The sequence below is a fragment of the Thermobia domestica genome, unplaced genomic scaffold (assembly GCF_964235325.1).
Source record: "Thermobia domestica unplaced genomic scaffold, izTheDome1.hap1.1 HAP1_SCAFFOLD_1139, whole genome shotgun sequence".
In the NCBI taxonomy this organism is placed as follows: Eukaryota; Metazoa; Arthropoda; class Insecta; order Zygentoma; family Lepismatidae; genus Thermobia; species Thermobia domestica.
In genome coordinates, this window is record NW_027656849.1 from 1 (window position 1) to 56,554 (window position 56,554).

The 56,554-nt window shown below is 36.3% G+C and overlaps 1 protein-coding gene across 1 annotated transcript; it reads left to right on the plus strand.

Annotated features, from left to right (window-relative positions):
- Window positions 1-883: 883 nt before the first annotated feature.
- LOC145677641 (synaptic vesicle glycoprotein 2C-like) lies at window positions 884-26,459 on the plus strand (the record flags this gene model as incomplete). Its single annotated transcript, XM_081748078.1, has 9 exons — window positions 884-1,045; window positions 3,935-4,097; window positions 6,907-7,028; window positions 8,550-8,788; window positions 10,102-10,286; window positions 12,177-12,439; window positions 20,384-20,543; window positions 22,610-22,737; window positions 26,121-26,459. Coding segments are annotated over 9 exons (1,478 nt in total), but the record flags the coding sequence as incomplete, so codon positions are not given.
- Between the last annotated feature and the right edge of the window lie 30,095 nt (window positions 26,460-56,554).

A 56,554-nucleotide genomic window follows, 5' to 3' on the forward strand; every position in this document is an offset into this window, starting at 1 on the left:
GGGGTACATGCAAAAGTTTCCAGCCTTGACATTGAAATACGCGCCACTGGTAGTAAGCTGTTAATGGCATACGGTGCCATCTATGGAAGAAATAATGAATTAATTTCAATTGTTCGGCTGCGTCAGTTCGTTGGAGGCAGTCTTTTGAATCATTCGCTGTGTTTTGAGCTCGCTTCCTCCATAACAATGCTCCAGTCTACACAGCTGTTGTTGCCAAAGCTATAGTGCTAAACCTGAGCTGTAATGTGGGTGATGAATCTCCTCGAATCTTTGTAGTCTTGACAACAATAATAGCTGTGTGAACTGGAGCATTGTCATGCGGGATACAAGTTCAATGCACAGCGAATAACTTAAATGACTGCTTCCAAGGAATTGACGCAGCTAAACAGTTGAAACTGACACATTATTTCTCCCACTGTATACTATGAACAGCTTATTATCTGTGGCATAATATTTCAATGTCAGACCAGAAACATTTGGAAACACCCTCGTATTCAGCAATTGAGCATTACCCTCTCATGGCCTTTACCCATCCGGCCTCAGGTACACATTTTATAGATTCTGACTAACCCTTGAACCATATTGGAACTATGGTAGAATGTGAAAATAAATTACTGCTTCCCGTACACTGGGTGCAGAACAAATAGCTGCCCAACTGCCAAGTAAGTGCCTTACAGTCCACGCCACCATGGCTCTGTCATTCTTGCCGTACTTAATTTAATTAATAATTCGCATTACAAGTTCTACAAATATTACTTCGTAAGGAAAGATAAAGGTTAAGAGGTTATTCTCAAATCTTTCAGTTTTACACTATATTACAAGTTTAAACAATTGACATTTCATGTTTTTCCTTGCTTTTAAAAAAAACATAATTTCATTTCAGAATATGGAAAATTTCACTACTTGTTACTTCTGCTATGCGGAGCTGTGTACTTCAACAGTGCAATAGGAATCACTATTCTATCATTTGTATTGCCATCAGCACAATGCGACTTCCGGATGGCGTCAGAAGATAAAGGATGGCTAAATGCAGCACCTCTTTTAGGTGAGTTATGTAGTCTTCCTCATCTATAAATGCAATTATCTTTGGTTCTTAGTGTGATTTTTCTCTAAATAATTTCTGAGATATATATATATGTTCTTAGTCATAAGCGCCGGCGAAAATAAAATATTAGGGGGGGACGGAGTACTCAAGGTTGTCAACGAGACGAGACAAAACAGTGTTTTTTGAATACAGAGATGTATTTTCCAAGATTAGTCGGGGTATACTTTCGGGGTAGTCTTTCCTGAACCACTGTCTGCCCTCCCTCCGAACTAAAATAAAGTGCTATTACAATACATGTTGCTTAACCCAACGTACACCAAGGTGGGTTAAAAACTGCACACTTTTATTAGGATAAGAATTTTTATGGGTGTTTCTTTAGTATCATATCATAACTTAGGTTCTGTGTCGAAAAGAATATAAATTTTAATTTCGGGCATTCAATATTTATTTCTAGAAAATAACCCAAAATTAATATATACAGTAAAACCTGCCTTCAACGGACCCTTTATTAAACAGAAAACTGTGTTAAAGGGAAATATTTCATGGTCCCATGGATTTTGGAGTAAAAGACATGTAAAAGTCCCTTCATTAAGCGGAAACGGTGTTATGCGGAAAACGGAAAGCAAAATAAACCTTTAACGGAAAATTCTGAGTTTCAGACTACATCGTTTAGAAAATTTTTAAACATCCTGTGAGAGGGTAAACATATACTGTCTGCGATAAATACTTCGTTCTTTTGTTAAATCTTTATGGGCAGTGTTGACCTTCGTCAATCACTACTCATATTCAGCTCCCACAATTTTTCGCTAGTCCTACGTAGCATGTCAGCTGTCGTCTTCTTTGTAGGCGTACTTCTGTTCCGCTTGTGTAGCAACTAGCGACAGCCAACAAAAATGAGAAGAAAACTGACAAAACAAAGTTCTGGAAAAAAGGAATTGAGGTAAAGCAGAAGTTATATATCTCTATCACGTGTCGTGAAAACAAGGAGGAAAGAGTTCAGAGGACTTTCAAAATTCCAGAGAAAGCTTTTCTGTGTCTTGAAGTATACCGCAGCCAAGTAGTAGCAATGTATGCAAAAAATCCTGCTTGAGTGTTGGGAAAAATAAAGGAAAGTGTGCACAGCATATTTTGTGTTTATTTTAAGTTTTTTGGGTATTAATCCGTAGAAGGAAAAAGTACTGTAATTGAACAAGTTGTGTACATCAATATATTTTCTCATTATGACCGTTATAAGCATATATATTTTTTAACGGAAAGGTCTATCTCCATTAAGCGGAAACCTGTCTTTAACGGAAATTTTTGCGAGTCCCGCTCGATTCCGCTGAAGACAGGTTTCACTGTATATATAATGGACATAAAATACCCTCCCTTGGTGTAACGTGTTACCATCATGTGCATGAAGTTATATCCAGTTAAAGTTGAAGATTCTGATACTAGGCGTCGCTACGGGTACAGCTGACGCAAAGCGTCGTATCCTAAACGGAAAAGACATGCTGGTTTCAGAGTAATGATATTAAAAGAGGAATCCTACGTACAGCAAGGGTGTTACGCGTTACACCGCACACCAAGGAAGGATTAAAAAATGTCCACAACATAAATCATTATTTTCTGTCCCAGAAGATGTAATATTAGTCTCCATTATGTACTAACTATAAACTAAGATAGCTGAAGGCACAAAATACAGAAACATATTACATTTTCTGATTTATGTGGTGGACATTTTAAAACCGTCCCTTGGTGTGCAGTGTTACGAGTAATCCCTTGGTGTACGTAGGGTTAAGACGTAAATATGAAGAGAATGATCATCTATGCTATCCATCCATCCACCAAAGTACAGAATTTTCAATGTACTTTCATATGTATAAATATATAGATGAAAAGAGGGGATTATGGAAAAGCAGTGTAACTTCTCTGTTTTGTGCTGCATTCCTTCGATGATCACTGAAACTATTTGTATAAAGACAGTGCAAGACGACATAACGTTGAAAGTTTTTTTGTTAAAGCTGTAAAAGTGGTGAGGGAGAAAAGCTTAATTGTGTAGGTGTCAGAAACTTTTACGATTAGTACAGCAGCTGTTACTCTTACTTTCGTCTATTGTGCTGCCAAAATGTCTTGAGCCGTGGCAAAAATGTGAACTAAAGCTCACAACCCGACAAACCCACGCGTTGAGCCAATAAGGGTTCATAAGTTTCTAAGCGAGAGAGCCTTAGCGAAAGAGAGTGGAATTCCTTCAGCCGATAGCAGAGCCTGAAACGGAAGACTAGGTGTCAAGTAAATGTGGTATATCTATAGTGTTTCAGCCGCGGACATTTTTCTTTCTTTCTTTTTTTCTTCTTGCCATCCGTATTCATTCTACATTACGTTTCATTTCGTATACAGCTCGCTGAACCCTCTCCAACGTTATAATTGTCAATGCTGTAGTCCTAAAATTTTCAGAGGGTATATACGCTGTTTTGTGATCATCTATGATTGTCATAAAAGACATAGAAAGCATTTTTTTAAAATGAAAACGCATATATTAATTCAACTAAAATATAAAGGATACATTACTGTTTTATAGTCTAAAAGCACTTCATGGCATCTTCTTGATGACACTTCTTACACTACTTCTTCAATTATTATTATTATTATTATTATTATTATTATTATTATTATTATTATTATTATTATTAAATAAATGAATATTCAAAATTATTTAAAGTGATTAAGCTAAATCGAATCTTAAAAGTCAATATGACGTCCAGATTATTAGAAAAGATAAACAAATCCAATCTTCCTTTCGTTTTTAAATCTTAATTTTTCAATTCAATCAAATATTATTAGTTAAAGAAAAAGGAGAAATTAATAAATTTTCGTTCAACTTAATGTTTTTACTTTTTCTCCTTACAGGTATGGTTATGGGCTCGTATTTCTGGGGTTCCTTGGCTGACGTAAAAGGAAGGAAGTGGCTTCTTTTCGGAGCTCTAATGTTGGATGCAGTATGTGGCTTCGCATCAAGTATTTCCCAGTATTTTGGGTTATTCCTCATCTTCAGATTTTTCAATGGATTTGCGTAAGTCATTGTTAACATTATTTAAGGAGACAGACTACTAAATATTTTTCAAACGCTAACAATTTTTCTTTTGCCAGTTTTTCGTAAGTGAAAAGTGATATTGAAATGTAACTTACCACAGTAATAGATAATGTTATTCTACACCCGAAAATACGAATCGGAAGAATTTTCAGTGTTGCCATGCATAGAAATTACAGTGTGACCAGAATTTGAATTACCCAAAAATCTAGGTTATGGCAGCGATTAGAAAAATGAACTCAACGGCAATTGATGACTTATCATGCTGTCTGTGTTCCTTGTTAATTACTTTTTAAATAATATTTGTATTTTAATTCTACTGTTTATTAAAAAAATATTTATTTTGTACTCTTTATTAAGACAAATATTTATCTTGAAAAATATTTAGTAGTCTGCCCCCTTAATAAGAAACTTAACCATTTAGTAACTTTTAAGGAATGTGGTTTACCAAAGCTCAATTATGTATTTATAGTCTTCCCATGTATCCGTCCGTCCGAATGACAATGAATCTCAAGAAATACTTGGCGGATCACCATTAATTTTAGCTCCTATGTAGAGATTCAAAAGCTAAGAAGAGAATTCGTTTGAGAAGGTGATATTTAAACCGGAAGTGGTAGAAATAAACCATTTCCGGTTTTAGTGTTCATAATTATAGAGCAAGAACTGTGATAAATAGCGGGAAACTGTTTTCTGCAATCGATTAGGCGTCCTAAGAATAAATTTCGTCTCCATCTTTAGATTTCTAGATAAAAATTACCGAGCGAAGTAGCTCAAGTGGTAGGGCGTTGGCTTCGCATTCGACAGGTCATGGGTTTGATTCCCGCTGCCGAGCATCCTGACTGGGATTTTCCAGGTTATACCTCAGTCCTACTAGGCAAATGCAGGGATATTACCTACTAAACAGGCCCTGGCCCAAACTTACCCACATTCTTTCTATTGTTATTGTTGTTGTTAGATACCCAGTATAAAATGGCTTCTGATCTGTACTGTATCTGGTGATAGTTAAATAAATAAATACATCCGGGAATAATAGAGATCCACTACAACTGTTGGTTTCACATAGATCTACATATAGCCAAAGGGATAAGAGATAGCGAGAAGCGGTTTTTTGCTACCAATTTTAACGTTCAAAGAATGAGTACCAACTTCTCTCTTAGGTCTCAATTCAATCCGAAAGTCGCTGCAAAATCAGAAATCAACCATTTCCTATTTTAACGCTAATTGCTGTAGAGTAAAAACAGTAATCAGGACACGGATCTAGGACGAATTCTTGCAGGTGGTGGTGAAAGATTCTGTTTTCTGTCACCGGGCTTTTGCAGCACTGGTGGTTTTGCCGATGAATGACCCTTCTCCCTCCCCCTGGATCCGCCTATGATTGTAATAGATAGCGAGAAACGGTTTTCTGTAATCAATTAAGCCTTTTAAGAATAAATTCCATCCCCACTGTAGTCTCTCAACTAAAACCGGAAGTGGCACAAGTGTACTTCCGATATCAACGTTGATCGCTGCAGAGTAAAAACGGTAATTGATAGCGAGAATTGGTTTTCTGCAATCAGTTAAGCACCCAAAGAATAATCTTCACTCTGTCTCTACTAAAACCAGAAGTGGTAGAGATCTAGTATCACTTCTGATTTCAATATTAAGACAATGTCACGCCAAAGAAACCAAACACTTACACTTGTTGTACACGTGACACGGCTACTTTGTTTATTACTATTTGAATGACAATTAATGTTCTTAGTGCTGTTGTGAATTGTGAATACAATTACAAGTCAGCAGGTGTAACATTGATTCGTAGAAGCGACCACCAGAATCTGAGAGGACTTAATCGCAGCAAAGAAGTGTAAAAGCATTGTGAGTGGGTAGATGAGAAAGTTGGGTCATAATAATGGGTGCTTCAGCCAAGAACAAGAATGCCTACAGGATTTGGCAAGAATAAGCAAAATTTTCACCCTGTTTGCTGTAGATTTAGTTAACCCTCTAAAATTCCCCGATATTATAGTACATTTAACTCGTTAAAAGCTTTGTTGATGATTTAATTACTTAATTTTAAAATTACGTATATCAGTGATGACAAAATACGAGGGCCGTTTGGAAAGTAACTTCCGATTCGTAAAAAAAGAATCCATCTTCAGATCTTTCAACTCCTCATCCATCGCGCACAGTACTTCCTGTAACATAATCTCTGTGTCACTATGTCATATCACAGTCCTGTAAATTTATGAAAATTCATCGGAAAGCTCCGAGATTGTGAAATGTCGATTTTCACAAATTTTTTCCATCAATTTTCTGAATGAGTTCATCAGTGACTAACAAATGAACGAAGTCATTCATGAACAACTCCTTTATTCATTACAGTTGGTCCATACACCGCACAAAGTTCCCGATGAATAGCTGCTGCCAAACATCGTTTTACCGTAAGAAAACGTATAACAGCTCGCACCTCCCACTTGGCGGGGTTTTTATTGCAGCACACATTACGAGACGCTACAAAAGTAAAACTAGTGATCAGACAACCTTCACTCTACCACGACTGGTTGCAGACTGATCTACCGCACACGTCTGTGCAAAGATGGTGGCGCTGCTCCAACTACTTCACGCTCAGTGACCAATAAGAGGTTACTTTCCGAACTGCCTCGTACATACATGTCAATAAACGTTTGGACATTATGTTAATCTAGCTTCGTCTGACAATCAATGCGTTTATTTCTAAAATCATTCCTTAAAAACCAGTGTTAGAGAAATATCCATAGAATCCCCATTAATAATTATGTTTAATCTTATTTTTCAGCGTGTCAGGAGCCACAAGTATTGTATTTCCATATTTGGGAGAATTTCAACCTGCAAGGCTGAAAAGTACAGTTCTATGTTGGCTGCAGATGTTTTGGACTGCAGGAATTATAGCTTTACCAGGTATTTATAATTTATATAAAGACAATGTAAGATAAAGAACAAATCCTGAAATAACTGTAATGTTGTTCGAGAATCAAAGTGTATGGAAGATTCTGATTTTGACATTACTGTAATGATCATACAAATGGGAAATAGGAAATGAACTAGATAACTGGGCCTAACGAAGGATGTGATTTCAACCAAACACTACAGATCTCTCTACATGCAGATAGAAAGGATTTCTACGAAGGGCAGTAAAAAGTCCCCGGATGTAACTAATTATCACCACACTTTCAAAATAGGCTTCTTGAGAACACACACACTTGCTTCACCGCTACTGCCATTGCTAGAAACCACGCTGAAAGTTATGTTTTGGAATGTTCCGAACTTCAGCCGTCGCGTTGGTTTGGATGGCTTCTACGGTGACAAAACTGCCCTTTTTGATCCAGGGAAAAAGCCAGAAATCCACTGTTGTTAAATCCGGGATGTTCGTTTCTGCGAGCCCTTTTGCCATCGTTCTTCGGAACTTACCAAAACAGGGCTTTAAGGTGGATCACTAGGTGTTCTCTGTGCTATGCTAAACACTGCTTGAATTGTGCGGATTTGCCAGATAGTGTCGAGTGTTTACTGATTCTAGATAATAAAGGGAGTAATCATGGAATTCTGCTTAGATACTTACTGGAGAAATTATTTTTCGACCCTTACCGTAATTCCCTTTCTCAAACTGCAACCCTAAAATCCAGGAATTTTCTTATTGTCACTACTACAGTAAACGTACAAATTTGACATTCCCGCATTATGGCGCTCTGCGCAAATTTCGTGTCAAAATCTATTTCCTTAAGTGTAAATTAATATTTAAATAAAATATCAAACATAACACGAAAAACGGCCAAACAATATATCTATTTCGTAATAAGATCGTCATTTTAAAATACTTTACACATACAAATAAACATTTCGTATAACTGAGCATTTTTAATAAGATCTTACAGTAAGTGCCATCTTGTGTGCTCATTGTAAAACGAATTAAATATTTTCTTTTATTTGTTACATTTTTCGATATCAGGAGACACAACCAAATGAATCAGGGTCTTGTGTTGTAGCTGAAACATTACTCTATATTATAGTACAATATTTATAATATGTAACGTTTCATTGCGCAGTAGTTAAGGCAATGAGCTAAAATATGTACTGACTTCCGGGTGGTGATCCACCTTAAGCATTGTTTCCAGCAATGACAAGAACGGTGTAACAAGTGCGTGTGTTCTCAACAAGCCTATCTTGAAGATGATTAAGTGCATATATTCTTTTAATATAGTTACAACGAAATTCCGGGAACATTTTCATTGCCCTTCGTATTAACCACAGGGATAGGTTATTTCTGTCTGTATTTATTATAAAAACATGTTCAATGTATCTTTTAGGAGTTAAGTCATAGCTACATATTACGCTTATTTCGATTTGATAGTAATATTGAATTCATCAACCACTAGGGAGTATATGAAACTGTATCTACAACTTCTTTCATAACTATTTTTTCAGGACTTGCATGGCTTGTTATTCCTCAAGATTGGAGTTACCAATCTGCGATTTTTATGTTCAAATCCTGGAATGCGTTTGTAGCTGTTTGTGCTGTTCCATCATTGGTGATTGCCGTGTGTCTTGCGTTCCTCCCAGAGACACCAAAGTTTCTGATGGACAGTGGACAATATTCAGCAGCTCTTATGGTCTTCAAGAGGATCTACAGTATTAATACGGGAAATCCTGCAGATTGGTATCCAGTAAGTGTTCTTATTTTCCTTAAGATTATTTTCTTAGTACTTTGATACAGATAGTTTATTTTAAAAAAAAGAAAGAAATCCTTATTTTGTGCCTTGTGAACTTTGAATTAATAACTATATTAACGTATCTTTTTATAACATATTTATCACGTTAAAAATTTGTAGTCTACTTCAAATATCTTCACTTGCAAGTCTCAACTAAGTATCTGTAACGTATAGGAACTACCATCTAAAATGTAACGATTATTAACTTATTATTCTTACGCGTTACATTTAGCCCACAACTCGTGTAGATTTAAAAATATATCAACACGATTAAATTAGTCTAAATCAGTCACGTCACTTATATCTCTATTACCTTTTTATTATTCTTTTCAATAACTCACATTAATAATAATCTTCTTTTTCGGTCGTCATAGCAACCTTTAAACAACTATTTACTGTTACAGTAACTAGGAATATAGTTTATACATTTAAAACATAGATTTTCAGCTACTACGATTAAATCTTATTTCATTATATTTTAGAATCAACAACATATTATCTCTTTTCTTCTTCTTCTTCTACTCAACAGATTGTGTACTTTTACGCACCGTTGCCCAAAATCAAGATAAGAAAATTTGAAGTATTTTATTGCATAGATATACAATATCGTTGTATATCTAACCTCCTGGACGAAGTTCAAAGAGCTTACATCGTAATTTCAAACTTTAAGTTAAGATGTTCCACGAAACGGGACATCTTAAAAAGTGTGTTTTGTTTCTTTAAGTATCTCTACAATTTTCGTCACACGATATATGAACTATAAACTGTAAGCACCATATTGTTGTAACAAATTGTCACATATCCAAGCACTGGCAAAACAGTCCATTGCACAGACAAATTATACGGTACATTCACTAATGTTGATCACCTGCATCGCTGGATTGAAATAAAAACTTTAAATACACAACTCCTTACGTCATGTGTTTGGTAAAAATGACAGTAAAAATTAAATATCATTGTTGTGGGCTAATTTTGGATGTAAACGTCATCGGAACTACCACTCTTCATCTCTGCGACCCTTCTCCCTGATAATTGTTGAATATTATGAATATGGAGAATATAATAAAGATTCAAAGTATACGAGTATTTATGTGTTAGTTACTCCTTCGTTGAAGATTCTAGTGGTTGAACTATAAAACCGTATAAAATCTTTCGACATTACGTGACTTTATAGTTCTGAACATTTAAACTTAATACATTGTATTGACTAGTTGAGTGGGAACTGAGAAAAAGAGTAATTTATATTTTATTGTTTGTATTTATTTTAGATTAAAAATCTCCAGAAGGACGTACCAGTCGACAAAAATTCAAATTTTGGACATTGCAAAAAGCGTGAGAAGGCAGCATGTTCGTTGCTAGCAGATATTTGGACACAAAGCAAAGGGTTGTTCAAGTATCCAATGATAAAATGGACCGTACTTACATGCACAATACAATTTGGTTTGATGACAAGGTAAGATCATATAATTGAAATCTATTTATAAATAGTTTGAATTGTCCTAGAAATGGATTTTTTAAAATTAGATTACTCTTTGAAACACTACCTTTCGTTTCAAGAAATTTTGCCGCAATCGCTTACTCAGTTTCTATGATATGTATTTATAAACAGTAGAAAAAGTTTTGATCATTGAGTGGGATTCTCAGTAGTATAAGAGTACTTCCGTATCGCCTAAATGGCTCTACATCAGTTATTAAAATGGCGACCCTAACAGGATCATTTTCTGTCAGACCAAAGTCACTCTTACACTACTGTATTTACATTATAGGCAAGGTAGGTAACTCTCCATGACAATGTAGATGAAATTTTGTTTCGCTTTTTCAGCTGAAAGATAATTTCTTCGTAGAATGTTACTCTTCTGAAGTTATAATTTTTAAAACATTGTGGAAAGGTCTTTCAATAACAGATTATGAAGGTATTTTAGAGGAAATGTAAATATTACAAGTTTTAAAACTGATGGTCATATGCTACGCATTTGAGGTACAATATTTCAGTTCAAGAAGGTTGGTTGATTCGAATCAAAGTAAGCATCCCTTTTACTTGTATCTGTAAGACATCGATTTGTGATTAACTTGCAATCCACTCTCTTTAGACTTTCATAGAGAAACGAATCAGGATCTCCTGCACCAATAGTAAAGCTCTCACTTTAGGCGCAATTGTTTTACGAGTAGGTTCAAAATCAGCCCATGGAAACTACTGGTGGACGATATTTATAAGTTTTCTAAGAGATGTTTCTTATCCTTCCACATCAACTAATTTTATCAGTCATTATTCAACAGCACTTATCACCTATCTGTTTGTACGCTTATCCAGAGACGGAGTGGAGTCGTTGATCAAATGAGTCAAGATTTCTGAGTGGGTCAGTGGTACGTGAGTCAACAAGATGTGGCCCATTCTGACCCACTGAACTACTCTGCTCAGTGCATTGTAGACAGCATTTTCTGAACACTGGGGAATTTGTCTACGTTTTACTTGCAAGGCCTCAATTTTTCCTCCTTTTTCGTTTGTTGCTATTTAGTTACCTGAGCTGAGTCTTGTAAGTGAAAATAGGTCTTCAGGTACTTTTGGGTATTTATAATTATACTAATTACAGTAGGACTTAATACTTGACTTTCGAGACAGTCGAATTTTACATTGTTTTATTTTCCTTTACGTTATCCTATTTTACCTTGATTTGAGGCTTTCAAATTTCATCCTGTTTTCCAGTGAAAAGTAACTAATTCAATAAGGACATAATTATGATGATAATTAAATTGAAATCCATTGTAATATGTATGACGCATGACAAATACTTTATCATTTTATATCTAAAGGTAGATCCACCGGTATTGTAAGAGCGGTGCTTGAGCGATTGACCGTAGAAATGCTCAGTGGTAAAGCGCTTACGTCAGGCTATGCATATTTGTGATGTTCATCATAATGTTTGTGGGTTTATTCTGTGTTCTTTAGTTTACTTAAACATTATCATTCCATGAATTCTTTCATAATTATTCACTCTCATAAACTACCAATGTCCTTTAAACTAAAGCGTGTAATCGTCGAACATAAAATTGAATATTTCATTTTCATCTTTCCGAGTCTTGGCTTGGATCACATTTGAAGCTATAGCTTATACGCAGTCTTATCTCAGAACGTAAGCCTTCAACCAAGCAATTGATATATTCTACTATTTGCTAATGTATTTTGTTCGAAAAGAAAGTTCACATAAAACCGTGCGGAAAACTGATCTAATACTACAGGAGTGTAGAAACTTAAGACTTCTATGAGTTATGTCCAAAGCTGTTCCTAAGAAACCATAAGATTTAACAAAAGGCACTGTGTTTAACATTGCTCTTTTTTTTTCAGCTATTATACACTGATGTTGTGGTTTCCTGAACTGTTTAAGCGATTTGACGCATTCTATCAACAATATCCAAACAGAACGGCTTCCGTGTGTGAGGTGGCTTCCATTGTGTTGAAGAATACGACTGACATTCAGGAGATGTTCTGTGCTGACAGCATTGAAAATTCTGTTTATCGGAACACACTGATTGTAGGATTAGCTTCGATACCTCCCAGTATTTGGCTTCCTTTATGTGTCAATAAGCTTGGCATAAAATTCTTCTTAGGTATGTATATTACTTGTAGTAATTGTAATCATTAGTACCACCCTCTTTCTTCTCCTACTACTACTACTAGTACCAGTACTAAGTTTATTCAATCAATGGCAGGTCACTTGTTTCGAATTCAGAAGCATGTCCTCTTGGTTTTGATGTAAGAGTAATGCCCTTTGTCACACACCAATTACCTTCTTATTCTCCTTGTCTTTACTTCATTTGACACCCATATAAGCAATGCTAATTTCAGGATGCTGCGTTGGATGTGTGCAGTGACGCAGAAGGACAAAATTAAGAATGAAGTGACCCTTGGAACAGTAAAGGTGAAAGGTAAAGGTAGTAGAAACTGCAAGAAAGTAGACTGTGATCGTTTGAGTATGTAAGAAAACCTTTGGAAAATACGTAGTTCCAAGAATAGATGCTATAGAACTGAATGAAGAAACTAGCCTGATCCCAGCCAAAGTAGTGCATTAAGAACCATATGGTGCAGTGGGTGTTACAATGGATATGACACAAGATAGAAACAGGTGGAAGACATCGATCCAACATGTCGATCCCTGCTAATTGGGGAGAAAAGGCTTAGAAGAATTATTTCAGGAAATGTCTGGAAGAAGATTCTCCCTCTGCTGCTATAAAATTTCCCGAGAAGACATATCTCTGTTTCTCAATGTGGGTTTACTAGTATATTCTGACACACAAAGGGAACATAATTCTAATGCTACCTTCCATTGTCATTCCTGATGAGACGAGGTACAAAACCTTCTCCCAACTATTGATCACAAAAAGGGGAAAATTCTTTTTAAAAACTGGGAGAAAATCAATCACCCTCCTTCCTTCCCAGCCATAAGTTCAGATAACAACACGGGTATGTTCCGTTAGCATTGTAAATTTTCAGGTACTAAGACTGCGTTTCCATTTTACATGAATCTTGTAGCTGTCATGAGAAAAAGAAATCTTGCAACCAGATCTTTCTATTTACTGTTTACACATTACAACTTTCTGAAAGCAAGAAAGATATCTCTACCCATGCAGCACTACACTCTAGGGAACAAATAGTTAACCTTCTCATTAAAAACGTGTATTTTGGCACGCTTTCCCTTCCTGTCCAAAAAATTCCGTTGTTTCGGAAGCAGCGAAACTGTTTTTTTCTTTCTCCTTTCTCAGCGAGATGGCGATAGCAGATAGGAAGCAAGACGAGCCAGAAAGTTGAACATGGTTTAACTCCTTGCAAGATGAAAAAATGTATTTCCCTTTGAATACTATGTTTACATAGAGAAATATTATAGGGTTTCAAGATTTTTATGACAGCTACATGATTCATGTAAAATTGAAACACGGTCTAAAATTTGCTGTACTTTGAAAGCACAGAAATAAACAAACAACAACAACTACTACTACTACTACTACTACTACTACTACTACTACTACAACAACAACAACAACAACTACTACTACTACTACTCTCTTCTGATCGAAAACAAATGTGAATGAATAATAAGAGTGAAAAAATATTGGAAAAATTCGAACAAAATAGGCTTTAAGCAAACAACAGGCCTGCCTTTTGCTTAAAGTATCTGAATCGACACCACGATCACCTATTCTCAACTCAACAACATGAACTTGAAGAATTTTAAATTTGATATAGGTCTATACGTATTTTTAACATCATTTGTAAGAGATGCTCTTAACTACAACGGATGCTTTAGGACAGTGATTCTCAACCGGTGTGTCATACAGTAGAACGTTTGAGGTAAACATGACAATGAAAGTGAAAAATAAATGGAAATAATACAATATAGATTTTGAAAAAAGAGAGCATATAAAGATTCCAAAGGCCTAAAACTATTTATTTTCTAGTAATTAGTGAGAATCTGTCGTAGTCTTGCTAACACTTATATTAATGTTCCGCGGATACACTTAACAAAGGAGATTATACCATACCCTGGTCCTAAAAAATCAAGAGAGACTGCTTTAGGATCCTCATATATTAAACAGAACTACGTGAAAGAAAGATTTGAAATGATATATTCGGCTGAGTGAGAGTCCGAATTCAACGTTCTGTCAAATGTACCGCCAACAGCTAGGAAAGTGGAAGAACATGGATTAAAAAGAGAAGGAAACATACGATATTTGGTTTCGAATAGAATGAAGTTCCTCATAGCGTAATTATTGGTAAATGAATGACATGAAAATAGTAAAGAACGGAACACTAAAAAGAGCTAACGTCCACATTCATCATTCCGTCGAATGTACCCGTCAAAAGCTCAAAGGACTGAAAAAAAAATCTTGAATATATTTGTGCAGCCGAAGTGAAGCATAAAGTCCCGACCTCTGAAGATATAAAGCCTCGGTCGTGTATTTGAGGAATAACGGTGAGGTCGTGTTTTGATAAATGTTACATTAGGGAATTATAACTTACGTGTTATGCTCGGATTCTGGCAAAACTTGGCTCGATTCCGAATTTTAAATAGTACGATGGAGTACCGAAAATTCGGCCTAATGTATGTAGACCGAAGGGTGGCCGAGTTTGTGAAAATGCAGGGTTATGGGGAATGGGGTCAAAAAAAAAAAAGTATTTCCTCAGAAAATACAGTACTGTAGTGTCCAGCACCCACAAACTTGGAAACAACCCTGAACAATATAGTACAGTCACTCACATCGAGTTAGGCAACGCGGTTAAGAAATCGATTAATCTTGCCAAGGTTGCAGGTAGACTGAACGGCTGAGCGCGCGCTGGCGTCAGACATTGTGGTGAAGTGGGAGTGTGACGCGAATAATAATAATAATAATAATAATAATAATAATAATAATAATAATAATGGTGATGGTGATGATGATGATGATGATGATGATGATGATGGAGGAGGAGGAGGAGGAAGTGGAGACCCACGCACACGGGAAATGACCTTGAATGAGTCAGCGCGCGCTGTTTTTTCACCCTGACAGTGTGTGGCTGAGTCATCCAGAGTGCGAGGTTATAAAGTGCCGAGTTTTAGGAACTCTAGTGTATACTAATTCTATTAATAAATGCTACATACTATTACCTAGTACACAATATTATATTGTTAGTAGTAATAATAAATAGTCGAGAAATACTTCGAGAGTTGATCTCATATATTAAGTAAAGGAAAATGATTTTATAATAAACACGAGTCAAAAACTTCAGACGGCGGTTTGATTTTCCACGGAGGAGACATATAACATAAAATACAAATTTAAAGGTATTAAATATAGTCTTTAAATTCTGTTTTTTAAAGAATTACATTGTGGCGCTGAGCCAACTGACACATTTCAAACTTGAGTATTGCAATAACTTATTGGTTGGCGGGATGGAAACCGAAAGACGAAAGAACACGTTATATGGTCAGTCGTAATGGGACATTGGAGTAGGGGAAGGTAGTCGAATTCTGCGCGGTGGATAATTCTGCGCACACGTGTTTTTTCAACTTGGAGATTCTTTACGACACATTGGTTGCTGCTGCCATGAAGCGACCGTTACTAGTAACCAACATTAAAGGAGGGAAGCCATTATCTCAAATGTTTAGGCTGTAAGTGGCAGTTGAATTATTTCTTCCCTGTTGATGTTAAATTCTCTTCAAAAGAAATAAGAGGTGCGTTCTGTATTTTATATATTTCTAGATCGTTACTTTTATGTTCCATTTATATTGTAAATGGACATTATAATTACGGCAATTCGTAGTTCTAATCAAATTTTAATAGCTCGTAGTTTTGTGTTTTTTGTTAAATGGCGGAGTGGGGTTATTCTGCGCAAAATCGATGGGATATTCTGCGCAGTGCGCAGAATTGCACCTCAATAAGTTTTATGTTAATAACAAGCATACGTAATAAATCTGCAAAATATCGTCACTCTCTGATTCAAGATACAGGGAAGAATAGAAAGAGCAACTACGGGAGGTAGTTATGCAGAGGAACAACTAAGAGGAGCTATCAGTGCTCTTAAAAGTGAGTGTGCGATTCGAGAACTTGGAAGATTGTATAGAATAGCAGAATCTACTATTTTTCTACGGATGAAAACTGGAAATATGGAACATGCTACTCTCGGAAGTGTTCTCGCGAGAACAAAACAGAATTTGTGGACTATGTGATAAGCGTTGCAAATTTATTTTTTGGTATCACACGTATAGATCATCGGCGTATGGCATACGAATTTGCTGAAGCAAGTCGAATTGCCCATAATTTTGATGGAACTACCAAATTGCTGGAAATGACTGGTTGAGACTATTTCTTTAAAGAAATCCAAGAATAAGCCTAAGGAAACCTGAGGGAGTAAGTTTGAATAGGATAAATTGATTCAATGAAGAAGCGGTGACACTATTCTTCAATAACTTGGAAACAGTAATGAAAAAGCACCATTTTCCCCTAAGTAGAATGTTCAACGTGGACGAAAGGGGTATTTCGAACGTACAAAAACTTGTGAGAATTTTAGCACCTAAAGGTCAGAAACAAGTAGGAACTGCTATGTTGTGCGAGCGTGGAAAGACAGTCACTGTTGTGTATGCTTGTAGTGCATTTGGAATCTTCGTCCCTCCCATGTTTATATTCCCACGGCGTCACATGTACTATCTTGCCAGTATTTTCGATGAAGCATACGTCGAAGTTACAACTATGGAGAAAGCCATAGCTGGATTTAGAGCTGTGGCAATAATACCATAAACCCTGACAAATTTTCAGAATCAGACTTTCACAATGTCACTATGGAGGCACCTAACATAGTATTACTGCTGGAGATGATGAGGACAGGTTGGTACAAAACGTCGAGGAAACTAGTCGTGATTGTGGAATTCATACTTCAACAGAACATAGTTTTGGTGTCACATCACAGAATGACATTGTTCTTCCTTATCATAGCACGCTTATGATTTCAATACACTCAAAAATATGTAATATTTTTGTTCAGTTATAAAACAAGTAGAGAATAAAGTATATAGTAAAACTTGTAGCCCACCTTGTCGTTCTTTTTCTGAACCCATTCCATCTATATATTTAAGTATGTTATATGTTATGAAAATGTTTTCTTGCTTTAAACATATAGATTTGCTTCGCGCAGAATTACCCCCATATTACGCGCAGAATTACCCACCTAGTTGGGTAGTTCTGCGCAAATGTATAGTTCAGGAATTTTGTCTATTATCGAGTACTGGTGTGAGCTTTTATTCAAACTACGTCTTTATCTTGTCTACTACACAACAAACAATGGCTGTGCAAAGTTATGTAGTTATACTTACAAAAACAGCGGAGAAATAACGATTTTTCCTTAAGTGCGCAGAATTCGACCACTTTCCCCTACAGAACATTGTGTTACCTCAGATCGTAGTTATTACGAAACTGTCTGTGCCAGAAGTGCAACTTTTTTTTTTTTTCAGAGGAAACTTTAATGTTGGTCTCGGCACGTTCTAATTCCCTCCACATTCTTTGAAGTTCGCACTGTTCTTGGAGCTCTGTTTCGCATCCAATGCACTACCACTCACGAACTGAGGTAACCCAATGTTCTGTGCTCCAATGCTCCATTGTGACTGACCATATAACATTCTTTTCTCATTCGGTTCCTACCCCGCCAACCAATGTAAGTTATTAACGCTTGCGCAAGTTCGAAATGTATCAGACGGCTGGGCGCCATCCTGTAAATGTATATGAATTTGTGTGCAGTGGCATACAAACCAAAATAAAAACTAACAATAAGACTTATAATCAAAAATGTTATTACAGACTATAAGACAAATAACCAACTTAATAGTACAACATATTTACTATAAAAATTTATTATTACAACATATTTACTGAATTTAATAGTAATCCACGGATGTTTCCTATCACCTGGAAGACTCAATTAGCACTAGATTGTTATAATTTAAACAGTTGTATCTAGGGGTAAAAGTGGATCTGAAAAGGTAGGAGGATGGTAGGTAGCGGCATGGCGTCATGCCGTTCCCCCTGCCTATTTTTGCCCATTGTAATTTTTTAGGAACTTGGGGGACGCCATATATATTTTTTTTGAGGCGGGAGACGGAGTCCCCCCGCGTTGCCCCTCACTTTTACCCCTGGTTGTATCTGTTTAAGCTAAGTAAAGCCATTTATCTGTTTAAATTAGGTAAATTGATTTAACTTAAGTCATGAAAGGTCTGATGCTGTTTGCTTTCGATGTGTTGTGTGTACTTAATTGTCTGAGGTGCTATTGTTGGCGCTACTTAACTATTGCTCTTAATTATTGTGAAGAATTACATAATTATAAGCATTATAATTATGAATGAAAATAATTATTTATACTTTTCGATTTTAATCTATCTTGTTGATAACGCTGCTAAATCTAAGTTCCATGCCCAAATAATATTTCATACGCTAAAGTTTAACCAAAATAACTACGAAAAACCCTCTTCCAAAATTTGAGAAATTCTAATTTAACTAGCTTGATTTTACATCCAATGTGTTCCAAAAATAAGGAACGGTTACTAAGGGGAAACATTGAAATAACTGATCGGTATATATATATCGGTGTATGAACTATGATAATTACAATCACAACTACACCATTTGGGTCTTCGTTCCAATGGTTATAACATTACATGTTCCCTTCAGCATGTGTCCCATCAATGGTCTTTGCCTGATTTCTACTTATCTACGGTTACACGGAATGCTTCTCCCAGAAGTGGAAGCATGACCACTGACACTGCTTGACAAATTCTATCTTTGAGGTTCACAAAGGTATTGATGTACGTACCGCTATATGCGATATGTTGTAGACGTATACTTGGAAAATTCTTCTCACAAAAATGAGGTAAAGTTGAGTGACCTCACTGCTCATTATTTCTCAAGCTGTCCAGCAATTTGAAAACACTTAGTTGAAATAATCCCGTACAGTGTAATGAAGAGGAGCACCATCCTGCTGAAACAACCGTGTTAAGGATATCATGTTCAAGTCCAGGTTACATGAATTCGGTTAGAATATCCAGATAACCAGTTTCTTGACCAATGGTCCATAGACTTTTCTCTGTGTGGTACCCACTTTAAGTTGACTTCGGAAATATCTCATACGCGTTCAATAAAGTCCGCGTAAAGTTTGTCACTCCAAATGCAATAATTTTGCTGGTTGACGTGTCTATTTAAATGGAGGATAGATTTATCGCCAAAAAGCACATGTCTTATTAATTCGTCGGTCAACAGGGTTTCTAACGGATCAATGCATATTCACACACATTCCTCACAACACTCGTCGTACAGGTGATGTACGTTACTCACTATGGATTTGTAGATGACTAATTTTCGCGCGAGAGAACGTACAGATTTAAAATTGCATTCAGTTGATTCACGTGCTACTTCCACATCTGCTTCGGATTTCTCGTTGCTCATCAGTAACTATACCAGTCCATTCGAACTTACTAGTTTCCATATCGTCTTATTCTTAGATCTGGTATTACTTGACAGGAAATTACGTTGCAGCTCCACGTACAAAACACATGTAGGCAGACATTGCTGAGGGGCATCACATTAAGCAGTGGTTAACATTGCGCGTAGTGATCGCCCTGCAACAAAGGAAAAAGACCTACAGAAAATAGCACGTTCAGCAGAGCACATTGTGACTGATGACAACTTTCAGAAAACACAAAGATAGTTCTTCACACAGCCCGTGAATAAAAGTCCAATTACTTAGTGAAACACACAATATATCCATTATTACATAGTATATTTGGCTCATGCTTCTCCTTCTGGTGGATAGGACGTGGACTCTGGCCAGTACAGTCATTTGACTTAAACTATTATATTTCTTAAGGAAGAGGTTTTCGAGGTATAGTAGGTAACATGCTATCGAATGATACTCCAATCGTATTCTAACATTTTTTAAATATTTGGTACACACTTATAAATAACTCGAGAGAAGATGGCCTTATTTGTTTTTAATATACTAAGACTGTGCTGATTATTTTTTTGTTTGTTTTCCAGTATTAAGTTATATTATATCTGGTGCTTGTGCCTTTGGAATGTATTTCGTCGAAAATGCCGACCAAAATCTTGTTCTCTCCTGCATATTTGGAGCATTTACCAATCTCGCTTCCAGTGCCATTTACTGTATTATGGTCGACATATTTCCAACAAGTCTCAGGTAAGGACATATTTTTCATTTATTAGCTATTGTTACAAGTAGCGTATGTGGGTAACTGTTATAATTGTGTGTCATTGTTAGGAGTATCTGTGTCACTTGTAGGAGTATCTGTGTCACTTGTAGGAGTATATGTGTCACTTGTAGGAGTATCTGTGTCACTTGTAGAAGTATCTGTCACAGTTAGAAGCATCTGTGTCACCGTAAGAAAGTGCTAGACAGACAATAATACAATCTGCTAGTGTATCTTTTTCACGAATTATAAATGTTTTGCGTTTTCAGATCCAGCAAAATGGTCAATGACAATCGATAGTGATATGTAAAATTGAGTCTCTGTGAATAGATAGTAAAGCAAGTTCATTCAACACATTTTATCTTCTTCTGTTTTTCAAATATGTTTTAATTAGTCTCAGCTTCGAAAAGGTTCTTCCAACCGAAGCTGTAGAGACAGGAAGCACAGCCAGTATTTCAAGTAGTATTTTTATATTTAGAAGGGAATAGTGTTGTGACGAGACGAGAATTCTGGTTGTCTCGTTTCGCCTCGTGCAAAGCATGTCTCGTCTCATCTCAAATAGTTCTGTCTCGTCTTGTGTAAACCATGTCTCATCTCGTGTTTTGTCTTGAAAATATTTGCTCGTCTCATCTTGTGTCTTATCTCGAATGCTTCTGTCAGTCTCGTGGTAACATTAAGTTTTGATTCTATTTGGATGTTTCCGCACTTTTGGACCACCCTGTATACTGAGCATTATAAAATATATCGTATATTAATAAAATATGTTATATTAATGGTTAGGATCATTATTTTGAGTTTATTTAATATTTGAATACTCTTAGCCCTAATGTCTTAATGGACTCTACGCTCCTGTTGTCTCCCTAGCCTCGGTGCATAATTGTGGGAAGTTACTAATATATATATATATTAGAAACACGCTTGTCCTAAAAGGAAATGAAATTGCGTGCTTGAACCGTAACTTTTGACGAAATTCTACGTAATGACTAGCTTAGTTCTAATTTAGGGACTATATTATGCTTGGCATGAAATAATTACATATTCATTTTATATAAATAAGGAGACATGGTGGTTGTTCAATGGTAGAGCGTTCACGTATGGTGCTTGGGGTCAATGGTTCGATCCTAGCTTCCGCCAAGTGGGCTTTGTGATGGACAAACACCGTGTTCTGGGTATTCTCGGGATTTCCCCGTTTCGTTCTACTTTCTTCATTCCACCATTTCATTCATTTCTCATCATTACGGTCTTCTTTAGCTTAGCCGGCATAACTGTGAGACGTAAAACTGAAAGATTTCATTTCGTTTCATATGTAAGTAATTACAAACTTATTTTCATTTAAGTGAGTGTTAGTGGTGCTTCATGTAGATTAGCGATAAAGCGGTATATAGAGGGTGGTCCGGAAATGGAATTACCCCCTTTAGTTTCAACAGTATAGTGTTATTTATGGTAGAATGTTATGATAGAACAAGTTACCTTGAAGTCTTATGAGTCATAAACATAGGTACAATCACCATCCATGTCGTAACACAGCTGAATTCTGCGCCAAGTTCTCGCAGATGTTTTACGTAGATACTCCGAAGTCACGAGGGGGAAGGCGTGTTCCACAGCTACTCATAATTCCTGCGTTGTGTAATATTGAGCGTTTTTTACTTGTTGCTTTATGAAACCCCAGAGAGCATTGTTTTGTGTCGTCAGATCGGAACTTCTTGGAGGCCAGGCAAAGGTAACTGTTGAAGATGCACAACCTCTTCCAATCCAGCGGCCAGGAAACGTCTGATTCAGGTAATTGCGCACGTGAATCGCGAAGTGTGCGCTGGTGCTCCATCCTGCTGTATCACAACAGTGTCTTTGATACCATTTTCTTCCAGTTGAGGCACCAATCACCACTAAGCATCTCCAGGAAAGAATGCCCATTAACATTGTCTTCGAAGAAATGCAATTAGGGGTACGCTGTTTATACACAAACATCTGATATTACAGGAACTTGAGAGCCTGACGAATTTCTGAGTACGCTACTACTAGTATATACGTACTATGTTCATATTGCACTTTGTTTCAGGGTAATGGCAGTGGCACTCTCTCTGATCTTTGGACGAGGTGGAGCGTTACTAGGGAACGTGGTATTTGGTTTCCTTATTGACTTAAATTGCATCGTCCCTATGTTTTTATTTGGAGCCATGCTTATAGGTAAGTTGAATAAAACCAATTCATGATATTAATGCAACCAAGCTTCTTGTAATTAATAATTGTCAAATTTATAAAATATGCAGAGGGACACAAGACTGAAGACAAAATATTTTGAAAAACATATTAAGCAAAAGAAACAAATTCAAAAAGGAAGATATGAGGAATTCCTTTATCCATATGATATCCAGGCAGGGGCGTACGGTGGCACAGTAATAGTCTGGTGTGTGAAGTCCCTCGTTCGATTCTCGGCCAACTAAGTTTGTGGTGGACAGCATCGTGACCGTGGGTTTTCTCGAGCTACTCTCGTGTCCTCCACTTTCTCATTCCACCAATTCTTCCATCATCATTAGCTTGTCTTTATCATTGTTTACCTTAGTCTAAAGGGCATAAAATCGTCGGACGTCAAACTGAGAGATTTCATTTCATTTTTTAAATCCAGGCAATATCATTGTCCATATGCCATACTTCCACTGGGAGATCCTGTGATCAGTCCATAGTGTATCAGTACCATTATTATTTGGCTTTTTAGACATCAGTTCACTACCTTTAACTGCTTCTTCAATTCTCTCAATTCTGGTCTTCACCAAAACGCAAATTTGGGTTTGCACTAAAAGCATATCAGCTAGGTTTTCTTTTCCTATTGACAATTTTGTTGGATAAATAAAACAGACATCAAAATCGAGAAGTGGTGAAGAGTAAGAAAAATACCAGAATGTTTTTTTTTTAAATAATCATAATAACGTACTAAACTTGATGATCATAACTGTAAACATTTTTTCCAAGCCTAAACTACACTTTCAAACGAAGTAATCGAAAGAAAAAAAAAAGACCTCTGTGGGCTCATTTCAAATCAGTTTGTCAATGCAACGAAAGTTGTGTTTTAGTTTGCAATATTTGATATCACATACACAGCCTATTGATTGTTTTAGATGAAATCAGTGACGCAAATTTCCATTTTAGAATTATCTATCCTCCACATTTTTTTTCCTTGACAGACTCATCACTAATCGTTACCCATGAACACTTTGCGAAGACTGGTTTGAAATGAGGCCTGATATAAAAGTACTCACGCAACAATTTTTATAGAGCGAATTTCACTAAGGACATATAATTTGAAGTGCTCACCAACTACCTTTGTAAAACCTGTTGCAGAAGTACCGCAAGATTCTGAAACATGGATATTTGGATAGGGCACATACTAGTTCTTAAATGAAGTCTTGACCCGACTAGGGTAGGTCCTATAGTATTGGAGCTATTTACCTTTAAAAGTTCATTTTTTCACGTTTTCGGCAGCCTATAACTCCGAAAGGAAGCATTTGTGCATCCAGGTTCGTCTATACTTTTTGTTTTATTTTGGTGTCAGGAATCACCTCCCAAACGTTGTCGGTGTTGTTTTGAAACACCCTGTATACACGGTATATACAGTAAATTTTGAGACGAAATGGCGTTAGTAGACCAAATCCCAAATTTTAGGTTATGAGTCGCAGCAAGTTAGACAACATTTGACAGCTGAAGCTCTCCCGTGTGTTGCGTCCGAATTAAGAATCAAAAAATGTCAGTTAACAAATCTTCATCACCAGGACAATAATTCGTACGCGCTGATGCTCCGCCAAAGAAGTGTCACAATACACCTGTAGTTATACGGAAAGAGCCAAAAATAGAATTACACTTTTTATAATTGTGCAGTGCATGACACATTTATAGATATTTGTTACAGCCATATTTGTTGAGTACTGTCTATGTATATTCACTTAATACTTTACTTTTTTTTTTTTTTTAATACAGTGTAATCTCCTAAGTGCTCAAATTGACCTTCAACATTGCAGCATACTTTGAACATTTCCACAATATTATGGTATAGGCCTACAATACGTCACAAAATCGTATCTGCATCAGTTTCAATATATGTTTCTGAGATATTTTTTAAAAAAATCATCCACTGTATGGGGATTTCTCTCGTAAAAGTTGTTTCTTCCTAAACCCCTCAAAAGAAATCCATTGGTGTTAGGTAAAGTGAACGTAGTGCCCATTTGATGCAGCTACTTCCGAACCAACGCTGTAGAAAGATCTGGTTAAGGTAGATTTTTTTTTATTGCTAAAGCATAATGGAGAGATGCTCTGTCTTGGTGAAAAGAACAGTTCGGAGAAGTTAACTCTTGTACTGAGTTATGGCACTGCTTCGTCACGAAACATTTGTAGACAATTTGCCCAATCCATAGTTTCATCAAAGAAAACTGATTCGACAACGCCTTCACTGGACATCGCACACCACACTATGATGTTAGGCTGGTTCACTTAGGAAATGATGGTAACACAAGGATTATTAACTGCACAGCACACGCACTTGTGCCTGTTCACGTGGCCTGACAATTTGAAGCACGTACGATCTTATCAAAAAGTTCTTGCTCCAAACTTGGTCACGCATCAGTTCGCAGAATTGCAAACGGCAATTAGGATCGCCTTTGAAGGGATCATGTACAGCAGCCGTAAGCGATAGCAGGACGTGGGTATATATGTTTTTGAACTGTTGACAAACGTTAGTCACTTTCATCTGATAATCTCCAGTCATAGAAGTCTTACGAAGACCAGATATCGGGGGTAAAGTAACTACCGAACCTGTGCTTTCAAATTTATTACTTATGTGATAGGCGTAAAGTTAGGAGCAGAATACTTAAAGCTCCTTGCCATGCTGTGGATACTTGCTTCATATTTTCACATTTCTAATATTGCTTTACGACCCACCTTCCTCGCTCTTAATTTAAATTATTTGCAATTTCTGTAATTAATAGGTCTAATAATAAAAATCTAAACCGACATATGAGGAAATAGCTTGTAACATTTCTAAAACGTAGATCAACGTTATAGAATACCTATTTGGAATTACTGTTTGAAAAAAAAATCTAAAATGTGAACTAATGCTGAAACAACTATGAGGCTACGTTAGACTCACTTAGTACCTATATAAGTACCAGGCCCGCAACCAGACACAGAAGTTTGGGGGGCCATGAATAAGATAGGGGGGCCAAGTCATTAAAAATTCTCTTATAAATATCTAAAATGATATTTTTGTATTAATAATAGCATTTTGTATTGAGGTCTGGAGGGGCCATGAAAAGTTTAGAGGGGCCAGGCCCCCCTCTAGTTGCGGGCCTGATAAGTACTAATTATACACTATAGGCTCAGTAATATGCGTACATAGTGTAAATTACAGTTGGCAAACTCCCATCGACTATGAAACATAAAACGTATCATTGATTGTTATGTCAATTAAGGAACCAAAAAAATTATGTTCACATTGTAAATGTTACTCATTTACAAAAAAGAATATTGTTTTACCATCAAGAGAATAACTAACATATATACTTTGTTTTCCATCTTTACAGGAAGTGGTATTCTGTGCTTGGTATTCCCAAATTCAAAAAATTATTCGGCAAGTTGACAACAACGAATTTGAAACGTACAAATAAACTCTGTGATAAGACTAATATATATAAATATGTATGCTCGAGCAAAGTAGCTCGACAAAGAACGAAACAAAAATGTGGAATTAAAAATCCACATGCAAAATATATATATATTTTAAAAGACTATATGTATACATTATACAAGAGTGCTTATGTATGAACAATTAATCCTAGTAATATATGTGTCTTATGTATATATATATTTTTACATAAACTACTACGATAGAGTGTAAAATGCTGTTTTTGATTGTTTTTATGTTGTCAGCATTATTATTATTATTAGGTCTGTAACTGTACCGTATCTAATAAGGAAAAAATAAAACCTGAAAACTGTACTGCTTTATTTATTTAGTGAATGGATGAATTATGAACAATTTCAAATTCATAAAGTGAGGGATGTGATTGAAAAAGTATATAAATCTATAGGAACGAAATTGTTGGATGAAAGCAGGGGTGCCCACAGGCCGTTTTAGGCAGGGGGGGATCCAGGACAGACTTCTGTGGGAGGCGGTGGATTGTAATATTGCTAGTTAGAGCTACTTTTAAGGGCTCCAAACTCTAGGATGGGTTTCATTTATATATAAATAAGGAAGTTTCCTCTTCTAGCGGGGGGCGATCGCCCCCGTGGATCCGCCCCTGGTTTCAGGGCACAGGTTGTGAGCATGGGATTTTTGGAGTGATATACTGTAACTGTTTCATTGGAAATGGCACAATCCAACTTTAATAATATCTAATGATATTTTGAACAATTTTTTACAAAAAGTTCCGAAATTCAATAAAATTTAATTTAAAAAGCAAGTTCTCTTGTCTGTCACAACGAACTCCGGACTCCTCTACTATTTCTTTTGAGCGAGGGATGCGCTGGGTTTTCTCAGGATACTCCCGTTTCCTCCAAGATTCTCATTCCACCAAGTCTTCCATCATTCATTTGCCTTTGTCGTCGTCTCCCTTAGCCTAAAGGGCACAGTCATGTGAGGTTCAACCGAAAGATTTCATTTCATTTTATTTTTGAAAACTCAGCATGAGTTCTTACAACTCATCATTTTCTTCATTTTATTCAATTCGATTAGATCTATTATCAATTGGTATATATCGCTGGACACTTTTCGTTAAACTCTAATTGAGTTGATTTTGAGTTTATCGTCCCGTTCAGCAGCGAGGCTATATGAGACGTGGACCTACTGATTAACGTGGAATCCGAACCACATGAGCTCCCGCCGGGTCGTTAAACTCTAATTATATGGAAGAATATATATAATATTAGGTGTACAACTTTGCTTCCGCCGTTTTTTTTTTTTTTTTCGACATTCGAGGTTTTATTTAAAGAAATTGCTTACACATTTACGATTTAAAATATTGTCCATCGCTGCCCACTACTTTCTTCCACCTTTCGGGCAACGTACGAATCCCGCGTCGTAAAAACTGCTCATCCTTTGAGGCGAACCAGATATCGATCCAAGTTTTGACTTCTTTATAAGAACGAAAGTGCTGGTCAGCCAGGCTGTGTCCCATTGATCGAAACAAGTGATAGTCAGATGGTGCAATGTTTAGAGAGACTTCGGTGGGTAAGACAGAACTTTCGATTTCAACGTTTTCAATTATGGTTCGATCGACTTTGCAATATGTGGTCGAGCATTGTCATGGTGCACAATCACTTTATCGTGTCTCTCGTATTACAGCCGTTTGTCTTTCAATGCTTGGCATTGCCTGTGATTGTTTCAGTCGGTTTCAGAATCTCATTATACACTACACCGACCTGGTTTAGCCGTCGACGCGGAAGCAAGGCTAGGACGTCCCAATGATTTTCTGCTCTTGGGGTTATCGTAATGAACTTTTTTGTCCCCAGACACAATGCATTGCAGAAATTCCTTTCGTCTTTGCCTTTCAATTTCAAGCAGCTGTTCGCAAGGAAACAAACGCCGTTCAACATATCTCGACTTCAACTCATACGGCACCCATTTTTTTTTCTTCTGAATCATTCCTATGGCTTTTGGAGGTGTTTTGAATTTCTTTGTGAGTCACTTATGATTCTGCCAATTCTTCCTGCCCGAGAATTTCAAGACAGTGACCATAAAATTTTCAGCTGAAAACGGGACAGGTTCCGGCTTTTTAAAAATCATGACAAATGAGAAACAGGTCAGTGCGTAAATTAGTCATTGTTTACCTTAGCAGTACCTAATACATTTATATTGTATTATACTGACTTTTGCGGTGTTGCCAACACCCTCCCTTGCCAAGTGCCAAATTGCCAGCATCTCTCGCCATGCCCTAAGAAATTTAGCGTTAAAAAAAATCGCAATTAAATTTTATCTACCTACATACAATTTACTTATAGTGACTATATTTTTAGACACGTAAGAATGAATATGAAAATTGACTATAAAGTGGCTAGAGGTGAAAAGAATGTGGATAGGATTGCAACTGGTCCTAAACTAGCAACCCTGAACTTTTAGGCATACTTTTGCTCTTATCAGCGTCCTGGTATCAAAGCTTTTCTCCCCTCGTTTCTCTCTCTCTCTCTTTGCTACAGGGCGCGGTCAAATAATTTGATACTTACGAAAAAGGACAGACTTTGAAATTTGTTCAACAAACAAGTAACTGCTAAAACCTCTGCTGCCTTTCGAGCAGTACTGCGAACTATAGATCATGTTGAATGTAGGGAGTTTCAGTTCAATTCTTGCCTCCTTGTTATTATTAATACCTTTACAAGGAGAAGAGGTACTGGGCCTTATGCAGAGTCGTTTTGACGTATGATTAGCGTCATACTAAAGGCCTGACTACTGCAGGAAAATATGTAAGTCGAACTCTTTAGTATGGCACTAATCACGCGTTAGAACAATTCCGCATAATGCCCAGTGGGTTTATTTACTACTTTCACTTGCATAAAACGGGACAAATAAGACACTTTTCCCATCTACTGACGGAGCGGCCGGGACACACCGCTAAAACTGGACGCATGTTCGCCCTACTTCAAGAAGTAATGCCTCCAATTTTACATTTTTGAAAACCTCTCTTCCACCACCATGCCGGTCTTCGATGTCAAAATTACTGTTCTTGAAATGTTGGAACTACTCACTAAACGTTCTTTCACTAATAACGGTCTCGCCATAAGTACCGGAGAGCATTTGATGAGTCTCAACCGTAAATTTTTTCATAATGAAGAAATCCCGCAAATAACGAGAATTTGGCTCGTAAACTGAAATTTTCAATCCAGAATACCTTTACAATGCGGATACAAATCGACTAATGTTTCGATGTAGTTATGTTCAGGGGTAAAAAGTGAGGGGGAACGCCGAGGTATGCCGTTACCCCACTTCCAAAAATATCTATGGCGTCCCTCGAGCGAAGATAGGCACCGGGAACGACGTGACGTCATGCATCCCCTTCCTTTTGAGATCTACTTTTATCCCTGGTTATGTTGACAAATTCCCAAGCTTATTGTATAACGTCTTCATCTGTTTCTTTTCATTATCATTACCACTAAAGCCATCTATTGGAAAACGGTGGAAGTAAAGTTGTACTGCTAGCGACCGGTACGTTCATAGAGAACATTCCAATTACAATAATTGTCATAAGTACAGTACATGTTGTATTTTAGTAGCTACTCGAATAACAAATTATTTTAAATGCACAAGAAATGACATACAAGAAATAAGTACTCGTACTTTGAGGAAATAATTATAAACATATTAATTATTTGTTAGAACGAGTAATGAAGTCGTACCTCAAAATGAATATCAGCAGACGCAGGTCGTGAAGAAAGCCACAATAATAAAAATTTAATTTTTGTAGCTTGAAACTGAGGTTATGTAATGTATTAATTATTGCATACAATGCTTTGTACACTTTTTCAAACTACTTTTTTTTTTTTTTTTTTTTTTTTAATGTTTACCGGCGTAATTCTCTATGAGCCGCCTGTGTGTGTAAGTTAAAAATGTGAACATATCTAATCAGTGGCGTATTTAAGGGGGCTTCTGGGCTTAAGCCCCTCGAAATTTTATTTATTATATTAAAGTAAATGAAATATCTTGCATAATTTTCACATTTATAGGAATAAAGTTTGTAACCCCCTCTGAAACAAAATCGTAAATACGCCACTGTCTGTAATAAACTCACAGCCCTTTAGCAACAGACAGTCGTATAACAGTGAATGGGGCTACGATGTGAATTTTTGATGATGAAACACAGTCAGTGTGTCAATAGATAGCCAGAATTAGCAATCGTATTTCGCCTAAAATGGCGAATGTGATTTTTATCTGTGAATAATAGCTAATAGTGTTAAGCAAAATGACTAGTAAATCCTAAAGGCCTACAGTAAATTGAGCTATTTTACTTTTTTTAAAAACTTTTTAGGACTTTCAAAATATATGTGTAAATATGGGAAATCAAAAAAATGATTACATTCATCCGTCTGTAGGTCTACAAGTAGCATTCCGAAAATGGTAAGGAACATGGGGAAATGGTGTGGTGGCTCAGTGATAGAGTGGTTATCTACCTCTTGGTGGATAGGGTCCCTGGTTCGATCCCCGACCAAGTATGTATGTGGTGAGCAACATTGTGTCCATGGGTCTTCTCGTGGTATTATAACCGCCACCAGGTTATAGAAGTATTTTTTTGTGGACGCCCTGTATATTTCGTGAAGACAGTGATTATTATTTTCGATTTGTACTTTATTCTGCAACGCATATAAGTTCTTTCTTTGGTGGGAATTGCTTCTTTCCCACACAATTGGACAAAGAAGTCTTTCATCGTTTTCTCATATATATATTTAAAACATTGATTTTGCTGAGAACATTTCAGTTAGTGACTAACCATTTCAGTGTTTCTCCCTGACTCATTATATGCATAGTATATATTCTATAGTTAATGGGAACTGAATTAAGTGTTTTCTTTAATCGCTTATGGAAACATTATAATAGATTGGAGGAATACGGACTGACCAGATGTTTCAGTAACCAAAGTGGCACCAACTGTGTTGTTTCGTAGCCCGTTATCTGTACTTTCTCACGCCAGTGTTATCGCCGTGTCTAGTGCATTATAGGCAGTTGACTAAAATTAACATAAATTGTTTTCCGTATTCTGTTTGTATGTGCATACAGGTGAGTTAACCGAGTGATTTTTGAAATGAACTGCCAACACTATTCCGTTGACCATTGCAACCCGTAGCTTGAGCTTGGACGCTCGAGGAGTTTGACTACAGGTCTGGAAGATGCAACCACGCATCTCGCGTTGAACTTCAAACATAAGTTGTGTTAAGGGGCACAAGCTATTTAGCCGATGAAGGACGATTACTTACGGCTAGCCCCAATCAGTGAAATCCCAGGTCCTCAGACCTTGTGCGTTTCAAAAGTTATATTCGCGCCCTCCAATATCAGAATTCAACTGTGAAGACCTTCTTTTCGTTTATTTACTCAAGATTTACTTTTACGCTGCAGGACTGTTCAGCGTAACAATTGGGTTCATCGTGGGACGATCCAGACAACTTTTCCCCAGTGCGAATCCCCCAAGTGTGTTCATGGTGTGAGCAAAGTGTTTCTAGTGATACCTGAATTATAATCATATATATATAGAAAGGGCTATATTTCCCGTAAAGGGCAAAACGTAATTTCAGCGGCAAAATTTATTAGTGTCCAGTGTTGTGTTCATTTCTCTTCGTTATTTCTTTTTCAAAATAGTGTTCTAATAAATAAGTATAGTGTCATTTAACCCAGTGTGTTTTCGTTATATGTATGAGTGGTGTTTGTGTGCGTTATGGTCTGGATGACCGTCTGATCGTCCGTGAGGTTTTCGAGACGAGACACCCGAACCTCTCGGCGCCTAATGCTCATCTCATTATTGAGACCGACGAGCTTTTTGGGAAACAGTTTGTAATCTTCTTTGGAGAGGTCTTCGTCGTCCTGTCCAGGTAAGTTAAAGTATCAGGAGTATACTTATTGGTAATACCACGAGCCAAGGACAGCGAACAGAACCACGCCGGTTACAAATAAATGGACCACGAACTTGAGGCCGGTCACAAATAAATGACGCCCGAACTACCGACCCGAATCGAGACCGTTGGTGCTCGAATACTCATAAGATTAATATTTTAATATACCATTTCTCTTTCAGCTCAGTACCAGGAATTTGAAAAATAATAAAAGTTTCTCTTTCAGGTGATTTTAATCATGTTTTTGTGATAGCCTAGCTTATTTTGTTCAAGATGCCATATACGCAAGCAGAATTAGCTTTATTTAATGAGAAACTAGATTTACTTTTACAAAAAGCAGATAAAAACGAAGAAAAGTTTGCTAAATTGTTAAAGCAAAGTCAAGACTACCATGCTGAAATTAAAGAGACTTTTGCTGAGGTAAAGGGCGAATTAGGTCAGAAGATAGACGGTTTACGAGATGTGTTTCGTGAAAATAGCCAAGAAACAGAAAGCGCCGAAAACAAAATACCGGAATGTGAACCCCAGTTACGGTCAGATGTTCCTACTGGAAACGAAACACCGGAATTTGAGCCTCAGTTAGTAACTGAAATTCCTAGTGTAAACATAACATTGGAATTGGAACCTGAGCTAGAGACTAACACTGCTAATGAAAAGGAAACGCAGGAATCTGAACTCCAACCAGATACAGGTAGTCTAAACCAACCTTGTAACAAATCTGATAATGATTTTATCTATTCTGAACCTAGTGACGTCGCTTGTAGTAGAAGTAGTGAAATCCACGAACATATGATTGTAGACGACAGAGGTCGTAAGCGCACAAAACAAACTACCACAAACTACAGAGAGAAAAAGCGTAAACGAAGTTACAGTTATTGTAATAAGCAAAGATACCAAGTTCAGATCGTAAACAATACGATATTTAAAGGGAATCAGAACCAAGACCGCACTCGAAAAGGTAGTAACAGAAACAGAAGGAGTCGTAAATCACGGCCACGAAATATGAGTTATCACAAACGAGATTGGAAACGCAACTTGAGTGAGAACATTAAGAGTATTTTTGTACATAGAGGTAATCATCGTAGAAATAAACGAACAGACTGCAGTTACCAAGGCAGAAATAGTAATCATAGAAAAAAAAAAGTAACCAAGACTTTGTGTGTTGATACAAATTTTTCTCCTCGGCGAGTGACGCATTTCTAAGCGATAAACATGTATTCATTTTTTTTTCCTTTTTGCTTTTAGTTTTTGATAGAACACCTGGACACGAAAAGAAGAACTACGCATTTCTTTCAAACTCATTTTTGCTTCTAGCTTTTAACTGTTCGGCAAAGAGCAGATAACACGTTTTCTTTCTTTATTGTGATAAGATAATCGCTGCATTTCTGACCACCTGCTTATGTCGCTGAATACCGGACGATATACAGCTGATTAATTCTTTTCTTTTTTCTGTCTTTGCTCCGTGTAGCACTTCACACCTCAGTCAACTGTGTATGAGTGTTGCAAACCTTACTAATGACTTACTATTAGTTTAATGTTATTAATTTTTTCTTGTTTTCATTTCAGATGTTTGAATTTAGATCTTTTAGTAAATAATTAACGTATCACATACGTAGAGGGACCGTACTTATCCAAAAACGGTTTGATATCTTGGCGAGATATCCGTACCTCAGCTAGTGGGAAGATGTTTTGGCGTTATAATATATATTTTTATTGTGTTTTAAAATTAAAAAAAAAAAAAATCTTTTAGGATCCCTTCCCACTTTCGAAATTCATAAATATGCTATTACGTGTTATTTACAATTCATGTTTGGATTTCTTTTTAGATTTTTTTCCAAAAACGTCCAGATGTGCAGGATTAGACAATTTTAGTTGTTACTTATATATATAGTTGTGTGTTTATAATTAAAATTTAGTATGTAATCACATACGTAGGGAGATTGCATTTATCCAAAAGCAATTTGAACTAGTGGCGCAGTTCCGTATTCCTAGCTAGTGGGAAGATATTTTGGCCTTATAACATATTTTTATTAAATGTTTTAAATTTTAAATCCCTTTTTAGGATCCCTTCCCACTTTCGAAATTCTTAAATACGTTATTACGTGTTATTTACAATTCATGTTTGGTTTTCTTTTTAGAATTTTTTCCAAAAATATCGAGATGCGCAGGATCAGAATATTTTAGTTGTTACTAATATATATGTATATAGCTGTATGTTTATAATTAAAATTTAGTACGTAATCTCATGCGTAGAATATGAAACTTTACATTTATAATCAATGTTAAATTTCTTTTCAGTGTTAATCTTAGATTTTCGTTTTCATTTTAATAGTAACCTGTAACTAGATATGTGTATTCTTAGTTTAAATTTTTTAGTATATTTATACGTCTAGTAATATTCTAGTGAATATTTTAATGTTTATGAATCGTAACTATATTGTGTACTTGTATGTTAAGGTGTTGTATTTATTTTTATTAAGTTTCAGAAAATTATATTTTAGCCATAGTATGTCCCAAAACTATTTGGAATTTTTTTTTTAGTAAAATTGTTTTTGTTATGGAGGATTTCCTTCAGAAATCAACATGGCCAAAGGTTTTGGAATACAAATCTTTAGGTTTCAGCCATACTGCAAATGACGGATGATTTTCTTCAAAAATCGACATGGCCCATTATTTATGAGGTTTCAGCCGTCTCAGAAATATTGATATAGATCCCGAAAAATAAACTTACTTTCTTTCCAACAGCATGAAGCCATAATGTTTTATGAAAATGACTTTGTCAATTATTTCGTATGCTCGATGACTGAATTTTAATGTGTTAATAAGACCATTTTGAATATTTGTAGCGAAGATGCCTAAGGAAGCTTGTTACAACCGTTTTGTAGGGAATTTAATCTTGATGTTTCAGACCGATCAGAGAGTTGTAATGTCGTTGACTATATTCTTGTTTGTATCTCATGTTTTTCTTTTCACAGGTCTCATGTATTTTGTCTTTCAGAGACATATTTTACGATGCTACGAGAGCATTTGTATTTTGTGTGTTTACACATTTTTTCTAGGTGGAAGACGTATGTTATGTTCCAGGGAACATACGCGTATTTTACTGAATATAAATGTTTATATTTCAGTTATGTATAGAAACATTTTGTAAGTGCCTATGGTCGCAGGCCTTTCCACGTTTCTAGTTTTTTTGCCTCGCAGGTGTCGATGGCATATTGTGTGTGTAAGTACGTGTAGTATTACACATTTTTCCCACCTATGATTTTGGTCAATTCATGGCGTAATGACCATTTATTTTCAGGAATGTTTGGACTAATGAGTCAACTTCCTTGATTCAGACCTTTGAAAAACTTGGATCAATATTGAATAGTTTTCAATATTTTAATTAATAAATTTTTTGCAGATAATACCCATCTATTTTGGTAACCCTACAATGTTTACGTTTATGGAAGTGAACAACCATTATTTTAGACTTAAGCTAATAATAACTTTGTTTCAGAATAAAATCATTTGTTGTATTGAGCATTATCGAACTAAAGTCACGACGAGCAGATGGCATTTGATCTTATGGCGTGCCAAATTTTCTTCGTACATGTCAACGAAATCACGATCTTTTCTTTGATATGCAGAATCATGCTTATTTCTTGGAATTACTATGAACGTCAATTTTGACACTTAAGTTTATTTTTTTTATTTTTCAAAAACGATTTTTCGTTCTTTTCTGCCAAACAACACGATGCACAGTTAAAAAAAAAAAAAATTGGACATACAGGTGAAAATCTTATTTTGTTTACATATTGTCAATTTATCATGTGTTTACATTTTCATTCATTTTACTTTTTCAATAATTTCAAATATATTATAGTGATATCGAAACCTTAACAATAATTTTAATATTTTAGTACCTTTAACATGTTTTGCTATTTGCTTATTCATTCACATTTTGATATTTTAAATACAGATATCAGTATATTTACTAATTTTTATTGAGATATTTGATAATTCTTTAAATCGATGTTTTCTTGAATAGTTATTGAGTGTGCATATTTACTTCATATTATATCAAATAAAGTGATCGAAACTGAACACTTAAACATTTTATGAAAAGAATTTATTAGTGTTTAAAAAAAAAAAAAAAAAAAGCATTCAAATAGCCCTATAACGTATTTACTTCATATTATATCAAATAAAGTGATCGAAACGGAACACTTAAACATTTTACAAAAAGTCTTTGTGTTTTTTTTTTTTAATAAGAATTTTAATAGCCCTATAAACGCTTTCTGCGAACTTAAAAAAAAAAAAAAAAAAAAAATCTCCCCTTCTCCCCTCATCAACTCATCGTTGGAGAATCATGGAGGATACTCACACAGGAAGACAGCATGGTTTCAACATGTGAGGAAACGGAAGATAAGGAAACCCAACTGCACCAATTGTTCAAGAGGATCTTATTACTTCATGGAACATTTGGATTGGACATTGCTCATGCAGGAATCTCATCATGTTGTCGTGAGTGAACAAGTTCTTTGACTATTTTAAATAGCCCTTTTTCAGGTGAAAAACCATTCATCGTTTATACACGTAAGTCTCACACCATATGACAGTGTTGCCAACTAACTTATTTTAAATTTTCAGGTGAAAAACCTAATTTTATTCATACTTCGTCAGACGGCCAAGGGTTCTCAACCTGTCTACGTGTGCACTTGACAGGTTGTTCCACTTTCGGACACCAATCTATAACCGCCACCAGGTTATAGAAGTATTTTTTTGTGGACGCCCTGTATATTTCGTGAAGACAGTGATTATTATTTTCGATTTGTACTTTATTCTGCAACGCATATAAGTTCTTTCTTTGGTGGGAATTGCTTCTTTCCCACACAATTGGACAAAGAAGTCTTTCATCGTTTTCTCATATATATATTTAAAACATTGATTTTGCTGAGAACATTTCAGTTAGTGACTAACCATTTCAGTGTTTCTCCCTGACTCATTATATGCATAGTATATATTCTATAGTTAATGGGAACTGAATTAAGTGTTTTCTTTAATCGCTTATGGAAACATTATAATAGATTGGAGGAATACGGACTGACCAGATGTTTCAGTAACCAAAGTGGCACCAACTGTGTTGTTTCGTAGCCCGTTATCTGTACTTTCTCACGCCAGTGTTATCGCCGTGTCTAGTGCATTATAGGCAGTTGACTAAAATTAACATAAATTGTTTTCCGTATTCTGTTTGTATGTGCATACAGGTGAGTTAACCGAGTGATTTTTGAAATGAACTGCCAACACTATTCCGTTGACCATTGCAACCCGTAGCTTGAGCTTGGACGCTCGAGGAGTTTGACTACAGGTCTGGAAGATGCAACCACGCATCTCGCGTTGAACTTCAAACATAAGTTGTGTTAAGGGGCACAAGCTATTTAGCCGATGAAGGACGATTACTTACGGCTAGCCCCAATCAGTGAAATCCCAGGTCCTCAGACCTTGTGCGTTTCAAAAGTTATATTCGCGCCCTCCAATATCAGAATTCAACTGTGAAGACCTTCTTTTCGTTTATTTACTCAAGATTTACTTTTACGCTGCAGGACTGTTCAGCGTAACAATTGGGTTCATCGTGGGACGATCCAGACAACTTTTCCCCAGTGCGAATCCCCCAAGTGTGTTCATGGTGTGAGCAAAGTGTTTCTAGTGATACCTGAATTATAATCATATATATATAGAAAGGGCTATATTTCCCGTAAAGGGCAAAACGTAATTTCAGCGGCAAAATTTATTAGTGTCCAGTGTTGTGTTCATTTCTCTTCGTTATTTCTTTTTCAAAATAGTGTTCTAATAAATAAGTATAGTGTCATTTAACCCAGTGTGTTTTCGTTATATGTATGAGTGGTGTTTGTGTGCGTTATGGTCTGGATGACCGTCTGATCGTCCGTGAGGTTTTCGAGACGAGACACCCGAACCTCTCGGCGCCTAATGCTCATCTCATTATTGAGACCGACGAGCTTTTTGGGAAACAGTTTGTAATCTTCTTTGGAGAGGTCTTCGTCGTCCTGTCCAGGTAAGTTAAAGTATCAGGAGTATACTTATTGGTAATACCACGAGCCAAGGACAGCGAACAGAACCACGCCGGTTACAAATAAATGGACCACGAACTGAGGACGGTTACAAATAAATAGCTGCCCGAACATGGACCTCGACCTCTAGTTGGTTACAGTATCAACGTTGCCTCCAACTTTATCATTCCACCAATTCTTCCATCATCATTCAGTTGCTTTAATCGTCGTCTCTCTTATACTAAAGGACACGATCGTGGGACATTCAACTGAAATGTTTTCATTTTTGCAACAGAGGCCTCGGTGGCTCAGTGGTAGAGCGTTCGCCTCTGGTGTTTGGATTCCCGGGTTCGATCCTAGCCCCCGCCAAGTGAACTTTGTGGTGGACAAACACCGTGTGCGTGGGTTTTGTCGGGGTTCTCCCGTTTCCTCCCACTTTCTTCATTCCACTATTTTATTCATTACTCATCATCACCGTCTCCTTTAGGCTAACCGGCATAACCGTGGGACGTAAAACTCAAAGATTCCATTTCATTTTTGCAGCAGCGGTAAGGAATATACACAAAGGTTTCCTCATGCAGATTCAGTGATCCAAAAACTTAATCACAATCGCAGCAACTATTCATGTATTGAAACTATAAGTAATGTATAGAAAGCAATGAATTATCATAGGATTACGCCAGTGGTCCCGTTTGAAAAATGGTTCCTATTTTAATCAAGAGATTCCATCTGACAACGTTTCCGTGGCTTTTCCCCACCATGACAATTCCCTCTTCTCTCTCTCTTCTTTAATTTCGTGGCTTTCCTCCTGCAAGAAAATTATCGTAGCTTTTGCCCTAAAAGAACTAATCTTACTTTAGGCACAAAATGAATCACGGATGAATATAATAGATACAGTTTCTAACACAAAACGTTACATGTTTACCTCTGGTGCATGGAGTCCCTGGTTCGATTCCAGCTTGCGCCAGGGGCGGATCCAGGACCGACTTCTGGGGGGGCGATGGGTTGTCATACTACTACTTTTAAGGGCTCCAAACTTTGGGATTGGTTTTATTTATATATATAAATAAGAAAGTTTCCCCTTCTGGGGGGGGGGCGATCCGCCCCTGCCTCGCGCCAAGTGAACTTTGTGGTGGACAAACACCGTGTGTGTGGGTTCCCTCGCGGTTCTCCCGTTTCCTTCCACTTTCTTCATTCCACCATTTCATTCATTCCTCATCATCACAGTCTCCTTTAACCTAGCCAGCAAAATTGTGGGACGTAAAACTCAAAGATTTCAGTGAAGCGTGAATAATTTGACAAAATCATTCATTACGATCCACAGTTGGGCATGAGCATTAACAAATTTTAGATAATTTTTGTGTTGCGAGAAAACACGGAATGTGAAGTCTTCACAACGTTGTAATTTGCTCCTCCTTTCTCAGCCTCAATCGAAAACTTCATTACGATATTTTCAAATTTGCTTCCAATTGTCATATTTTGTGCAGTTTTACCTGTGAGTACTGCTTCATGTGAGAGAGACTTCAGCAGCCTCAACAGAGTTAAGACTGCCTACAAGAATTCACTGAAGACTGACACATTGGATGACCATCAAGGGGCCTTCACTTAAGGACTTTGATCCGAAAACTGCAATCGACAACTGGTAATTCAGTGCAGAGAGAGAGAGAGAGAGAGAGAGAGAGAGAGAGAGAGAGAGAGAGAGAGAGAGAGAGAGAGAGAGAGTGTTACCAAAACGTGAGGTCCTAAGGTAAGATATTTTTTACAGGTATGTGGATTATCCAATTTAAAATTGATAATCCTGAATCTAATTGTCTGGTTTTGAAATTTTATGCCCTGATGTAATCTCTTTGTTTGTCAAGCCAAAGGTTTTGTGTGGACGGAGGTAGGAGGAACTCTCATAACTTGTACGTGAGAGATACTGGTGACTATCATTTTTGGATTGGCGAGTGCGTCTAACTTTGAAATTTTGCGTCCTGTATATAATATACAGGGCCGTGCCGCGGGGGGGGGGGGAGAAAAAATCGGGAGAAAACGGGGCAAAAGAAAGGAAAAAATACTTGGAATATATGTATGGGGGCGCCGTCGTATACTCTCGCCCCGGGCGCTGATTTTCCACGGCACGGCCCTATATATATATATATATATATATATATATATATATATATATGTGTGTGTGTGTGTGTATAATATTTTCAAGCATAAGGAGCATGCAAGTAGGATATAAACATCATGCTAAAGTATAAAATGCATCTTGTTATACAGAATATTAATTAGATTACAGAATGTATAGAAAAGTAATTATAGAAACAGCAATCATGCAGTATTTGTTACAAACTAAAAAAAAAAAAAAAATAAGCATGCACGTAGGAAATAAAAAAAAAACAACATAATCATTCACAATACTATTGAAGAAGTTTACAAAATATTAAAGTAAAAGTAATCAATTTTTGACATATAGTTTCTGCTACGAAATGAAATAAATAGTTCTGACAAAAACATATTGAGTAAAAATAAACTCAGTCACAAGATTCAAGTTACAAAGAAAGACAGAATTTCATTTAAAACCAAATAAACCAAACAATTCAAAAATATAACTTCAGTTCTAAATCTAAAGTAAAAGACGAAGAAAATGGAAAAGAGAAATGAAAAAAGGAGACGTTACTAACATTGTAAAAGAAAAACACAAAACAGATTAAAACAGGTAAATGACACCAAGCTGAGAGAATACTTAGAAAAAAGTACCGAGTGAAGAAAAGTATTAATTTTTAAAGCATTTTTAAAAGAATTGAAAACGAACCTTATCGAAGTTCTACTGAAACAAGTCTGATACAAAATAAAATGTATTTCCATCACAATACTATTACAAATGGTAGATTTTGTAAATAAATTCTTGGTAATGAAAAGAACATTTTTAGTTTTTTTTTTAAATAAAAGGAACACTTATTAATTGAAAATTTTCTAAAACAAAATCTCCATAAAGAATTTTGTAAAAACAAAAATTTTAGGAATGACTAAAAACAAAGCACCAAAAGATTGAGATCTTGACCAATAATTATTTTTTTGAATCAGTGGCCACAAAAGTTTCGAACGGCCCCTATATCGAGTTTTCGTATTTTCTACGGAATAAACATATCATACTGAGTGAAGTGATAGTTTTGGTTTGGCTACACTATATGTAGTTCTCCAGATATAAGGCGCACAAGAAAATATTTGATTGAAATATATTGGATCTTTTGATCCAAAAAGTCAGAGAACGCCTATCCGACAAAACTCTAAGTTTCAAATCCTTCCTCATATTCTCTCCTAATTCTTTAAATTTCCATAGTAGCCGAAATAAGAAAGCATTTTGATTTAATTCCATAAAGCCACTAAAATATCCAGTTTCACTATTCCAGACAACTTGTGCAATATTCCAAATGTGATCACATTACACACATAAAGGATTTTACAAGTGTTGATATTTTTAACATTTCTACAGAGCCATTTCAACATAGCTAGGGGAGACCGGGGCTGGTTGTCACAGTTTTTTGGTTTTTGGAATGTAACTCCGCAGGAAAGAAAATTATGAAAGTATCGATTGTTCTGTGTTAACTTTGGTATCTCTTTCACACAATATCATGGTTTTCATTGATAAATATTATTACGAAAGAGGCATTTTTGATGTTTGAAAAATGTCTTCCGTATATGACAACCTGCCCCGTCTCTGGGTTGGTTGTCTCAGTAAACAGGGTCGGTTGTTCCAGCTATTTTAAATAGAAAATACAGTAAATTTTAACTTCAACAAACATGATTTATTTCAAAAGTGCAGCAAAGAAAACTCAGAAAATTGTTCATCCGTAAGAAATTTTAAACTATAAAACATAATACAAAAGACATACTTTGTGCAAGGGCAGTTGTTTCAGGTATTAGAGATCTTAAAATTGAGCTTAACCTTTATTAGGACAATATATGCTTCAAGAAACCAGCAAATTGTATGCCTACAATAATAATAAATGTGAATTAGACATAATACAGCTCGTAAAAGGACAAATAACGCGTATTAGAATTTAAAGACAAAATAACTTGTGTTACTTGACTCATAGGCCTACTAACGTAACTTCAATAAGAATAAAAGGCTGTGATTTAGCTCATTAGTCAGATCCTGCGCAAGAAATAGAGGACTCATAGTTATGGCAAACATAAGAACTAGATCTTTGATCATGGACACATTGGTCGTGCGATATTCTTTACATTCAATACATTGCACCCAACCCTAACAGCACAATTACATAGCAGGCATATGCCTATCATGTTCCCTCAGGTACAAGGGAATGTGTCCAGTATGTGCCTTATATACTTATGAGAAAGAAATCACATGGATGGCAAGTGATAGTCACAGTCTGTGTCCGCCCCTAGGCACATGTCTGACACATATTCTAGCCTAGAACGTGCCTAGAATATTCTACGTATGTTCCCCATGCCATAAGTGTCAATGAACCACAAAATTACTCCCCCCAAAAATGTTAAAACGCTTGTATGAGTAATGTGTTTACATTAAGGTGAGTATAAACAACACTTTAAACAAGTAAAAAAAAATATCCCAGGGTAGGCACGAATCACCAACCTTTGGATTACCAGCCGCGTGCTCTTCCGACTTGGCCACGGAGGCGATGGAGAGAACGTTGCTTGCAGAGGAATAAATTGTTGAGGTCTTTTGAATTTGGCTAATCAGAGTGCTCCGTTAAGCGCGTATATTCGACGATAAGCGTTTGGGATAAGATAAAATCTACCCGCTATATAATTTTGTAACAAATTGACGAGTGTCCATTTACTTTATTTCATGGTTCTTCCATATTCACTTTCAAATGATCGGCGACAGTTGCCATCTAATAAAGTTTATGCGTTTGTTGCTTCTAGTTGCTTCTACAATCGCTTAGAAAAAGAAGCAACAAATGCATCAAATGTGGGAGATGAATTTAGAACACCTAAATGGCGAATGCTTAGCACATCTTGTGCTGTTAGGGAACCTTCTCTGGGGAAACTTATGATTCTACCTACGTAGGTAGAAAACTAAATAATAACATTCTCCTTCGTCACTTTCAGAGTCAATGTCATTGTCATGTACGGATTTTGTCCTTCTAGGCCTACCTCGTCTGCCTGAATTGGCTGCAGATTTATATATGAACTTTCATTTTCAGAAAATATTTTTTTTCTCTTGAAAGTTGTGAAGTTTTAGCCATTCTCTCTTTGGATTTTTGTCCTTGTTCATTGGAAGTGTTGTCTGATTTCAATCCTTTCCTTTTAGTTTTGTGCTCTCTTTTCTTCTGTTCATCTTCCAATTTTCTTTTCACTGGAGTGTCTGTCAAGATAGCGATTTCTCTTCTGCGAGTGTTTTTATTATTATTTGTACTACGCTGTTCTGCATTTTGTAGTGGTTGGCTTACTACATCATTAGAGCTTCCAACTGGACTGGTTATCTTCGGCCAAATTACCTCATTCTGGGTAGGCCTATGTATTTCAGAGTTGTTCGTAGGTTGAGGTTGATCGGTAGGATATGTCTGGATGTCAGGGTTGTCATCAGTTGAAAATTCAGGATTAGATCCAACGTCAGAATCAATTTGGTTGTAAATATTATGAAGTAACTCCATTTGTGATTCTGGTCGATCAGTTACATACAATGGAAGGAAGTCGGCTTCAGAAAAAATATGTTCATTATAAGGGTAAATATCAGTGCACTGAAAACCAGATTGAACGTTTGCTGATGTCATAGCAAGGGGATAAGAAGTAGCCATTATCTTAGGGATGTCATAAATAGTCATCGTCTTGTTGAGCATCCCCAAGAGTCACATGCAGACTTAATATTCATTTTAGTGGTCCAAACAAAGTTCGGTACAAAAGCTGTAGGCGGTGGGAACAATGTGGCTCGAACAATAACATCATTGCACCGTGTTTCTTTGCGAAGTCAAGACCTTCTATTCTTAGGCAGGTGGTTATCCAGGAGCAACAAAACTGGTTTTTCATATCAGCATCGAATTACAGAAACTAAGTGTTGGATAAATGTAACAAAATGTGATTCCGTCATTCATCCAGACGGGTTAGCACATCTCTTGAGGCCTGGAAGCCCACGTGCAATAAAATGATCATTGAAGTAAATATGCGGAAAGACGAAGAAGGGTAGTATATGATTTCCCACTGCTGAAACTGCTCTAGGTAAAGTTACTAAGTTTCCCCTTTCGGCCGAAACCATGGCTCCCACATGCTTGAATCCTCTTCGAGCGTTTACTTTGTCTGGTCTCTGCACTTGTTACTCCTCTTTCATCCATATTTTAAATCTCTTGCGGCAGAAACTTCTGCCTCTTCAAGACGTCAGAAAGATTGCGAAAAAATCATTCTATATTTGTGGGGTTGAACCGTTGAACGCTGCAGTACTTGCTAAACTAGTTGTCTCTGGTACACGAGGAGCTAGTTTAGGACGCATCTTCAAAAAAGCAGTCAACCAATCTGTACCAGCCATTTTATTTTCATGCCAATTAGACGGCATTTTAGGGTTACTTGCTTCAGCAGCTTGAAATGCCCATTTACGAACAACTCCTGTACTCAATCTAAAGTATATATCGTCGGCACGAAGCAAGTACGGAGTTATTTGTTGTTCTGCGGCATCTGGAAAAACTTGATGGTTTTTATTTGTCCAACGGATATTGTTGGAGACGATAGATTCTTATCACTAAGATCACTGTCGGGGATTTTCTGTACGTATTGAGCTAAAGACCTATAATTCACATTAAAGTCTCTGGCAGCCTGTTAAATTGAACGTCCTTCCAATTTAACACTTTTAGCTGTTGGTAACGTAACATCGGGCGGGACTTCTCCTTTGTTGGTTGATATTTTGAAATTCCGAGTCATTGTGCTCTGAAAAAAGTCACATGAAACAGCCAACCCTATTCAGAACGTGACAACCAACCCCACACGCCATGTTTATTTTTTGTACGCCTCCACGGAACATAGAACGAGATACAAAAAATATAAATTATTAAAATTATAGCATTATAAACAAACATTTATAATACCATATTGAAACTTCCAAGCTTCCTAGGTGAAAAGCAAAACACGACGCACAATCTAAGCCTCAAAAATTACTTGAACACTGACAAAACACTTTTTATTGTCTCATACAAACACTTCTGGCGTCTTCCTCCTGCAACTAACTCACAATGTACTCTGTATAATTACACGTCACCGAAGAGAGTCACAGATCCATGCGTCGTCTATAAACTGAATAATTGCTGTTGTGACAACCAGCCCCGGTCTTCCCTAAATTCTTTCTGGCTTTAGATATTGCTACTTGAAGATGTTTCTGATAAAGTAAATTGCCATCCAATATCACAACTAAATCTTTAAATCCTTAACAAACTGAATAACAATACGAACTATTATGATGATGACAATAATAGAAACTGAAATTATACTTTCTGAAAGATTAGTAAAAATCTCAATGTAAGAAGTGCACTCATGGAAGAAGGAAACAGGAAGAGAAAACTGAAAGAACAAGTCATATTTCCATTCATACTCCACACATAGTTAATTTACAATATTCAAATATGTGGAAACAAACAAAACATTGTGCATATGTTTGAAAGAAATTAACACATCAGGCAGTGGAGTAGGGAAGGGGGAGGGGCAGAGGGGCCGGGCCCCCCCAAAGAGGTCCGACAATGTACTTTGGTACTTTGATGTTTGTAATTTTTTATATATTTTTATGTTTATATATTTTTTCTTTGTAATTTTTCTATATGTACCTATAACAGCACTTGCCCCCCCCCCCAAACACACATCATGGCTACGCTACTGACATCAGGTATGAATGTCATATAAACAACACGAAAACAAATTGTGTTTGACCAAGGGAAGCAATAAAAATTGTTATTTTTCCCTCATGACCAGCCTACGCCTGAACCTCGCCTCATGAATAAATACACTTTCAGTACAATGGAATTCAGTATCAAATATTCAGTATATCTAAATTATATAGCTCTTTATCTAAGATATAATATATACAACATTTTTTCGACTTAGAGTATCGCTTTGTTTTCAGTTGAAGATTACGAGAAAGGATTTTTTTTTTAATGAAAAAAATTCGAATCTTTTCATTTTGTTAGTTTGGTTGTTTTTGCTTTCGATTCAGATAGAGCAAAGGAGTTAATCACTTTCAGATTCTGACTCATGATTCTAGAGTAGTCTGAGCTACCGTACTGTTTTTAAATCCTACTGTGAGTTACCAACCAAAATTTTACTACCAAATTTTTACTTTAAAAAAATCTTACATTTGTTTATTGCCTATCAGGTGGAGGAATCAACGTTAGCCAACCGAAGCGTTAACGCAATCTACCGAAAACGTCCCCGCAAGCTTTTAGTAGCTCGCGATCACTGCTCTAGAGGAATAAGTATCAGCGGAAAATTAATAAACAATTTGCCCACGATACGATATGATCTGTGCACCATATTTAACAAGGAATCATGAGCTGGGGCAAAGATGCTATTTGCGCACTTATTAGTGCGTACGAGGAACATACATTTTTATATATTACAAAGTCAATGCTCTATCGCAACAAACATGCAAGGCAGAAGGCACTGGAAAATATTGCTGGCCGAGTATGTGTTATGAGACCTAACACTTCTTCGGAGGATCTGAAACAGGAAAGATCTTCACGTATGTGACACAAAAGGGTAGGTTTTCCTACGAGATATGCAGTAACATTTTTCGTAATATAAATCATAAGATATTTCTTAGGATTTATCTCATAGTGTATAGTCTACCTTAGCGACTAACTGTACAGTCAGCGACAAAAGTTTTTTTTTTCGTTTAGTAAAATTTATTTTGGGAATAACGGTGATACGCACACCGTTTCCCAAGCTGCAACGTACAGAGAATTACATTCTTCTTATTTTACCAAAAACTGTACTCAAATTGTCCTTCCATTCAGAAGTTACTTACAAAACTAATTTTATCAAACGGAAAGAAGTTTTGTCACTGACTTTCTTGGAAAGAACTGGCACTTTCCAAAACAAGACTTTACTTTCACAACAGCTGTTCGAGACAAGACAGTTTCGACTCTCCTTGTCTTGTAGGAAACCATAATACACTTGAGTGTGGACAGAGCTCTTCCAAGAGAAAAGAAATACGTACACTTTCCGAGCCGAGACATCGCTTTCACGAATCTTTTCGAGACGAGACAACCTTAAGTCTTGTGGCGTAGGCAAGCTTAGCGCGCATTGAAGTAAACTTGGGATTTTTGACCTTTTATTGGTCACAGCACAGTCTCCTTTGTTCAGTGTACCCCCGAAACACTACGTAAGTGTTAGATACACTACAGCAGATACCCATTAATTCCTAGTGTCTATTCTTGAATATCTCTAGAAAATAAATATTTTTAGCCTTTTGGAATAATTTTCTTGTTCTTTTTCTTTAAATTACTTTTTAGTTATTTCCTACTTTCATTGTCACATTGCATCAAAGGTTCTGAGGCACACAGACATTGAATCTCGCGGCATACTAGCGTGCCACGGTATACCAGTTGAGAACCAGTCCAGTAGATCAATTTTTTTAGGGAGTGTGCCATTGGACAGTAAGGAGAATGGACAATCTTATACAATAGTAGTAGTAGATATTTCTTCACTTTTCTAAACGTAAGAACATAAAAGATTCTTCCATTTCTTTTTTAACCAACAAAACTATAAAGGAAATGTTATTTTCTTGTCAATTTACTCAAAAACAGAAAAAATAAAATAATATTAACAGTTATGTTTTCAAAACAATTTAAGTGTTAATTATGATGAAATTGGTTTTCAACCACTTATTAACTAGCTCATTTCAGATATTTTCTCCATATGTTATTCAGTTTACTCAAAGTGTTCGTAGTACGAAAATTCTAAATAGTTTGTAAACGTATTTACTTACCTTTATCTGCTATTTGAGATAATTGAAAGCTAAGTACCTGGTAACTCCTAAAGAACTCCTTTTGTCTACAGAAAAAAGAATTTGCGTATATGATTACAAATTATTGTAATTTTAACTTGAAATTTCGACATGTAAAGTTTTGAGGTTTTAATTATGAATACGTCACCAACATTGAATTGTTTTCAAAGTCAAAGTATAGGGAAGGTTAAGTGTCGTTATGTAATAAACAGGTCTCTTCCAGAATGCCTCAAAAGTAGCAAGTTGCAAGATAACGAAGAGTCTATATTATATGTGTTAAGTAAGATTATCTCTGCTAATAACCGTGTTTATAAGGCTTTGTTCATTATCAACTCCTACTACGTAAGACAATTATTCTTAGTTGGACTTAACTGAAAAGTTGGTAGCTTTCGGAAATATCATTCAAGTTGTGTCGCAGATCGTCTCTTGACTACGAGTTGAGGAAGAACTGTAAAAATTCCTTTAAGAAAAGTGTTAGCGCCATGCAAGGTGAGTTAGTTACAAACACTAAGTAAAGGTAGAAAGAAAGAAGAAAGACGTTCCTAAAGTGGTTACGAATTACTGGACAAGACCTTCTTCGTGGCTAAGCGGTTAGCGTACCGCCTTTGGGCTGAAGGACCCGGCGGGAACTCATGTTGTTCGGATTCCACGTTAATCACTAGTCCCGTCTCATATACCCTCGCTGTTGAAAGGGACGTTAAACTCAAAATCAACTCAACTCAATTACTGGACAATTTCTGAAGACAATATTTTCAGTAATATTGAAGTGAAATACACGATCTTATTGTCATTGGAAAAAGGGAAGTCTGAAGTTTTATTCTGACTTCAAATGCACCCAATGCGGGCTCTACTAGTAATACGGCAAGCCTCCAAGTGATGAACCCATTCCTGTCAAACAGTGGCGGCGATTGGACGTTAAAAGTGGGGGGGGGGCAAGACATGATCTGAATATTTGTATATCAATGTTAATATACGAATTTACTTGGTTGAAACTATATACATTAATAGGCCATTTCAGAAAAGTGGGGGGGCAACTGCCCCCCTTTGCCCCCCTAATCGTCGCCCATGCTGCCAAACCTTATCAAGCGTGTCTGGTATGATGTTCTTGATGCTTTCGATAAGGCATCCTCTCAATTATACTCGTAACAGTGTAGCTGGAAGTGCAGGGGAGCTCCCCCGTAGCTAAGCGGTTGGTATACAAGTTGGCGTGGAAGACCGCGTTCAATTCCCAGGAGGAGTTCGTGTGGTTCACATTACGGTACGTTACTCTCAACTCAACTCAACTGAAGACTGTCCGTGGTAGCTCAGTGATGGAGTTTTCACCTCTGGTGCATGGGGTCTTGGTTCGATCCCAGCTTGTGCCAAGTGAACTTAATGGTGGATAAACACTGTGTGTGTGGGTTTTCTCGGAGTTATCTCGTTTCCTTACACTTTTTTCATTCCACCACTTCACTCATTTCTCATCATCATCGTCTCCTTTAGCCTAGCCGGAATAATCGTGGGACGTAAAACTTAAGAGATTTCATTTCATTTTTTCAACTCAACTGGAAGTGCAAGATGTAAACATTGTCCTTCACGAAAATACACAACAAGAAGTAACATACTGTGACGTCCGGTAAACGTGGCAGCCATATACAAAATGTGTTATCTGCGGCCTTCGCACGACCAATCCATTTTCCTAATAGGTCATTTTAGGTAACCCCACACATTCGTATGCTAATGTGGAGGGGCCCTGTCTTGTTGGAAAATGAAGCCCTGTTCCTCCTGTTCCGTGAGGTGTTTTATTAACTAGCCTTTCAATATGTCAAGGTACACCTGTCCCGCGATAAATCGACCTACCACTGAGACATTTCAATCCATAAATATCACCTAAGATAGTTGCTTTCACCACTACCATTTTAACATCACTTAACTCCAAGATCCGGATGGAATTGGAGTACCACCATGCATGTGTCAAAATTTAAAAGAACTAGAGTAACGCAGAGCCCTTCTCTTGGTCGGCAAATCTCGGTAATAAGTGTCGCTATTTACACTAACCTGCCAGACGCAAATAGATGTCGCTAGCGTGCAACAGATTCACTGATTTAACTGTTCAATTTAAATATTTCAAAATAGAATAAGGGTAGTAACCGTGATTGCAAATAGATTTGAGCATATTTCTACAATAATATTTTATGGTTTTATTGCAAACTTAAAAGTGTATTGTTTCAATTGAATTATTTCATAATGGATGATGATTATGATAAACATGAATGTACTTCTTTTGCTTATTATTAAGACGTAATCACATATTTAGATTCGAAATTTAATATTGGCATGTTCTTTGGCTAGATTAGTTTTAGAGAAAGATAAATTAAACAATAACTAACTAACTCTATGGCCTATGGAACACGGAGGTTCAATGCCGCGTGCACAAAAGTTCTCCACTGACTTCTACCTTTAACCAACTGGATACAGTTTCTATTTTGTATTCCTATTTTTGCAAGATCCATCCTAATATTGTCCTCCCATCTGCGCCTAGGTCTTCCTAATGGTCGTTTTTCGATTGGACTTCCAGTTAAAACTTTGAAAGCGTTCCTACTTTTTTCCATTCGGGCTACATAATCTTCCCACCTGAGACTTCTAGACTTGATCACCCTAGCAATGTTTAGTAAATGGTATAAATTACGCATTTCCTCGTTATGAAGTTTCCACTATTACCCATTCTCATCCCTATTGGGTCCGAATATTCGTCTTAGAATCTTATTCTCAAATACTTTCAGTCTACGTTCTTTCCTTAAAGTAAGCGACCATGTTTCGCAACCATACAGAACAATAGGCATGATTATCCTTTTATATATTTTAAGCTTCAAATTCTTTGACAGAATTCGCGACGACAAGAGATTTTGAACTGAATAATAACACGAATTCCCTGCTCTTAGTCGACATTTAATTTCTTCGTGAATATGATTTTCCTCTGTTAGATATTTGAAAGTATCCACTTTATCAAAAGTATTATTGAATATTTTAACGGATCCATAATTTGAAGTATTACGATCTCGACGCACTTCCATGTATTCAGTTTTCTCTACATTTACTTCTAAACCCATGTCCCTGCAAGCATTTAATAAGATCTTTTCATTTCTTTATATTGTTCTTCTATCATCCCCTATTAAATTTAAGTATTAGCGTACGCCATAACCTGGTGAATACTATTCAGCTCTAGAGCTTGGTTGCAATCTTTGATTTTCTTTATAGCGTACTTCAAGACAAAATTAATAATAATGGCGACAACGCATCTCCTTGTTTCAGGCCATTCTCGAAGTGAAAGCTCGTGGAAAAGAATTTTCCTATCCGGACTTTACTTTGGGATTCATTTAAACATATCGGAGACCCGGGTTCGATTCCCGGCGGGAGCTCATGTGGTTCGGATTCCACATTAATCGTTATGTCCACGACTCATATAGCCTCGCTGCTGAACGGGACGTTAAACTCAAAATCAACTCAACTCATTTAAACATATCGTAATAAATGCTTAAATGTAAACAATTTAATTTTAAAATAAATAGATAATAAAAGTTTTAATTATGTTAGCACAGTGACCCAAAATTTCTGGATTTATGATATTGTTCGACTCACACAGCTTTCCCCGTATGCTTGGTTAAGCAATTCAAATGTCTCTGTAAAACTTCACACACATACGTTGATGATTAAACGATACATAATGACCAAACTCATTTTTAATACAAATAAAATACGGAAAACTTATGAAAAAATGTAGCGTATTTTTTTTTCAATAATTTACTCATTATATTTGTCGTCATATTTCAGAAAACAAAATCGCCACAAGCCCAGATTTCGATGAAGCTCTAGATTGTACATGTAAGGAATTCCAGCATAATACTTGTAGATATGCTAATTACAATAATATTTTAGATCCATAAATTACTTACAGTGATATCTTAGATTAGTATGCTGTTTAAGAGTGACACCTTACTGTTAGAGTTATATGTTACTTAGAGTGGTATCCCAGAATGACATGTTAATTAAGTGACATCTTACAGTCATACTTCATCAGAGTGACATCTTAGAGTGATACGTAACTGTAAATCATTTCTGCTCGTAGCTTCGTTTCATATCGCACTGAGAAAAAAAATGTAGGTGGCGTACTTAAAAAGATAGGTTAAATGCGTAATTCCTGTAGTTTTTGGACTTAACGTACAGCAGACGTAAAACTGAAAACGCATATTTTATAATACTTTCTGTATAAGTCTTCCATCTATACGTACTTTAAGTGTGAAATAATGTAGGCGGTCAGGATCTCAAATACAAATGGACGTATACATTAGGGCGGAGCGAAAAATCACTTTTTTATATATCGAAAACGCAATAGTGCGGAAAAGTTGTCAACTGATGTTGATAAAATACTGTAAAAATTTCGTCGCTGAAATCGAATATCTTCGGGTGGCGAATCGCCAAAAAAGATTTTGTGTATTTATAGGGTATGCAAACCCGCCGTACACACCACTTTTTTGTGTTTCTATGGTAAATGAACAAAAGTATTACCTATATTTCTTATCTTAAGCAGTCTGTAAAATTAAAGAAATAATTTCTGGATGATTTAGGCAGATTTGGAACCATAAAATAGCCCCTTTTAGCAAAACAAATTATTCTATACCATACATTGTACTTGTGGTCCCATATAAAATTTAAGGTTCCAGCATTGCATTAATACTCCGATAAATGTGTTCATTGTCCATTACAACTTTTCCTTTAACACTCCTTTTCCTTTAAAAAACAATTATCGTACTGTTTTATACAGCTTACTGTGCTTCCCTGCGTAAGAATGTAATTTGGACTAGTCCAATTCATAGTAGCAGTATTAAAAAGAAACAACATTAGTAGTCGATAACTTTGTTCGAGTGTGGAAGACGATCTTTTCAAGATATTTTGCGGTATTAACATTGCGTTTTGGTGTTTACTTCGTTGTACGTAGTTGATAAGTATATAAACAGTTTGTTTGTGTACTGTAAATTAAACTTTATGTAATTGTGAGATTCGTACTTTGCATCAATATTGAAACTCTAACCATGCCAAAGATAAGAACAAGATTAAGAACGACTTACCCCGTATTTGAACATTCAGCTGAGCTTTCAGGTGTACAGTTACCCACAAAATCAGATGTAATAAAACATTATTTTTAATTGGTAGAGCTTGAAAAGTGTGAGAAAGGGTATGATCGATCTGTAAAGATTGTGGCGAGAGACGTTGCTCAGTGTGTGAAATCTGTTTAGGACAAGGCTTTCATCCCTACTGTGTCTTTAGAACGTATAGTTCAGCTTCTACTTCGCTTGTACGGAAAGTATACAAGAAGTTTGGTAAATCTGAGAAGAAAACGAAAGCTTCTGCAAATTTTAGGAAAAAATGGATATATTTAAACAAGATTACACTAAGTTCTTTGATATATGTTCCTGTAAATGTCATGAACTTTCCATGTGCTCATGTGAATTGGGAAAGTAAGTACCTAAGTGGAAGGAGTGGACATTTCTGCAAGATCAGAGAACAACATGAGTAGGCAGAATAGAGGGAGTTGACTACGAGGAACCTTTAAAACTAATCGTACGCACTAAAAGGAAATCAGGAGAGACCATTCTCCAACAGTCTTCTCACATATCACAAACGAGTACTTCTAATGAACTCCATACATCATCTTCTGATGGCGATCAGTCAAATGTTGATGATTACTTTGCGAAATAATAGGATATTAGAGAAAAAAGAAGCAAGGAGTAACAACATGTCCCTAGACCTCTTGTTGTGCTGGTAGACCGATTTAGAATATCTGATCGTGCAACTGCTTTGATAGCAACAGCTGCAATGCAAAGTTTTGGAATGATTGATCCAAAGGTGATAGGCCGCTCAAAAATCCGGCGAGAAAGGGAAAAGATACGACAAAAGGAAGTGCTAATGGCTAAAGGAAACTTTCTTAGAGGCTTATACTTAAATGGTCTTAAAGATCAAACTCTATGCAGGAAAGAGACTGGAGGTCGCTGGTTTTTAGTAGAAAGATACCCTACTTGTAAAGATGGAGCTAAACACTTGTAACTAATGAGAACTTCAAGATACATACCACAAAAGGAGCGGCAATTGGTTCAAAGTAATTCAAAATAACTGTTATTTCGCTAATCCGGAGAATATATTGCTTTCTATGTTTGACAATGAAAGACTTCAAGTCAGAAAAAACGCATGGAGAAAGATAGTCAGCGCAAGATGAAAGGCTAGGAACGAGAAGAGTAGAGATAATGATAGTAGCAACAGTAGGAAGACGAAACGAGGAAGACCTTCTAAAGTAGACAATGAGTCATATGTAAATAAGAAATATGCTACCAACGCGCAATTTCAATGCAAACGATTACACTAACTTTATTAACTGAGAATCAGTTGAAGTGACGCATGAAGTTGAAGCGGCGCTGTCTTGTTTTCCAATAGAGAAATCTACAGTAATAACTACGAACATCCATTCATAAAAAGAGCTTTGAAATATTTCTGACACATTCAAAATACAGAACTCTACGTGAAATTTGTAACAGAATCATCTGCATCAGTTTGTGGCAGAGTTAGTTTTATTAGACTTAAACTAAAATCCCAATCTGTAAACCGAAAAGTAGAAGCAAAGGCAAACTATGCTCTCCAAAGAACCAAAGATCTAATTTTGAACACACGTGTATGAATGGTAGGGTGGGCATGGGAGGGACCCGACCTGCACCCCCGTTCTTGTCGTGGGTCCTGGGTCGTTTCACTGAAACAAGCAGATGGATATAGAAAAACATGTGTATTTTGTATTAAGTAGATTGTTATTTTGATCACATTGGCTATTGTGTGATTCCAAATCTGCCTAAATCATGCACAAAATATTTCTTAAATTTCACATATTACTTAAGTTAAGAAATATAGGTAATACTTTTGTTCATTTACCGTAGAAACACAAAAGAGTTATATGTACAGCGGGTTTGCATACCCTATAAATACACAAAATCTTTTTTGGCAATTCGCCACCCGAAGATATTCGATTTCAGCGACGAAATTTTTACAGTATTTTATCAACATCACTTGACAACTTTTCCGCACTATTGCGTTTTCGATATATAAAAAAGTGATTTTTCGCTCCGCCCTAGTATACATATAACATATAGCTGAAGAAGGTAACATAAGTATATGCATGTGATATACGGAAAACTGTTAGATGTCAGACATCCTGCAACGGCATGATGTAACATCTAAGGGCAGTGCCTATGCAGCATACGGATAACGTCTGATCCGTACTGATTTACAAGCAAGAGGATACCGTATATTTGTACAGTAAGAGACACTTCTGGATGGTATGGTACAAGCATATCGAATTTCAAGTTTTTATTCCAATTCTAAGTACCTAAAACATCAGATTATAGGTTAAAAAAATACTCTTTAAATAACATATGGAAATTCTTTATCCCCTCTATAGACCCCCTAAAAATTAAAAATATTCACTTTTGGCAATTTTCCCCTGGGTTAGTTTCGGAAAGCTACAATCGTGCCAAATTTAATCATTGTAACCCTACATGAAGTGCTCAATTATTTGTCAGCTCATGTAGTTTTATATAGGCCTATAGATAGGATTAGGATTAGATTACTTAAAGAAAGCGATATGAAACCTGGTGTCAGTAATCGAATCCACTGTCTTCTGGTAATTAAACTTGAGAACTGAAAGTTTTGTAATATTTTTTTATGAAAAAAGACAAAAAGTGGATAGAAACAGATATAAGACCTGTTCGACCATAATCGAACTAAAATACCTCATCTGTGGATAAAACGTTGTGAACATTAAACAGTTTTTTTTTAAAAAAATGAAAAACTAAACTATGCTACTGTATACTTTCCATGTTTCATGACATAAGTATTTAAAGAATGTTGAGCAATTCCTGTTACTTGAACATTTTTTTTTTACGTAGATAATGTTCAGTTCAATGAGTACGTCATATATTCTTACTTTTATTGATAACTACATACAAGATTTCAGCAAGTTTACAATTCAGGAACACTGTCAATGTCGTTACTACTTATTATTATTGAAGAAAAAAATGTATGAGTCAATTATGCCAACAGAGCCGATAACTTGATAACGAACATAAACGTATATAAAGTTTAGAACCGTATTGTAATGTATTTTTAGCATTCTTTATGAAATTCTAAACAACTATCCCGGAGGTGCTAGTTCTTTTCATGGGAACACGAGGAGAATAAGGTGTAATAAATACGTATAAAACCGGAGATTTGAATATTGTAGAAATTGCTAGTTTCCAATTTCAGAAGCGGAATTTTCAAGAAAAGCTGTTAACATCGAAGTGGCCATTTTTAATGAAGAAATTGTGTACCAAATTTCACACTTCCAACTTAAGCATTTCCTCAGATC